Raw genomic sequence first — 71,185 nt, 5'->3', positions numbered from 1 at the left:
CGGGCAGGATGCTTGTCTTGCACCCAACCCAGATTTGACCCCTAGCATCCCATATGGTCCCCTGAGCCCTGCCAAGAGTGATTCCTGATTGCAGAGTTGAGTAACCCTCGAATATGGTGAAAAGGAAGAAGAAAGATTCCCCAGTTGGAGAATACAGTGGGGAGGGTGTTTGCCTTGCACACGGCCAACCTGGGTTCAATTCTCAAGACCCCATATGGTCCCACAAACTCCCCCAGGACTGATCCCTAATTACAGGGCCAGGAGGAAGTCCTGCGTGCTGCTAAGTGTGCACCCCCCAAAAAAATTCCCCTAGAGCAGCGTTTTTCTTGTTCTGTTGGTTTTTTTTTTTTTTGGGGGGGGGGGTCATACCTGCGGTGCTCAAGGCTTACTCCTGGCTCAACATTCAGGAATCACTCTTGGTGGGGTTTGGGGTGTTATACGGAGATTCTGGGGGAATGAACCCAGGTCAACTACATGCAAGGCAAGAGCCTATCTGCTGTACTCACTCTCCAGCCCCACAGAGCAGAGTTTTTCAGGCAGATCCCCTGCAGGCCTCTAGTATCAGGTACATCAAGGCCACAGATGAAAATCGGTTAAGTTGGGAACGTGGCGTAAGACTAGGGGTCCAACCTGTTGGACTGGGCTGGAGTGGCCGTAAGAAGGAAACAAGGACACAGCAGCAAGACCTGGAAGACACCATAGTACTGGAGATCTCTCCGGGCCTCATACCGAGCCAGTTTCACTGGGGCACCCCAGATGTAGCAGGTGCAGTCTCCCCGCCTACTCCAGATGGAATCCCGGTGACCAAGAGCTTCCACAAGCAAGGCCCAGGTATGCAGGTTCCAGGATTAAATCTTCAGGCCGCATGGTGACAGAGGCACCGGGCTGTCCCTCCCCGGCTCACCTCCCCCCTTGCCACTCCACCCCTATGGCCTGGCTGTCATACCCACAATCTGCCTCTGGGTGCCATCTTAGCGCACCAGCAGTCCTGGCCCAGAGACTCCCAACTGAATCCCTAAATGGATCAGTGCCCTACAGAGATGTCTCTGGAACCCAACCATTTACAATGTAGAATTCCAGAAGTGCTCAGCCGTAAAGCAGCTGCGCAAACTCTCATGATATTCAAAATGAGCAATGGAAAATAAATTATCGGGGCTGGAGCGATAGCACAGCGGGTAGGGCGTTTGCCTTGCACGCAGCCAACATGGCCGACACAGGTTCGATTCCCAGCACCCCATATGGTCCCCTGAGCACCGCCAGGGGCAATTCCTGAGTGCATGAGCCAGGAGTAACCCCTGAGCATCGCCGGGTGTGACCCAAAAAGCAAAATAAATAAATAAATAAATAAATAAATTATCTAGCGTCTTCCCCTGGCAGGCAGGCTTGAATGGTGGTGGGAAAATTTGAGCAAAACATAATGCACAAATAAGTAGAGAGAGAGTATTGGGAAAATTGTCTGCCATAGAGGCAGGGTGAGGACTGGGATGGCGGGGGAAGGGATATTGGGGACATTGGTGATGGTGGAAAATATGTACTAGTGGAGGGATGGGTGTTGGATGATTATATGACTGAATCTCAAACATGAAAGCTTTGTAACTGTATCTGATGGTGATTCAATAAAACTAAAAAAAAAATAATAAGGAAGCAAGGTCAGAAGGGGCCACAGTTGGAAAAAGGTTGAGAATCAGTCTAGAGCAGAACTTTTTTTTTTTCTTTTTGGGTCACACCCGGTGATGCTCAGGGGTTACTCCTGGCTCATGCACTCAGGAATTACTCCTGGCGGTGCTTGGGGGCCCATATGGGATGGTGGGAATCGAACCTGGGTCGGCCATGTTGGCAAACGCCCTACCTGCTGTGCTATCGCTCCAGCCCCGAGAGCAGAACTCCTTAATCTTTACATGTGTGATATCTTTCACCCAAAATACTCAGCATAACTTGTTTGTTCATTGCAGCACTCTTTACAATAGCCAGAAACTGGAAGAAACCTGAATGCCCAAGAACAGATGACTGGTTAAAGAAACTTTGGTACATCTACACAATGGAGTACTATGTAGCTGTTAGAAAAGATGAAGTCATGAAACTTACATACAAGTGGTACAATATGGAAAGTATCATGCTAAGCGAAATGAGTCAGAAAGAGAGGGATAGACATAGAAAGATTGCATTCATCTGGGGGATATAAAGTAACAAAGTATGAGATTAATACCCAAGATTAGCTGAGATCAGCACCAGGACGATTACTCCATAACTTAGAGGCCAGCGGGTATCCTAGAGGAAAGGGCAGTTCAGATAGAGAAGGGAGCACCAAATAAAGGATGTTTGGAGGATCCTCCCAGGAGGGGAGATGCATGTCGAAAGTAGACTATGGACTGAACATGTTTGCCACTCAATGCCTCTTTTGCAGACCACAACACCCAAAAGGAGAGAGAGAACACAGGGGATTGCCCTGCCACAGAGACGGGGGGGGGATGGGGTGATGGGGGTGGGGGGGATATTATCCATGGTGGTGGAAAATGGGCACTGGTGGAGGGATGGGTATCTGATCATTGTATAATTGAAACCAAAGCACAAAAAATTGTAAATCTACAACTGTAAAAAAAAAAATAAAATAAAGGGAAAAAAAAAACCCAAAATACTCAGCATAAGGCCACAGTGATAATACAGCAGCTAGTGTGTTTGCCTTATATGCAACAAGTGCAGTTTGATGGTTGGTGTCTCATATGGTCCCCTGAGCCCTGACAGGAGTCATGCCTGTGCACACAGCCAGGAGTAAGCCCTGAACAGAGCTGGGTATGGCTCCCAGACAAAACAATGCTGGCAACACATAACAGCAACCACCCACCAAACCAGACAACGCAGGAGAGAGAAGCCCTGCCAGAAACAATTTGGACTCATTAGGTGATAGATTTTGAATTGATATTTGGTCCTTGCAATATTTTTTTGCAACCTCCACGTTCAATTAAATGCCCCTCTATGTAGTTGCATTTTTAGAAGCTAGGTTTGGGTCAGAGACACAGTACAATCCACAGAGGGTCCCTGAAGTCTCACCATGAGTGACCCCTGAACACGGAGGCAGGACTAAGCCTGAAGAACAATGGATGTAATCCAGAAACAAATGAAGGAGAAAGAGAAGAAGAAGGAAGAGGAGGCAGAGGAGAAGGAGGATGAGGAAGAGGAGATGGAGGAGGAAGAGGAAGAAGAGAAGGAGGATGAGGACGAGGAGGAGGACGAGGACGAGGAGGAGGAGGAGGAGGTGAAGGAGGATAAGGAGAAGCTTCTAGAGAGAGAGTATAGGGGTAGGCACTTGCCTTGCACGGGGTACCCCTGGTTTGATCCCAGCACTGAATATGGTCCCCTGAGCATCACCAGGGGTAATCCCTGAACACTTTTTTTTTTTTTTGCTTTTTGGGTCACACCCAGCGATGCACAGGGTCTACTCCTGGCTCTGCACTCAGGAATTACTCCTGGTGGTGCTTGGGGGACCATATGGGATGCTGGGAATCGAACCCAGGTCGGCCTCGTGCAAGGCAAACGCCCTACCCGCTGTGCTATTTCTCCAGCCCCTCCCTGAGCACAAAGTCAGGAGTAAGCCTTGAGCACTACAGGTTTGGGCGAGGCCCAAATCCCCCAGCCTCCCAAACAAGTTAGGCACTAGGCCAGAGATAGGACAGAAGCAAAGGTAAGTTCCATTTGTGCACCAGACCCTGTGTCAGTTCCTGGGACAGCATGGTCACTAAGAGCACTGTCCAAGTACCACTGGGAGTGGCCCAAACCTTCCCACAACTGGGAAAAAAAAATCTGGGCTCTGACAGCGGGGATATACCTCAGCTGTTGAGCACTTGCTTTGCTTCTGTGAGGCCCTGAGTTTCACCCCTGGCACTGCAGAAAAAGAAAATTAAGAAAGTATGTCTTGCAATTCCTCCCAGATGTCCTGCTGGCGGGAGGGCATGGAGAGCAGCCTTACTGCTTCCTGGTTTGTTCTTCAGCTCAGACGATGAGTTTCTGAGTCTGGCAGTGGCTTGCTCAGTGGCTTGCTCAGTCCATAGTTCTGCTGGACTGACCCTCTGGATCCTCACCTCTCCTTACCAATTCCTTGACAACTCAGCGTTCATCTGTCAAGGGAGCATCTTCTCTCTCTCTCTCTCTCTCTCTCTCTTTCTCTCTCTCTCTCTCCTTTTTGGGTCACAGCTGGCGATGCTCAGGGGTTACTCCTGGCTCTGCACTCAGGAAATACTCCTGGCAGTGCTCAGGGAACCGTATGGGATGCTGGGAATCAAACCTGGGTCGGCTGTGTGCAAGGCAAATGCCCTACTCGCTGTGCTATCGCTCCAGCCCTGAAAGTATCTTCTCTTTTGGCTGCTTGTCCAAAAGGCAGATCTCTGAGCCGCCTTCCTGGACTCTTGTTTTGTTTTGGTTTTGGTACAGCAGAACTCAGGGCTTACCCCTGGCTCTGCACTCAGGGGTCACTTCTGTTTGTTTGTTTTTGTTTTTTGCTTTTTGGGTCACACCCAGCGATGCTCAGGGGTTATTCCTGGCTCTGCACTCAGGAATTACTCCTGGCGGTGCTTGGGGGACCATATGAGATGCCAGGGATCGAACCCAGGTCAGCCGTGTGCAAGGCAAACGCCCTACCCACTGTGCTATCGCTCCGGCCCTCAGGGGTCATTTCTGGCTGGCTCCAGGGATCCTATGTGGTTCCAGGGAGTGAACCCAGGTCAGCTATGTGTGGACCAGGCAGACGCCCTACCTATCATACTATCTCTCTGGCCCCCTGGTTTCTTTGGCTCCTTGTCCTCACGTGACATTATCCCAAGCTTTCATTTGTCAATGTGAAGGCCCTCACTAACTCCACCTGCTAAGAACTGCCCTCCCCTTTCTCTTCCTTCTCATCTCTCTCCATGGAATTAGAGCCACGTGGACATGTCCTGAGCTCCACAAGGAGCAGCCTTTTTCCTGGTCCTTTAATTTTAGGGGGTGCGAGAGGGATAGTGGAGTGGATAGGGCTCTTGTCGTCCAAGCAGCCAATCCAGATTCGATCTTGGCACTACTTGTGGTTCCCTGAGCACCAACCAGGACTGATTCCTGAACACAGAATCAGAAGTAAGTCTTGAGCCCTTCTAGGTGTGGTCCAAAAACCAAAATAATAATAATGATAACAACAACAACAACAACAACGATTATTATTATTTTGTGAGGACTGGATTCCCAAGCAGTGCTCAAGGGGCCAGGACCTACTCCTGATGATACTCGGCTGACCTTTCAGTGCCAGGCCCTGGTACTAGCTGGGGCTGTGGTTCCAGTGGCCACCAGAGTCACCCAGGCAGTGCTGAGATTTGGCCTTTCTTATTTTTGGGCCACATCTAGTGGTGCTCAGGGGTGATTCCTGGCAGTGAGGACTGAACGCAGGCCTTCTGAGTGCAAAGCACAGGCTCCAGCCCTTTGAGCTGTATTCCAGACCCATTTTTAGCTCTTTCTTAAACATTTTGGAAGGGGAACCAGAGAGACAGGACAATGGGTCAGGCATTTTCCTTGTATGTATCCCACCTAGGTTTCATACTGATAGTCTTCTGAGCTGTGCCAGGAGTGATCCTTGAGTGCTAAGCCAGGCGTAGACCTTGAGCATGCAGGTGTGGCCCAAAATATAATTATTAAAATTATTTTTTGGGGGGGCGCATACCTAAAAATGCTCTGAAGTTACTCCTGCCTGTGCACTCAAATTTTTTTTTTTGCTTTTTGGGTCACACTCTGTGATGCTCAAGGGTTACTCCTGGCTCTGCACTCAGGAATTACTCCTGGCAGTGCTGGGGGGACCATATGGGATGCAAGAGATTGAACCCAGCTTGGACGTGTGCAAGGCAAACCCCGACCCGCTGTACTATTGCTCCAGCCCCTGCACTCTGGAATTACTCCTGGTGGTGCTTGGGGGGTCAGATAGGATACTGGGGAACGAACTCTGGTCAGCCTCATGGAAGGTCAACACCCTACCCACTGTACTACTGTTTAGGACTTTTTTGTCTTTTTTGGGGGGATGCGGGTGCACATCAGTGGTGGTCAGTGATAACTCCTGGTTCTGAGTTTGGGGATCACTCCTGGTGGGCTCTGGGGATCTTATGGGATGCTGGGGCTAGAACCCGGGTTTGGCTGTGTGCAAGCACACACTATACTCACTGTATGTACTATCTCTCTAGCCCCAAAACTCTTATTTTGGTCTGGAGATAGTTTGGGAACTAAGGTTCTTGCCTTGCGTGCGGCCAAGGCCAATTTAATTTCAGGTACCACACACGGTCTCGCCAGGAGTGATTCCTCAGCACAGAGCCCAGTGTAAGTTCTGACTACTGACCTCCAAATAAAACAAAGAGTTTTCTTCTTTCCTTTTTCCCCCCACTCTTTTCCTTCCCTCCCCTATTACGATGACTGGAGAGCTCACCCTTTAGCTGTGGTTGTGGTGTGCTGGAGATCATTTTGTTCCCCTACCCAGGATCCCAAAGGACAGTGCTATAGAGATTATTTTCAGCCGGTGGTTGTTGGAGCTGGAGCGATAGCACAGCGACAGGTCGTTTGCCTTGCACGCAGCCAACACGGCCGACCCGAGTTCGATTCTTCCACCCCTCTCGTAGAGCCCAGGAAGCTACTGAGAGTATCTCGCCCGCACGGCAGAGCCTGGCAAGCTACCCGTGATGTATTCAATATGCCAAACACAGTAACAACAAAGTCTCCGATGGAGACGTTACTGGGCCCGGTCGAGCAAATCGATGAACAACGGGAGGTCAGTGACAGTGACAGTCAGTGACAGGCTTGGAGCTAAGGATCAAACGCACAGTGCAACACAGGTACCAGAGCCCTGAGTCCATCTTGATCCTTTCATGTAGGATGGTTTGTTGGATTCCACTGCACCTTCCAGAACCCAGGCTTGTAAGCCAAGCATTCTCTCAAGCATGGATTTTGGCATACTCCCCAGGAGGGTCCAACCAGGCCTTCTTCCTGGCTAGGTGACAAGGATACAGTTGTGCAGGTGGTATACTCTTGACAACCCTCCAACAATAGCCTTCATAAAAACCTGCACTGGGAAACATTTCAATTTTTCAGTTTGTTTTATTTTATTTTATTTTGGCTTTTTGGGTCACACCCGGCGATGCACAGGGGTTACTCCTGACTCATGCACTTAGGAATCACTCCTGGCGGTGCTCAGGGGACCATATGGGATGCTGGGAATCGAACATGGGTCGGCCGCGTGCAAGGCAAACGCCCTACCCGCTGTGCTATCGCTCCAGCCCTTGTTTTCTTTTATTTTGGGGGCCACGCTGGCGATGCTCAGGGGTTCCTCCTAGTTCTGCACTCAGGGATTACTCCTGGCAATGCCCGGGGAACCATACGAGATGCCAGGGATTGAACCGGGGTCGGCCTTGTGCAAGGCAAATGCTCTGCTATACTGTCGCTCAGTGCCCATGGGAAACATTTCCTAGAAAGTCTTTGTCCACTTGTTCAAGAATAAACAGAGTGGTTCTATCCTCGTTCTGACTGTCTGGGATGCCCAGGTAAGAAATAAGACTTCTCTCCACCTGAGGCCCCTCGGTACTACAAACTCAAAACAAACAAAAACTCAACTGCTGGGGTTGAAGCTATCGCACAGTGGGTAGGGTGTTTGTCTTGCACACGACCAACCCGGGTTTGATTCCCAGCATCCTATATTGTCCCCCGAGCACTGCCAAGAGTAATTCCTGAGTGCAGAGCCAGGAGTAACCCCTGTGCATTGCTGGGTGTGATTCCCCTCCCCCCAAAAGAAGAAAAGAAAAGAAAAGGAAAGGAAAGAAAAAAACTCTACTGATCTACTTACCTTTCATGAAGAGGGGTGGTTCTTGTCACTGGAGTCTAAAGAAATAGACTTAAAACCCAAAGGATATGATACAGTGGGAAGGAATCTTGTCTAGCACGTGGCCAAACCGGGTTCAATTTCCGGCACCCCATATGGTCCCCTGAGCCCGACCAGGAGTGATCCCATTACACCTTCCCTCCAGTACTGTCTCCAATTTCCCCAACCACCTCTTTTTTTCTTCTTCTTCTTCTTCTTTTTGGGTCACACCCGACTTTGCACAGGGGTTACTCCTGGCTCATGCACTCAGGAATCACTCCTGGCGGTGCTCAGGGGACCATATGGGATGCTGGAAACTGAACTTGGGTTGTCTGCGTGCAAGGCAAACGCCCTCCCCGCTGTGCTATCACTCCAGCCCCCCAACCACCTCTTAATAAGCCTGCCTTAATAGCAGGCCCTCAATAGTTTTTTATATTGCTCCTTTTCAATAATTTGCTAAGAGAATGATAAAAAATGACCAAAAATGATCACAAACTAGAAGAAAGTTAGTGCAAATTGTTGTGTCTCACCACGGAGTCATTGCTTTCTGTGTTTATATTTTGTTCATCGAGAATTCTTTTTTTTGGGGGGAGTCACACCCGGCGATGCAGAAGGGTTACTCCTGGCTCTGCACTCAGGAGTTACTCCTGGCGGTGCTCAGGGAACCATATGGGATGCTGGGAATCGAACCCGGGTTGGCTGCGTGGAAGGCAAACGCCCTACCCACTGTGCTATCTCTCCAGCCCCTCATCGAGAATTCTTGCCTGCTATGTTACATGCCATCCAATCTGGTGTGAAAGAGAGCATGCTTTGCCTGCTGGAGCCCCGGTTTCCGGCACCCTATGGCTCCAATAGTCCCTCACAGTCTCCCTGTACTCTAGGGTGTGGCCCAAAGCCAAAGCAAACCAACCCCCAAACCTACTAAAGGATAATGGAAACATCTTGGAACTGTAGAGGTGCCTGGAAATCATTCTCATTGGAATAATGGCCCCTGAATTAATTGCTGACCTTAAAACATTTCCTTTTGGGGGTCGAGAGAGGGTACAGGAAGTAAGACACTTGCTTTGCACCCTGCTTCAATCTTGGGCACCTCATATAGGCCTCCACGGACTGTCAGACAGGCCTCACCTCAGTAAGGTGGTGCCCAGTGGCCGTCCAGAATTGGCTGCACGTGACACAGGAGCCTCAACCTTTTTTTTTTTTCTTTCTGGTTTGGTTTTGGTTTTGGGACCACACCCAGCAATGCTCAGGGGATACTCCTGGTTCTGCACTCAGTAATTACTCCTGGTGGTGCTCCAGAGGACTATATGGGATGCCGGGTCAGCCATGCACAAGGCATGCCCCCTACCTGCAAGAGCCTTAACCCCTGTACTGCCTTTTTTAATCCACATCTTTCTTTTTATTTTTTTGCTTCTTGGGTCACACCTGGCGATGCACAGGGGCCACTCCTGGCTCTGCACTCAGGAGTCACTCCTGGCAGTGCTCAGGGGACCATATGGGATGCTGGGAATCGAACTCGAGTCGGCTGCGTGCAAGGCAAACGCCCTCCCCGCTGTGCTATCTCTCCAGCCCCATATCTTTCATTTTTATTCAGCTTCACAGATTGGTATATTGAGGCTTATAAAGATTCGGGACTGGAGCGATAGCACAGCGGGGAGGGCGTTTGCTTTGCAGACGGCAAACCTGGGTTCGATTCCCAGCATCCCATAGGGTCCCCTGAGCACCGCCAGGAGTAATTCCTGAGTGCATGAGCCAGGAGTAACCCCTGTGCATCACCGGGTGTGACCCAGAAAGCAAAAAATAAAATAAATAAAAGAGTCTTGTGCTCCTTTGATTTTACATCTGAGGAAAGCTCGTACGTTCTGCTCGTCTAAGGTTGTTGAGACTGAAACGACAGTCAATGTCAGCAAAAACAATTCCCAGGAAAAGAACACGTTTCCTTTCACACAGGGCGCCTGTCACATCGGCCTTAATCAGCTCTGTCTTCAGCCCACTGCCGTTCCAACACAAGGCTTACAAGGCTCCCAGGTTTGTACACACTGGAAAGGAAAGATTAGTCATCACGACAGGAAAGGAAATAAAGCACGAGAGTTTTCCCTTTTTGTTTTTCTTTTTTTGTAGTGGTACTCAGGGGTCACACGTGGGGAGTGCTCAGGGAGCCACATGGTACTAGGGATCAATCCCAGGCTTCCTCCATGCAAAGCAGTCTCTTGAACTGTGGCTCTGTTAACCATTTTTTTCTTCTTGGTTTGTTTTGGTTTTGGTCTTTGGGCCACACCAGGAAATACTCCTGCACTCAGGAATCACTCCTGGCGGTGCTCAGTGCAGCAGATGGGCTGCCAGGGATCGAACCCAGGTCAGATGCATGCAAGGCAAATGCCCTACCCGTTGTACTATCGTTTTGGTCCCCATTTGCTTTAAGACTATTCTCCAGGGTTTTGTTTGTTTGGGTTTGGTTTTTGGGCCACACCCGGTGCTGTTCTGGGCTTACTCCTGGCAGGCTCAGGGGACCGTAAGGGGTGCCAGAGATTGAAGTCTGATTCAGCCAAGTGCAAAGCAATCACCCTATCTACTGTACTATTTCTCCAGCTCCTTAATTTCTGGTTTACTAAAAAAGTACTTCAGCAGGGGAGGGTTCAAGTTCAGCACTAAGGGTACACTTATACGGTCCCTATGGGTTGAACCCAGGGCCTTTTCCTGCCCTTTGAATTATCGCTCCAACACTAAAAGGTACTTTTTAGTAGTCCTGCCTAAATATCTTTCATGAACTTTCAGGAACAAATGAGATTATCTCCCAAAACTTCACTGAGGGTAGAGTTGACGGTGCAGATAAGACGAGTGCATTCTTGCTAGAAAGGCATGCTGGGCCAGGCCTCGAGGGTTTTCTGGGTCATGAGTTTGTGACCTGCCAACTAAATGGGCTGGAAGCTCTTGGAAGGGTTGACACAGCTGGAGGGGGAGTTGGAGGAAGTGTGCAGTGCATGGTGAACTGAACACAGGCAGGAAGGAGCTTTCTGCAGGACAGGGCAAGCTGGAGGGGGCGGCTGTGCCGGCAACCCTGGGTGCATTTGAAACCATAAAACTCACAGAACTTCAAGTTTGGACCAGCACGAGGGCAAGATACGTCTTAAACCTTTCCAGAGACCACTTGTGAATCTGCAGTAAAAGCAAATGTTGCCAACGTTCCTTTTTTTAGCACATTGCCTCCAGATGGAAAGATTTAAGTGTTCGATTAGGAAGGCAAAACGCACAGGCAAATAAACTCGATGCAGAGCAGTGTGTGTGTGTGTGTGTGTGTGTGTGTGTGTGTGTGTGTGTGTGCGCGGCGATTAGATACCAGGGACTGAATCTGGGTTGGGCGAGCACAAGGCAAATGACCCTACCTGCTGTACTATCTCTCTGGCCCTTACATACTTTTATTTATTTTTTTTTTTGATTCCCAAACTAGGGCAAGTAAGGCAGAGCTACTGGTATTAGTGCTCAGGCGGACTTCCTTGAGGTCCAGTTCTCTTTTCTTTGAAATCCTGCATGTAGGCTGACCTCAATAGGTTCTTAGTTTTTAGGTATGACCAAGAAATAGTGACTTTTGGGGCTGGAGAAATAGCATAGCAGGTAGGGCGTTTGCCTTGCACGCGGCCGACCCGGGTTCGATTCCCAACATCCCATATGGTCCCCTGAGCACCGCCAGGAGTAACTCCTGAGTGCAGAGCCAGGAGTAACCCTTGTGCATCGCCAGGTGTGACCCAAAGAAGAAAATAAATAAATAAATAAATAAATAAAAAAGAAATAGTGACTTTTCTGGTGTTTCTATGTGTTCGAGTTAGGATAGTTTTAGGTGTTTCATTTTTCTATGTCATACACCTACATAAAAATACAGTGTTTTTTGTTGTTGTTGGTTTGTTTTTTGTAACTTCAATTAGAAAAGTGAAACCCAGACCTGGAAATCTGGGCAGTTCCTTAGGTTTCCTCATAGTCATTGTATATGTGGTCTAGGTAGAGTAGTTTGTAACTTATTATTATTATTATTTTTTATTTTCTGTTTTGTTACCAGCTCGAACTTGCATTCTGATTTCTGATGCCCTTTTGGTAGGCTACCCACATTATGGGCTGGAGCGATAGCACAGCGGTAAGGCGTTTGTGGGTAGCCAGCCCAGCCAAGCTGGGTTCGATTCCTCCGCCCCTCTCAGAGAGCACGGCAAGCTACCGAAGAGTATCTTGCCCGCACGGCAAAGCCTGGCAAGCTACCTGTGACGTATTCAATATGCCAAACACAGTAACAAGTCTCAAAATGGAGACGTTACTGGGCCCGCTCGAGCAAATCGATGAACGGGAGGATAGTGCTATAGTGCTTTTGTTTTTCCACTACACCTGGCTGTGCTCAGGACTTTCCTGTTCTCTGTGCTCAGGGGACCAGATGAAGTACTTACCTGCTATACTGCTATCACTCTTGCCCTAAACCTTCTACCCACTTTAATGAATAGCCTCACTATACAGTTGTTTTCTTTTTGGTCACACCTGGTGATACACTCAGTCAGGGGTTACTCCTGGCAGTGCTTGGGGCACCATACGGGATACCAGGGTTTGCATGTGGGTTAGATGTGTGCGAGGCAAATGACCTCTCTGCTGTGCTATCACTCCAAGCCCAAGCCCCCTCACTAGACAGTCTTAAAGTCACATAAACCATGGCTCGTCCAGTTCTGGGCTTCTGCCTGAGTACTTATATTTAATCATCTAGAAGTATTCAGAGCCGGTAGAACTGTAGGATTGCTTTTTTTTTGCTTTTTGGGTCACACCCGGCCGTGCACAGGGGTTACTCCTGGCTCTGCACTCAGGAATTACTCCTGGCGGTGCTCAGGGGACCATATGAGATGCTGGGAATTGAACCCGGGTTGGCCTCGTGCAAGGCAAATGCCCTACCCGCTGTGCTATCACTCCAGCACCAGGATTGCTTTTTTAAGTGGAGGGAAGAAGTGTTTGGGACCATTTTGGGTGCTGTGCTGAGGGACTATTTGCTGTGGTAGCAGGGATCGAACCTGGGTCATCCGGGTTTAAAATGAATGCCTTAACTCCTGTCACATCTCAGGCTCCAGGATTGATTTCATTGCCGTTTTGCAAGACTGGCTCTACTTGCCCAAGGTGATGACAACTTCAGCTTAATTTGGATTCCTTCAAGTTCTCACACCTGCAGGGGCTTTCTTTTCCAGTAACCTGTTTTTTTTTTTTTCCCTTTTGAGTCACACCCAGTGATACTCAGAGGTTACTCCTAGCTCTGCACTCAGGAATCACTCCTGGCGGTGCTCGGGGGACCCTCTGGGATGCCAGGCATCGTCTGAACCTGGGTCAGCCACATCCAAGGTGGGTGCCCTACCTGCTGTACTATCTCTGGCCTGGTTTCCTCATCTTTCAAAATGAGATAATACCCTCAAGTCTCAGGTTAAGGTAGATCTTCATGAAACTCTGGGTTTAGAATGAGGCTTACATGGGAGCATTTAGGATTAAAATCCTTGGCTGCAGAGGCAAGTTTAATCCTGGCATGGGAAAGGACCCAATCACCATTGCCCTGCACAAAGGGTGTGAAGCCAAGTGAGAACAAGCAGACTCCGGGAGATCTGAACACTCAAATACCAGTCCCGGTTCCAGCACCACCCACACTTGGTGCCACTTTCATAGAAAACCGCAATCATCCCTTGTTGCATGGAACAATCTCTTCTGATCTTGCTTCCCGTACAGAGCAGTCAAAGGACTGGCATGCCACACACAGGGCAGCGATCTCCAGACTCTAGCCTCTAGCCAAGTTCACCTGGCAACGTCGGAGGGCAGTGGCTTCCCTTACCAACAGAGACAAGGGTCAAAGCCGTATTTCACCTCGTTTTACATGTCAGGGGAAAAAAACAGCAAGGAAGACCAGACAGGCCGCTGGGGAATGTGGGGGCGTTTCAGTGGCTGGTGGCCCCAACTCCGGAAGCTCCACCCACGGTGGCTTCTCTGCCTTTGAATCAGGAGCGGGGATGAAGCGTGTAAACCCCTTATAATTTTTTTCTGGGGGTGGGGTTTGTGGCGGAGGTATCTGGGCTCATACCAGATGGTACTCAAGGGGTTACGAAGGCAGGGCTGGGTGAGGGCGCAAACTTGGGTCAAAGGCCAGGGAAGGGGCTGGAGCGATAGCACAGCGGGTAGGGCGTTTGCCTTGCACGTGGGCAACCCGGGTTCGATTCCCGCATCGGGCAGGGTCCCTCGATCACCGCCAGGAGTGATTCCTGAGTGCATGAGGCAGGAGTAACCCCTGAGCATCACCAGGTGTGACCCCCCCCCCCCCCGTTCCCCACCCCTACCCGCATAGCAAGGCAAGCAACTTAACCCCCAGCTGCCCCTCTCTGGTGCCCCCCGCCCCCAGGCCCAACAGAAAGAGTGGCCCGACACTCGAGGCTTTGCTGTTTCCACTTTATTGCTCAAGCATGGAACTTGAGGTTGAGCCTGGACCTTCAGAAAGGTGCAGAAGAGGCTGAGGCGAGGTGGGGCGGGGCCATGACCTGAGAAGGGCAGCGGATGGGGGGAGGCGTGGGGGAGGGGGCACAGTGGGAGGGGCAGGGAACAGGGTCCCAGAAGCCAATCCTCAGTCACATTGTCAGGGGGCGAGGAGGGGGACAGAGAGGGGAGTAAGCTGAGCAGTGGTTTCCCCCACGCCCCTAGCACCCAGAGAGAGGCCACAGTCTGGAAAGAGACCGGCGGAGGAAAAAGAGGAAAAAAATGGCTGCCTCCACAAGGGTCTCCCCTCTGCAGCATGGTTTCACACCAGACCCCCCCTCCCCCCCCGCCTCATCCTTGCCACTCACCCCCCTCTGACTATCTGGAAACTGGACAGAGCGGAACAGAGGAAGCAAAATAAATTAACATCCCGGTGAGTGTATGTGGATGGACATTCATTGAACACATGTAAGTGGGGGAAGGACAGAGGGGGGGGGGTGACCCCAGCTCAATCCTCCCCAGCCGACTCCTTTCCTCCCCCTTTCCCCGAAAGCCACCATCCAATCATATAGAAAAATAAAGGTCTAAGTCACTCAAAATTCTTCGGTTTTTACAAAACTAAGAGGGCGGAGGAGGGGGGCGGGCGCAGGGGAGGTAGCGGCCCAGGGTGAGGGCCCTGAGCAAGGCGACGGGCGAGGCTATGCTTCCGTCTTCACCCCAGGGTGGCTTCCGGCCGCGTCCTGCTTCCGCTCCTCCTTCATCTCTGTGTCCCTTGTGGAGACGGCAGCGCTCGCCTATGCGGGGGTGGGGGGTGAAGAGGGACATTGGTCAAGTCTCTCCAATGAGAAAGGGTGACTTTTTTTTTTTGCTTTTGCTTTTTGGGTCATACCCTGCAATGCTCAGGGGTTCCTCCTGGCTCACGCACTCAGGAATTACTCCTGGCAGTGCTCAGGGGACCATATGGGATGCTGGGATTCGAACCTGGACCAGCTGTGTGCAAGGCCAACGCCCTACTCGCTGTGCTATGGCTCCGGCCCCGGGAAAGGGTGACTTCCCCCTCCTTGTCCCCACTCTTGCTCACCTATATCCAAATGACCCGTGACACACAGATACTGTATATGATCCATGCCCACAATGACTCATTCCCCAAGCTAAAGAAACACATTCCAGCGCTGGGGATAGTACAGCAGATAACAGAGCTTGCCTGGCATGCAGCAGACCTGGGTTTGACCCCAGGGATCCCATATGGTCCCCCAAGCACCACCAGGAGTATATATCCGAGTGCAGAGCCAGGAGGAAGCCCTGAGCATTGCTGGGTGTGGCCCCCACCCACCAAAAGGAACCGCATTGCTAGGGCTGGAGAGACAGTCCAGGGGGTAGGGGGTTTGCCCTGCACACCGCCAACTCAGGCTTGATCCACGGCACCCCAGAGTCCTCCCACCAAGCCCTGCCAGGAGTGATCCTTGAACAAAGCTAGGGTGACCAAAACACCAAAAAGAAAACACGAGGCTGAAGTGATAGTACAGTGGGTAGGGCTTTTGCCTTGCACGCGGCCAACCTGGGTTTGATTCCCAGCTCCCACATGGTCCCCCGAGCACTGCCAGGAGTAATTCCTGAGTGCATGAGCCAGGAGTAACCCCTGTGCATCACCGGGTGTGACCCAAAAAAGCCAAAACAAACAAATAAACAACCCCCCTCCTCAAAAAAAAAAACCTAATAAGAAAACATATTCCTATCAAGTAGCATATGTCCTAAAGACACACCTGCATATACACATTTCTGAGGTCCCTTTATTCCCAGACTGCTCAAAAGGGTTAGTCCCAGCGTTGGAGCAATTGTGGAGGGCTGAGTGCCTGCCTTTCAAAGCCACAGGCCCCAAATCCCAATCCCCAGCGTCCCCCACGCATGGAGCACAATCCCAGCAACTCTGGCATCTGAGCCAGCAACCTCTGGCTGTATTGAAACCAGGAGCAAACGCCCCGGCTAGGAACTGTAACCTCTGCTGAGCTGCGGCCAACACCCAAGGCAACTTCACAAACACCTGAGTGCAAACCTGGTGAGCACAGCAAGCCCCACTGGTGGTGGGTGTGAGACTCCCGGGTCACTGCAACAGCGGTGACAGTTGAAGAGAGGTGGGGAGGGCATTGAAAACAAGACACTGGGAATTACAAATCACCACAACACCCATGTGACATATGCCACTATTTCAAGTTCATGTCTGAAGTTTAAAACATCGAAATGTAGAGGCAGGAGCCATAGGACAGCGGGTAGGGCGCTTTGCCTTGCATGCGGCCAACACGGGTTCGATCCCTGGCACCACATATGGCCCCCCCCAAGCACTGCTAGGAGTGACCCCTCAGCACTGCTGGGTATGGGCACCAACAAAACAAGGAACACATAGGAACAAAACTAAATTTTAAAATAAATAAATAAATATCACAGAGTCAAGATATTCTGGGTGAACTAAGTACCATCAAGTTCATTTCACCTTTTTTAACCTTATTAGTGAAAGGCTGGAGCAACAGCATAGGGGGTAGGTAGGGCATTTGCCTTGCATGTGGCCGACCTGGGTTTGATTCCTCCATCCCTCTCGAAGAGCCCGGCAAGCTACCGAGAGTATCTATCCCGCCCGCACGGCAGACCCTGCCAAGCTCCCCATGTCGTATTTGATATGCCCAAAACAATCAAAAGAAGTCTCACAATGGAGACGTTACTGGTGCCCGCTCGGGCAAATCGATGAACAATGGGAGGACAGTGCTATTATTGAAAGGCTCAAATTAAAAAAAAAAAAGAAAAGAAAAAAGAAAAAAGAAAGGTCTCAGAGAACCATCAGCAGTAACTGCAGAGTGCAAAGCCAGGAATAACCCCCTGGCCCCACCCCCCAAAAAAACAAAACCAAAAAGTTCAAAATGACCTTTCGCTGGCCCTGTCTTTCTGGTGTTGGTTCGAACCTCCGAACAATCAAGAAATCGGGAGACGGGGAGGTACAATACAGTCTCCCCCCACAATGGAAGACAAGCCAAATACAAAGAGGAAATGAGTCAAGCTTTTAAACAGACACACGTGACACAAGTATCCTCACGTATGTCCAGAACACACGCCCAGAGAAAGGCCCACTGCCATGCGTCAGGCAAGAAACCTGTTTGCTTGTGTCACCAAGAGAACACCCATGGTCTATGCCCACACGCGATGTCCCTGTATGCCAGTGACGTACACACGTACATCAGGATCCAAGAACTGGTCCAATCAGTTGCTTGTGGACAAAAGGAAGACTTGGCTACATGTTCTCTCGTGGAGTTTGTTTAACCGTGCCAACGTATTAACCGAGTTTACACAGGAGTCTCCGGACACACACACATACATGTTCTGCATGTGCTCAGGCCACAACTCGAGGTGCCCGGGGGGACCAGGTGGCGCTGGAATCCAGGCCACGTGCCCCCGCCCCGTGAGCAGAACCAGGATTTGGAAAAACAACGACGACAACAACAAAAAAAACCCCAATAACTATATCTAAAAAAAACAAAAAAAGCACAAAGCAGCCAAGCCAGTAGGTGCCAGTCCCAACCGGAGGCCGCTTTTGCCCTTCCGCGGCCAGGCCCAGAGAGACGTCTAGTTTCCAGGACTCTCAGCCACGGGCACAGGGGTTGGTCCCCTGCACGGCCCCTCCCACACCTCACCCTGCTCTCCTCCTCGGCCAGCCGCTCAAACATGTTGGCGTACAGCTTCTTCTCCCGGGCGAGCTGCTTGCGGATCCGCTGCTGGCAGGTGGCCAGCTGGGCCCGGGCGGCCTTGTTGCTGGGGTAGAGCTGTAGGACCTTCTGGAAGTCAGCCTGGGCCAAGTCGAAGTCGTTCACTGCCAGGTGGGCCTCGCCTCGGCGGAAAAGGCCCTTCTCGTTGCTGCTGTCCAGTTCCAGGGCCTACGGGTGGGGGTAGCACAGGGAGCCCTCAGCTCCTGGCCCACCTGGCTGCCATGCCGGGGGTTGGGGGGGGCGGGGGGGACACGGGTGTCTTAGGCGGGCCTCAGGGGGCAGATGCAGACTGAAATAAATGGTTCTAGGCATTTGAATGAAAACTAAAAGCCCAAAGCTGAGGAAAAGAACCCCATTTAGGGGCTGAAGTGATAGCACAGTGGGTTGGGTGTTTGCCTTGCACGCGGCTGAACCAGGTTCGATTCCCAGCATCCCACAGGGTCCCCCGAGCACCGCCAGGAGTCATTCCTGAGTGCAAAGCCAGGAGCAAACCCTGTGCATAGCCAGGTGTGACGCAAAAAAAGAAAAAAACAAAGCAAAACAAAACAAACCCCCCATTTAGTCCCAGTGGCAGGGAGAGGGGCCGGTCTTTGGCATGGAAGAGAGACCTGGGACCTGTATGTTCTCCTCAGAACAAAGCCAACCTGGCAGAGGGAGAGGCAAAGACCGCCCAGCGCGGCTTTCCATCCAATGTTCCCCCCACCCGCCGCTGAAGCCGAGCACTGGCTCCCCGAGTCCTCAACAGGCAGAGCACCGGCTCCCCGGGGGCCTCACCTTGTTGCAGCTCTCGACAGCAGCCGAGAAGGCCTGGAGCTTCAGGTGACACATGGCCAGGTTGAGGTGGGAAGCGAGGCAGAGGGCCTGGGCCTTCTGCGCGTCCTCTTTCGAGAAGCTCGACTTGTACTCCAGCCAGGACACAATCTTCTTGTACTGCAGGACGGCTTGCTTGTACTTGCCTTCCTGCAAGTGGAGGGAGGTGGAGGCCCCCTGAGCGAGTTCAGGGGTACTGGGGTGGTGGCGGGTGGTGGTGGTGTCCTGTCTGCAGAGACCAGCGACCCAAGGGCATGGCCGCCTTCTGCCCCAGGGGATCCGCCCCCCCCCACCCCCTGCCATGAGGCCATCTCACGGGGCTGGTGCAATAGTACAGTGGGTCGTGCATTTGCCTTGCACATGGCAGACCCGGGTTCGATTCCCAGCTTCCCACTGGGTGCCCTGAGCATCCCCAGGAGTCAAGTGCATGAGCCAGGAGTAACCCCCGTGCAACACTGGGTGTGATCCAAAAAAATAAAGAGAACGGGGGCTGGAGCAATAGCACAGCGGGGAGGACGTTTGCCTTGCACGTGGCAGATCCGGGTTCAATTCCCAGCATCCCATATGGTCCCTTGAGCACTGCCAGGGGTAATTCCTGAGCGCAGAAGCTCTGACAGGAAATCATCTCAGGCACGGCGAGGAAGGTGACCTGTGAGCAGCCCTCCCGGAAGGTCTTTCCAGGCCCGTGGCCAGTGGCTCACCTTGAAGTACAGAGTGCCACGCTCCTTGACGATGGCACTCTGTTCCAGCTTCTCCTCCGAGTTCATCTCCCAGGACTCCTTGGCCTGCCGTCCCCCACCGGAGAAACAGAACAGTCAGCACCCCAAGAGTCCCCCCTCCAGGTGGGGACCTGGGTTTGGGTGCAGGAAAAGACGTCCAGCAAACTCACCTTCTCGAAACTCTTGAGGTGCACCTCGTATTTTAGCTCGGCCAGGGGCGGGATCTGGAACTTTTCCTTCCCGACATTGCCAAAAGCGTAGCTGGAGGCAGGAACAAAACAAGACCAAACCCAACCCCTCTGAGGCATGGTGGCACCTTGCCTGCTCTCAGCTGTGCCCGGTCCCTGGTGTTTTTTTCCCCCCGAGGGGATCTCCAGCCCAGACTCATCCCCCTCCTGGCTCTGTTTCCTGTCCTTTGAGATGCGGTTCAAAAAATTTCCCATGTGATCGTATCCTCCCTCATTCGGGGGGCACAGTAAGTTGGGCTGCTTTGCCTCTTGGGAACTCCCACCACCAGATTGCTCATTTAAATGGTATCTCACTGCTCGGGACGGGAGATGCAGGCTGCAAGTAGTCTATAGCCCGAATGATGGCCATTCAATACCTCTATTGCAAATCACAACACCCAAAAGGAGAGAGCAAAAGGCGAGGGGGGGGGGGGGAATGGAGCACAGAGAGAGATACTGGGATCACTGGTGGTAGAGAATGGGATGGGTACTCGATCATTGTATGACTGAAACGTAAGCACGAAAGTCTGTAAGTCTGTAACTGCACCTCACGGTGATTCATTTACCAAATCTTGTCCTTCCGTTGTTCATCGATTTGCTCGAGCGGGCCCAGTAACGTCTCCATCGTGAGACTTCTTGTTACTGTGTTTGGCATATTAAATACTCTCAGTAGCTTGCCAGGCTCTCCAAGAGGGGCAGAGGAATCGAACCCAGCTCAGCTGGGCTGGCATGTGCGCAAGGCCCTACCGCTGTGGTATCACTCCAGTAATTTACCCCCCCCCCAAAAAAAAGGTATTTCACTGAGTAGAAGGCAGCCATCTCTGAATCCCCAAAAATTTCCAGCATGGCACCACACAGTAGGTACTTTAGTATCATTAGCAGCAGCACACAGTAGGCGCTTTATTATGGGGGGGTGCCCCGCATGGCACTTTTGCACAGTTGTGTCTGTATGTGTGAGATTTTGGGCTATGCCTGGTAGTGCTCGGGGCTCACTCCTGGCTCAGTTTGGGGAACCATATGGGTGCCGGTGATCGAAGGCTCCAGCCCAGCGGGTTTGTTTGACAGGGTTAGTGGGAGATGGGAGAAGCTACAGCAGTGACGGTGGGAAAGATTTAGGCTTTGGCCTAGGAGTTGTGGACCACAGGGGCCGTCCTCCAAAGTAAGTGAAGAGATCGCCAAGGAACACATCCCGGGCGGGTGGCCAGGGGCGCAGGGAACGAACCCGGTGGCGTTTCAGACCCCACCCCTCAACGTGGATGTGAACAGCGTCTGTGGGTCCTGATACCCGGTCCTCACCTGGGCTTGAGGTACACCACCGACTGCTCGCCTTTTTCCATGCGCTGAAGGGCCTTCTCCAGCCCGCAAGGCAGGTCCAGGCTTTCTCCCTCGCCGATCTCAAAGCGGAGTTCCCGCCGATCAAAAATCCGGTCTTTGCAAGACCCTTCCAGTGCAACTGCAGGTTAAGAGAGGGCCCAGAGGCCTGAGCGGGCAGGGGAGCGAGGGAGGGCTGCCCTAAGCCGTCCCCCCGCCCTGCCTGCGCCCGGGAGCCTCCTGTTCTATGCCAAGACATAAAGAGACGTCAAGGCTCTCCCTTCCACAGGCAAAAACATCTGGAAGAAAAGAACGCGATGGGGCCGAAGCGTCGGCACAGCAGGGCCAGGCACTTGTGCACAGCTGAGCTGGGTCTGGGTACCCCACGTCTCCCAAGCATTACCCAGGAGTACTCCCTGAGCACAGCGCCAGGAGTTTAAGTGCTGGGCACAATCAAGTGTGGCCAAAAAGAAAAAAAAAAGTGACCTGCTCTAAGCTAAATGGGTTCTGCATCTCACTCAGAAGCCAAACGCGAAGCCCACACCTACCCTCCACAATAGCGCCCTCATTGGGTCTGGCGTGGCCTTCACCTAGCTTCCTTATTCTTCGGAGGATGCCACCGTCTTCGTCCTCTGTCAGATCCTCTGGCCGGAACTCAAATAACTCCACCTGTGGGACAAAACATCAGGTGACACAACTCCTTCCAGCAATGGGTCATGTGATCGGGAAGATTAGGCTCTTGCTCCTCGGAGATGCAGGTGGCGGTGGCCACAATCCGGAGCCCCAAGGATCCGTCACACTGGTCGCTGCTGTCCCTGGGCTCAGCCAGGACTCACCCAGAGACGAAGTGTCCCTTGCGACATTCCTGGAACGGCCCTAATTGGATGGCAGCAGGCAGGCAACTCCTGATTTCACCTTTTGACATCGCTATCCATGAGTACCAGCACTCAACACAAAAGAATCCAGCCTTTTTTCCCCCTCCTTTTCCTTTTTGGGTCACACTCAACAATACCCAGGGGTTCCTCCTGAGCTCTGCACTCAGGAATCACTCCTGGTGGTGCGTGGGGGAACCATATGGGATGCCGGGGATCGAACCCGGGTTGGCCACGTGCAAGGCAAACGCCCTCCCCGCTGTGCTATTGCTCTGGCCCCAGAATCCAGCTTCTTGAAAAGCCCCATCAAGTAGGTGGTCGGCATGACGTGATGGGGCCGGAGCGATTGTGGGGCGTTCGCCTTGGGCGCGGGCAACCTGGATTCGAGCCCCAGCACCCTATATAGTCCCCTGAGGACTGCCAGGAGTAACCCCCGAACAACGCTGAGTGTGAACCCCCCTCCCCCAAACCAAGCAATAACTAAAGACCCTCCGTCTCCAGCATTTATCCCTCCCTGTCCCTCACCGCGTTCTGCCTCCGTCACCCTGGAGAGGCGGCTCTCCTCTCCTCGGATCCCCTGGGTCACGGCTCTGTGCTGAGGATGGAGCCCTGGTTAGCCTCCGGATTCTCTAGGCAATGCCAGGCGAGTGCCTTGCACCCTTGGACTATCTCTGGCCTGTTGGTCTAAATTTAGACTCACAGACTGGTCTCCTGATCTTTCGAGTTCTAGTCACGACCCATCCATCTCCCCTCTTCAGCATTGCTCTTTTTTTGTTTCTGTCAGGGGGCAAGGGGGCAGGGGTCATACCTGATGGTGCTGGGGATCGAACCTGAGCTGGCTGGCTATGTTCAGCCTCCCGCCCCCAACACCTCTCTGTCTAGGCCCACTGCTCAGAAAGGTACGATGCCTTGGGGCAGGAGGATCAGTGCCCTGGCCCTGCACGATCTCGGGGTACGACTGCATCAAGGGCCCAGACTGCAAACAGGAAGATGAACACGCCTGAGCCCCCATCCGGCTCCGTACCCGAAGAGGGTTTAGGGTCCCTTCCTCCTCTCTCTCCCAACAAGCCTGGCCACTTTCTGGTAGTGGCCAGGTATGAGCTGAGCTGAGCGCCAGCTGCCCTCCCCCTAAGGCCAGGCCCTCAGCCGTGGCTACACTGTGTCCAAGTGGCAGGAAGGGCTGGAAGAGGGCCAGACCCGGGGCTGAGATAATGCCTGGCTGTCTGCCTGGCACTGGGTGGCCGGACACTTACCTCAAACACCAGCGTGGCATGGGGGGGGATATTCGGAGGGCTGCCGGCTGAGCCATAGGCATATTCCGGTTTGCAGGTGATGTGGCACACTTCCCCTACCTTCATGGTGGCCACGGCAATGTCCCAAGCCTTGATGACTACCCCTGTAGGGAGAGAAAGCCAACGGGGTCCTTTCTGGCCGAGATCCACTCTGGGCGGAGTGTGGAGGGACCAACTGCCCTGTCCCAGGGAAAGCGGGAGACGCCCAGCGAGATGGCATGCTGGCTCCGGTCTCAGACACAGGTCAGGAGTCAGGAGTGTAGCTGGGTGGCTGAGTGGAGCGCTTTCGATCCCAGACTCCCAAAATGGAAAAGAAATAAATAAAAGGTCCACCACCTCTGAACAAAGGGGTACAGGAAACAATCTAGTCCGCTCCTGAGGAGAAAGGGAGGGGAGAGTGGGAAGGAGAGAACACCGATTCCGTTCGGAGAAGTGGGGGGGGGGGGGGGGGGGGGGGGGAATAAATGACTGGAATAAGCTCTTCCTCCTTAAGCTTGGTTCTTTTTTTTTTTTAAGCTTGGTTCTGAGACTGCAGTTTCTACTCAGACTGCGTCAGGTAGGCCAAGGCCACGCGACCAGCCCATGAAGCAAGCAGGCCTACCTTTTCCCAGGGCAAAGGAGAATTTGTCCTTCCCGTCCAGACTGGAGTCAAACTTGGTGCCATCCAAGAGCCAGCCAGTATAGTGAACGTAGACTCGGTCCCCGATCATGGGCGTCTCGGTGCCCGTGCCCTCTCGCTTGATGACCTGGAAGAAGGAAAGGTCAGTTCCCAGAACGGAGCAATCACCAAATGATGCCCACCCCCCATATTTTTTGTTTGTTTTTTTGGGGTCTCACCGGGTGTTGCTCAGGAGTTACCCCTGGCTTTGCACTCAGGAATTACTCCTGGTGGTGCTCGGGGGACCATATGGGATGCTGGGAATCGAACTCGGGTCAGCCGCGTGCAAGGCAAACGCCCTACCCGTTGTGCTATTGCTCCAGCCCCCACCCCCCATATTTGAGACGTGCATGACTCGGTTTCCAAAGTTGGGACCACGGGGTCTAGAAAAATAGCTCAAATGGTTGATACACGCGCTTTGCATGGAGGCCTAGGTCTGATTTCTGGCAATACACGATGCCCCGAGCACTGCGGGGAGCAGTGTCCATGCATCCCAGGAGCAGTTGAGTACTACCAGTAACCCCCCTCCCCCGAAAAAGTTGGGGCTAGGGAGACAGCTCTGGAGTCATGAACTGTATGCTCATGCCTTGAACAGCCAGTTCCAATTTACTCCCTGGCCCCAAATGGTGGGGGGAAAAAATTAATTAAGAAATTGCCATCTGGGGGCTGGAGCAATAGCACAGCGGGTAGGGCGTTTGCTTTGCACACGGCAAACCTGGGCTTGAATCCCAGCATCCTATAGGGTCCCCCGAGCACCGCCAGGAGTAATTCCTGAGTGCATGAGCCAGGAGTAACCCCTGAGCATTGCCAGGTGTGACTCAAAAGGGAAAAAAAAAATATGCCACCTGCCCCATGTCTAAGTCAATTAAACTACGCAGACCTTAGAGCCTGTGTCACAGTCCACAGAGCTTTCACTAGGCCTTGTTTGGAGCAAAGCTACTAATCCCTTTCTTTCTTCTTTGGGTTCTGTGGTGCTATTCCTGGCTTCCCACACACAGAGCCATGCACTCTGGCCCCTGACGCTACTTCCTTTTCTGAGTTGGTGGAGGATTTTAGCCACTACAGGACTTCATAAGAAAATACCACCAGCAAAGGGAGAAATCTTAAAAATGCTATATTTTCTCATTCTTTTTTAAACGGCAGTGACTGGATCTGGTCTATCTGGCTAGATTAGGCTTGGCGAGACGGTACAGTGAATAGGGTGCTTACTGCCTTACATGCAGTCAGCTGACCCAGAGCACAACTGGGTATGGCCCCAAGCAACCCCTCCAAAGAAATGAAAATAAAAAAACCAGAAAAAAGGGAGTTTGGGCAATGCAGGGAACACGCAGTTTACGCGGGGGGCAGAGAGAGAGAAAGAAAGAGAGAGAGAGAGAGTGTGCACTGGTAGTCCAACTACTCTCACGAGGCTGAACGAGTTCGATCCCTGAGTGCAGGGCCTGGAGGAAGCCTTGAGCACCACCCAGGTGAGTACTACCATAAAACAGAAGTGCAGTCCCCAAGAAAACCCCAGGTTGTAGACAAACATTTCTTGCTGGGAGACCAGGGTAAGTCCCAGAAATCCCAGCTACAAGTTACTTCCCCGGGACTTAAGAAAACCCCTCTCCAAGCCGTTAAGGAAGGCCAGTGGCTGGGTGGGTGGCGACCGTGGGAAAGTTTCCACATCGGAGCTTGAGAGTGGTGCCAAGGCGCGGTGCCCAGGTAGGAGCGCGAAGGGGCCCCCTCCGCCACGGCTGGGAGGGCATGACCTGGGGCAAAGGCAGAAGGAGCCAGCGGGTCACAGGCAGCCTGGGGCTGCGCCACGGGGCGCCAAGGGGGTGGAGAAACACTCCTGGAGAAGGAGTGGGCATGCACGCGCACACACGCGCGCGCACACACACACACATACACACACACCCCAAATATCGGGCGAGGGATTAGCAAGCCCAGACACTTGCTGATCCAAACAGGCTGCGTGGTCCTTCAGACCCGGGTCAAGCTGTCCTGCCCTGGCCGCGGGGGCCCGCCCCCTAGCAACGCGCGCTATTTGTAGCTAAGCGGAGAAGTCGTGGCAAGAAACGTGCAGCTTCCACCCCAGGCCCCAGTCAAAAGAGGGAGGAGGTCGGGGGGTGGGGTGGGGGGGGGCACGTATTGGGGGGTGGGGTGGGGGGGGACTACCGCTCCCGGCGTGCACCGCTCTCTAGCCCCCTCCCCTCCCGGGGGCCGAGCTGGGGGGGAGGCCAGCGGGGCTGCGCGGGTGGGCTGCCGGGTCCCCCCCTCCCGTGTCCAGGAAGGGGTGGGTCACCAGGGGGGCCGGGGATCGCGCTGGCCCGGCGGGCCCGGGCGAGAGTCAAGTTGCACAAAGGCATCCGGGCCAGGACGCGAACTCTCCGGTGACCCGCTGGATGGATTCCCCAAGACCCAAAGTGCCCGGCCGGGGTGGGCGAGCTCCGGCCAGCGCCCAGCGCGGGGGGCCCCCCGGGGCCGCGCACGGCTGCGCCCCCGCCCCGCCCGTCTCGGCAGCGCGGCGCACGGCCGACTCGGGCCGCGGTCCCGGGCGGGGGGCTGCGGGGCACGGCCACGTGGACGCCCGCCGCGCCGGGCCGGGCCGGCCAGTCCCGCCTCCCACCGGCGGGCAGCGGCGCCGGGTCCCCGGGCCGGCGCTGGCCGCACGCGGCGCGGGGGAGGCTGCGGGGGGAGGCCCCGGGGCGCGGCGCGGCGCGGGGGAGGCTGCGGGGCCCCGGCGCGCCCCCCGCCACCCCCAGCGCGGCCGCCCGTACCTTGAGCACGCCCTCGTCGCGCTTGGGGCTGATGTCCACTCCTCCCGCGAGGGCCAGCGGCGCCGCCTGCGCCGCGCTCTCGGCCGCCTTCATCTCCTCGGCCGTCATCGCCGTTGGCGCCGGGGCAGCGGGGCCCGAGCGGGCGCGCGAGCCGGCGAGCGGGGTCCGCAGCGGGCGCGGGCCGAGTCCCGGCACCTTTGCCCCCGCCCGCCGCCCGCAGCCCGCCGCCGAGCCGGGCGCGGGAGCCCGAGGGGGTGGGGACAGCGCGCCCGGGGGAGCGATTGGTCCCACCCGCCGCGGGGGAGGGGCTGGGCGGAGCCGCGCCGGAGAACTTTCTAGAGGCGGCGGCGGGGCGCCGGCGGGCTGGGCCCGGGGTGCCGCCTGCGCCCCGGGGGGTCATCGCTTTTTTTTTTCCTTTTTTTTTTTACCCCCTTCCTCTTTCCTGGTCCTTAAAAACCCGGGGGGCTCCCCGGCCCGGCCCGGAGTCTTCCAGATCCTTTTCGACCCCCCTCGGCGGCGCCCCGCGCGCGGACCCGCCCCTCCGCGGCCGCCCCGGGGCCCGGCTCGTGCGCGCCCAGCGCGCGTGTGCGCCCCGCGTGGAGCCCCGCGCCCCGGAGCCGGCCCCGCGCGGGGCGCTCGGGCGCGCGTTAAAGGGCCCGCGGCCGCGCGAGAGCCCGTGGGGTTGGGGGTTTGGGGGCTTTGGGGGGGACCGAGGGTCCCGTTTTGGAACCCGCTGCCCGCGTGTTGACCCACGGCCGTGGACTCTGGAGCCTCTGTGCCCAGGCGAGGTAGCCCAAAAGGCCCACAAAAGAAAAAAAAAAGGATCCGTGGAGGGAGGGAGGGAGGGAGGGAGGACCCCGATTTTGCCCAGAACTACTTCATCCCAGTTTATCTGAGTGATTGATGCGGACCGGGGGGTGGGGTGGGGATGGTGGAGGGGATGGTGATTGCACGAATTTGTAATTAAAGAAAAAAACAAAAAAACTTTTTGCGCCCTAGCTAGGAGTCTGGCGCGCGCGCTGTTCAGCTTGAACTGGCCCTTTTAGCGAGGCAATTAAATGGGTAATTCGGACACCCAGAGCGTGCGGTTGGATAATCCTTTGTAGGGAGATTTAGAAGATGCAGAAGGAAGACAAACCATTTCCTCCAGCAATTTCCAAAAAAATAGGCTGCGGGTAGAGGTGGGGGCGGGGAGGGGTTGTAGGGAGAATTAAGGCACTTCTGCTGCGCTCTGCTTGCACTCTGCTGACCTGGGTACGGTTCCCAGCACTTCACATGGTCCCAAAGCACCGGCCAGGAGTGATCCCTGAGCACAGTGCCTGGAGCAAGTGCTGGGCACAGCGGGATGTGACCCAAATACGTACCCCCCTCCAACCGCCCCCCCCCCAAAAATATGTAAAAATGTGTTTAACCACAAGGGAGACTTTTTTTTTTCTTTTTGGGTCAAACCCGGCAATGCACAGGGAGTGCATTCAGGAGTTCTGCACTCAGGAGTTACCCCTGGCGGTGCTCAGGGGCACCAAATGGGATGCTGGGAATCAAACCCGGGTCAGCTGCCGTGCAAGGCAAACGCCCTACCCGCTGTGCTATCGCTCCAGCCCCAGGAGGACTTTTCTTTTCTGTCAAAACAAAACAAAACCAAAACAGAGAAAAGTTCCTGAGTAATGCTTTTCTGTATTAGCAAACCCCCTTCCCCCATATTAGATATTGGGAATATTGGATGTATATAGATGTGTTCTGTCAGTATATTCCTGTAAGAACATCTCTATATATTTCTCTGTGTTTGTCTCTATCTTTGTTGGTATTCTTTTTGCTCGGGGCTACAACTGTCTCTGTGTTTAGGGGTCATTGCTCCTGGATTTGCTGGAAGGACTTCCTGTTGTTTGGCAATGGAAACCAGGGGTCTAGCCAGCAAATCATGCACTCCAGATATATATATATATATATATATATATATATATATATATATATTGCTTTTTGGGTCACACCTGGCAATGCACAGGGGTTACTCCTGGCTCTGCACTCAGGAGTTACTCCTGGAGGTGCTCAGGGGACCATATGGGATGCTGGGAATCGAACCCGAGTCGGCCACATGCAAGGCAAATGCCCTACCCGCTGTGCTATCTCTCCAGCCCCCTTATATATTTTTTTACATTTTAGCATAGCGGGTAGCGCGTCTGCCTTGCACGCGGCCAACATGGCCGACCCGAGTTCGATTCCTCCGCCCCTCTCGGAGAGCCCGGCAAGCTACCGAGAGTATTCAATATGCCAGACACAGTAACAACAAAGTCTCCAATGGAGACGTTACTGGGCCCGCTCGAGCAAATCGACGATCAACGGGAGGGCCTTTACTTTTACTTTTTAAATTAATTAACTTGTTTTTGGGGTTTGGACCACACACAGCGATGCTCAAGGATTTATTCCTGGCTTTAAACTCAGGGATTACTCTTGGCAGTGCTCAGGGGACCATGTGATGCTGTTTACACCCAGTTTGACTGCAATGCAAGGTAATAGTACAAGGTAAAAGTACAGCCTTACCCGCTGTACTTACTTACAGTGCAGCCCTACCTGCTCTGGTCCCACACGCCAGGCTTTTGACTTCTTTCCTGCCCACCCTCCCCCCTTCACCCCCAACATCCAGAGTTTAAGATAGGCCTGCCATTGCATAAATATGCAACGTAAAAACAGTAACCCAGGGGCTGGAGCAATAGCACAGCGGGGAGGGCGTTTGCCTTGCACGCGGCCGACCCGGGTTCGATTCCCAGCTTCCCATATGGTCCCCTGAGCACCTCCAGGAGTCATTCCTGAGTGCAGAGCCAGGAGTGACCCCTGTGCATCACCGGGTGTGACCCAAAAACCAAAAAAAACAAAACAAAACAAAAAAACAGTAACCTAGTTTATGTCCTTTAAAATTTTTTATTTATTTATCTCTTTGCTTTTTGGGCCGCACCCGGGGATGCTCAGGGGTTACTTCTGGCTTTGCATTCAAGAATTCCTCCTGGCGGCAGTGCTAAGGGAACCATATGGTATGCCAGGGATCGAACCTGGGGCAGCTGCGTTCAAGGCGAAAGCCGTCCCTGCTGGACTATGACTCCAGTCCCCCTAGCATCTGCTTTGAAGCCAGCAGCAACTTGGGTTGCCCTCCTGTTGTGGTTTAGGCGTGTCCTGGGGCTGTAACTCCTGCCAGCGAGTGTGGCTGGGATGGATTAAGAAGAGATTATGTCCATGACTTGGAGGCCAACCACACATACTAGGGGAAAAGGGAGCTCAGATAAAGAGGGGAACACCAAATAAAGGTGTTGGGAGGATCCTCCCAGGATGGGAGAAGCATGCTGAAAGTAGATTGTAGACCAAACATGATTGCCACTCAATGTTTCTTTTGCAGACAACACCCAAAAGGAGAGAGAGAACAGGAGGGAATGCCCTGCCACAGAGACAGGGTGGGATGGGGGGGATGGGGGGTGGGAGGAATACTGGGATCCGTGGTGGTGGGAAATGGGCACTGGTGGAGGGATGGGTATTTGATCATTGTATAACTGAAACCCAAGCACAAAATTTGTAAGTCTACAACTGTACCTCATGATGTCTCACTATTAAAACATTTTTTTAATAAAAAAAAAAGAAGAGATTATGTGGCACCCTGCATGCCTTAAGTGGGTGCTTCATTTGTGATGGTTATTACTCTACCTTAAGGGTGCTCTGGTGAAGCTAGGGGCAAAGTTCGAAGAATACAGAGGTCTGCCACAGGAAGCAAGAGAGAAGGGAAATTTCCCCTTGAGAAAGCTCTGTTCCCATGCAGTGAAATGAGTCCAGTGAACAGTATGCGTTTGGGCCTAAATTCCAGTGTAGGCTTAGTTCCTAGCTTTTTTTTTTTTCCCTGGTTACTTACATTACACTATGCTTTAAAACAACAACAACAACAACAACAACAAAACAAAAAAAAAAACTTACAGAGACTGGAGCAATAATACAGCGGGTAGGTAGGGCGTTTGCCCTGCACATGGCTGACCCGGGTTTGATTCCCAGCATTCCATAGGGTACCCTGAGCACCGCCAGGAGTAATTCCTGAGTGCAGAGCCAGGAGTAACCCCTGAGCATTGCCGGGTGTGACCCCTGAAAAAGCAAAGCAAAAGAAAACCAAAAAAATAACCTCTTACAGGTCCTCAGTGTATAACATGCACAGGTGTTTTATTCTTTCTCTGCTTGGCTGGTTTACCCCTTTCCCACCTCGTTTATTATTGATTTATTTTTGCTCTTTTGGGGTCACACCCAGCAATGCTCAGGAGTTACTCCTGGCTCGTGCACTCAGGAATTACTCCTGGCGGTGCTTGGGGGACCATATGGGATGCCAGGGATCGAACCCAGGTTGGCTGCATGCAAGACAAACGCCCTGCCCGCTGTGCTATCGCTCCGGCCCCTCCCACCTCGTTTAAATTAATATTCCTGTTAAAAATGCATAGCCTTGGAGCCGGAGTGATAGAACAGCGGGGAGGGGATTTGCCTTGTACGAGGCCCACTTGGGTTCGATTCCCAGCACTCCATATGGTCCCCTGAGCACGGCTAGGAGTAATTCCTGAGTGCAGAGCCAGGAGGAAACCCTGAGCATTGCCAAGTGTGTGCTGCCCTTTGCCCCCACCGGAAAAAAAAAGATTCATAGCCTTGTCATTCTTTTCACTGATGTCTTTCACCTCTGTCATTCAAAATCTTTGAAATATTCTCCCTTTGCTAGAGAAAGCACACAACATTTGTTGTTGTTGTTGTTATTTAATCGTCCACCTTATTCTGGGTGACTCATGCTGGGATTAGCAGTTTTATTATTGCTAAAGTGAGCATCTCCCTTCACCTGGTTCGTGCCCAAGGCTAGACCCAAGCCGTATACAAAGATCCTTGCTCCTTGATTTATTTTATTTTATTTTATTTTAATGAATCACCATGAGATACAGTTGATTTTTTAAAAAATATAGATATAATTTTTGTTTTAAATATATATAGCACTGGAGCGATAGCACAGCGGGTAGAGCATTTGCCTTGCATGCGGCCCACGTGGCCAACCCGAGTTCGATTCCTCTGCCCCTCTCGGAGAGCCCAGCAAGCTACTGAGAGCATCTCGCCCGCACAGCAAAGCCTGGCAAGCTATCCGTGGCGTATTCGATATGCCAAACACAGTAACAACAAGTCTCATGATGGAGATGTTACTGGGCCTGCTCGAGAAAATCGATGAACAATAGGAGGACAGTGCTACATATATATATATATATTTTTTTTTTCTTTTGGGGTCACACCTGGTGATGCTCAGGGGTTACTCCTGGCTCTGCACTCAGGAATTACTCCTGACGGTAGTCGGGGGACTATATGGGATGCCGGGGATCAAACCCAGGTCGGCCACATGCAAGGCAAACACCCTACCCGCTGGACTATCCCTTCGGCCCAAATAAAATTTTCTTAATGTGTATTTTTGTTATTGTTGTTTTGGGGGTCACACCTGATGGTGTTCAGGATGGAGTTGAGGGACCATATGGGAGCCTGGGGATCAAACCCAGGTTGGACCACATGCAAGGCAACTGGTCCAACCCTACCTGCCGTTCTACCACTCCTGTGCCTGCCCTGTCATCTTTCATTTCTTCTATTTCTTCTTTTCTTTTTGTTTTTGGGCCATAACCAGTGGTGCTCAGGGGTAGCTCCTGGCTCTGCACTCAGGAGCTGCTCCTGAGGGGATTCATCAGGGGACCATATGGGACGCTGGGGATGGAACCTGGGTTGACTCTGTGTAAGGCACTTGGCCTTACCTGCTGTGCGAATGCTCCAACCCGTTTTCTTTCTTTCTTTTGCTGAATCAGAGATCACAAGGCTCTTATGCACGCAAGGCATGTGCTCTAATGCTGTTTTTTTCATGTTGGGATTTTTGGCCTTCGCCTGCCGGGGTTCTTAAACATTACAAAACTTGGGTAATGTTTGAATCCTGAAGAATGTGAGGTAGGAGCTGGCTGAGCTGTGGAGACTTCGGGTGTGATTCCCAGAGCCATGGTCCCCAGCACCACCAGGAGTGACCTCTGAGTGTGACACCCTGAGTAGCTTTCAACACGGCTATGGGTGGGTTCGAAATACAAAACCCGAATGTTGGGTGACTCAGGGAGCACACATGTATGGGGATTTGTGCACATATTGTGTAACACATCAAGATAAGGGAATGGGGCTACGCCGCCCTGAGAACTACATTATTATCAATATGATCTGTGTCAAAAAAATGTAATACCAACAATAATTAAAGGCTCTTACATAATTACTCACTACCTTTTTTTTTTTTTTTTTTTTGCTTTTTGGGTCACACCCGGCGATGCACAGGAGTTACTCCTGGTTCATGCACTCAGGAATTACTCCTGGCGGTGCTCGGGGGGACCCTATGGGATGCTGGGAATCGAACCTAGGTTGGCTGTGTGCAAGGCAAACGCCCTACCTGCTGTGCTATTGCTCCAGCCCCTTTTTGGCTTTTTAGGGTCACACCTGGCTATGTTCAGGGGTTACTCCTGGCTCTGCACTCAGGAATTACTCCTAGCAGTGCTTGGGATGCCTGTGGGATGCCGGGGATCGAATCCAGGTTGACTGCATGCAAGGCAAATGCTCTACCTGCTCTACTATGGCTCCAGCCCCATTCCTCCCTACTTTTGGTGTCAATACAAAACTGTACTATTGGGGCTGGAGCGATAGCACAGTGGGTAGGGCATTTGCCTTGCACCCAGCCAACATGGCCGACCCAGGTTCGATTCTCAGCATCCCAGATGGTCCCCCGAGCACCGCCAGGAGTAATTCCTGAGTGCATGAGCCAGGAGTAACCCCTGAGCATTGCCGGGTGTGATCCCAAAAGCAAAAAAAAAAAACAAAAAAAAAAAACCAACCTGTACTATTGACCATAATGAGTGCTACGATGATTAGTGAGTATAGCTCTATCTTTTTTTTTTTTTTTTTTTGCTTCTTGGGTCACACCTCGTGATGCACAGGGGTTACTCCTGGCTCTGCGCTCAGGAATTACCCCTGGCGGTGCTCAGGGGACCCTATGGGATGCTGGGAATCGAACGCGGGTCGGCCGTGTGCAAGGCAAACGCCCTACTGTCTGTGCTATTGCTCCAGCCCCAGTATAGCTCTATCTTATTTTATTTTGGGGGTTTGGGACACACCAGCAGTGTTCAAGGGCCACTCCTAGTTCTGTGCTCAGGGGTCTCTCCTGGGGGTACAAGGGGGACACGGGGTATCAGAGATGGAATCATATTTGTCTGCATGCTAAGCAAGCACCTGAAACCTTACATTTTATTAATTATTGGAGCGATGGCACAGTGGTAGGGCGTTTGCCTTGCACACAGCCAGCCTGGCCAAGCCTGGTTCGATTCCTCCGCCCCTCTAGGAGAGCCCAGCAAGCTACTGAGAGTATCTTGCCCGCATGCCAAAGCCTGGCAAGCTACCCGTGAAAAATTCAATATGCCAAACATCAGTAACAAGTCTCATGATGGAGTTGTTACAGGGCCCGCTTGAGCAAATCGATGAACAACGGGAGGACAGTGTTACAGTGCTACAGTTGTTTAGGGGGAGCACACCTAGAATTCTCAGAAGCTACTTCTGGCTCTGCTTGGAGGTGGCAGGGGAGGGGGATGTTCTTCCCCACAGTGATCAGGGGATCAGTAGCTAGTGAATGAACCTGGGATCTCAGCTGAGTCTTTCTCTCTGCCACCCAGCTCCATTTTTTGTTTGTTTGTTTTTTTTGGACCACATCCAGTAGTGCTCAGGGGCTACTCCTGGCTCTGCTCTTTGGAATTACTCCTGGCATGCTCAGAGGATTTTATAGGATGCCAGGGATCAAACGTGGGTCGGTTGCATGCCAGGCAAGTGCGCTATCCACTATACTATCTCTCCAGCCCTATTCTTTCTCTGTTTTGAAAAAAAAATTTTTTTTTATTGTTTGGGCCATGCTAAGCAGTTGTCAGGGCTTATTCCTAGCGGAGCTTGGAGGACCATACAAGATGCCAGAAATGGGACCCAGGTTGGTTGTATGCAAGGCCTTACTGGCTGTACTATCTCTCAGTTATCATTGAGCACATTGTGGGTCCGATGGCATTTTCCTCATCTTTTCAAGAAAGAGAGTGGGGTCGCAAAAGCCATAGTACAGCAGGTAGGGAGCTTGTCTTGCACATGGCAGACCCCGGTTCGATTTCTGACACCCTATATGGTTCCCTGTGCCCACTAGGAGTTATCCCTGAGCGCAGAGCTAGGAGGAAGCCCTGAGCATCACGGGGGAGGGGGGGCTCAGCCTTTCCCCTCTGCCCCCCCCAAAAAAAGAATAGGAGAGTGAGGTGGAGAGATAGAATAGTGAGTAGGGCACTTGCCTTGTGCTGGTCGACCTGGGTTTGACCCGCTACCACATACCCTGAGTCCCCCTAGCGCAGAGCAAGGAGTAAGCTCTAAGCACTACTGGGCATGCCCCCCTCCAAAAAAAAAAAATGGAAAAACAAACAATAGTATGGGAATCATGGTTGTACCTAGCTCTTTTTTTTTTCCTCTGTAATGATTTTTTTTTTTTTTTTGCTTTTTGGGTCACACCCAGTGATGCACAGGGGTTACTCCTGGCTCTGCGCTCAGGAATTACCCCTGGCTATGCTCAGGGGACCATATGGGACGCTGGGAATCGAACCTGGGTTGACCGCGTGTAAGGCAAACGCCCTACCCGCTGTGCTATTCCTCCAGCCCCTCCTCTGTAATGATTTTAAGTGCTGAGGTTGGAGAGAAAGTACAGCTGGTAGGGCACTTGCCTTGCCCCCAGCTGACCAGGTTCACTCCCTGGCACCCCACATGGTCCCCTGAGCTCTTCCAGGAGTGGTCCCCGAGTGTAGAGCCAGGAATAAGTAAGGTGTGCCCCCCCCAACCAAATACCAGTGAAGATGAAGTACTATTACTTGTTATTATTTATACAGTTCAAGATGTCTGGAAGGAGGGAGTGAGCTCTGGACGCTCTTTTTTGGGGTCACACCCTGCGATGCTCAGGGGTTACTCCTGGCTCTGTACTTAGGAATTACTCCTGGTGGTACTCAGGGGACCCTATGGGATGCTGGGAATCGAACCCAGGTCAGCCGCGTGCCAGGCAAACGCCCTACCCGCTGTGCTATCGCGCCAGCCCCGAGCTCTGAATGCTCTCATGCAGCTTAATGGCATGGGAAGGAGACCCAGATGAGAAGAGCCCAGATCTGGTCTGGCACACCCCAGACTGAGAGCGGGGTCTTCGCGTCTTCATTTCCTGAGAAGTTGCTCACCACTTCTGACCTGATAAGTTGCTCCTGTGCTTTGGTTCTTGATCTTGAACCTAACAGTGGGAAAGAGGCTCACTGTGGTCAGGTCTGTGCCCACGTTCTTCAGAGGAGACCAGGATCCATCAAGGAAGGGCTTGATCTGTACTTCCCAGGGCGTCCTGACTTTCTTCTGCTTTTTTTTTTTTTTTTGGACCACACCGCACAGTGTTCAGGGCTTCCTCCTGGCTCTGTGCTCAGGGATCACTCCTGGTGGTGCTGAGAGGACCATCCGGGGTTCCAGGGATTGAATACAAGGCCAGCCCCTTACCCGCTTCAGTATCTCTCCGCCCTCTCCTTTATTTATTTACCTATTTATTTATTTTTTGCTTTTTGGGACATACCCAGTGATGCACAGGGGTTACTCCTGGCTCTGCACTCAAGAATTACTCCTGGCGGTGCTCGGGGGACCATATGGGATGCTGGGAATCGAACCCGGGTCGTCTGCATGCAAGGCAAACACCCTACCCCTACCCGCTGTGCTATTGCTCCAGCCCCACCACTCTCTCCTTTATTTTAAATAAAATAATTAAAATTAAATTATTTTAATTTTTGGAATCTAACCTAGCCTCACACTTAATGAAATATGGGCTCTTATCACCCTGCCACGTCCTCAGCCCTTTCCTTCTCTTTCACATAAAAACCACATAAAAAATGGCGCCGTGTAATCCCATCAACGGCCAAGACTCAGAGACTATAAAATTCAGCTCTCGGAACCGCGCGGCCGCATTTGCGGCCGCACGACATCTTATCAGGACATCTTTTTATGACATCTTATTATCTCATTCCTACTTTGGACAAACTTGCAGGCTATCAAATGTAGCCTGCCCACAGGGCAGAGTCTGGCAAACTCCCCGTGGCGGCGTACCAAATATGCCAAATACCAGTAACAATGATGGGTCTCATTCTCCTAAAGAGCCTTGAATATAATCTCAGGGCTAGGATGAAAGAGACGTTACTGGGGCCTGCTCGAGGCAATCGACGAATAACACATAAAAATCACATTTTCCACTTTTGGTCAATAGGTGTATTATGTTTCATCCTCCTTTATTTGTAGATTCACTGAAATTTCTTTGGCCTTGTCTGCAGAGGGTCACAGAGCCGAAAGAAAAGACTTTATTTATTTCTGTTTTGCTTTTTTGGGTCACACCAGGCTATGCTCTGGGATTACTCCTGGCTCTGCACTCAGGAATTATTCCTGGCGGTGCTCAGGAGACCCTATGGGATGCTGGGGAGAGAACCCAGGTCGGCTGTGTGCAAGGCAAATGCCCTACCTGCTGTACTATCGCTCTGAGCCCCAAAGAAAAGGCTCTTTCCCTTTTGTTGTTTTGTGTTGTCTTTTTGTTTTCTGGGTTACACTCACAGTGCTCAGGGTGTAGCTCAGTGCTTGTGAGTCGCTCCCTGTGGTGTTGGGGCTGGAACCCAGCCTTCCTGCACGCCGCACCCCACTCCAGCCCAGTGAGCTATCTCTGACCCGCCAATAACAATTTCAACATTGGGGCTGGAAAGATAACACAGCGGGTAGGGCATTTGCCTTGCATGCGACTGACCCGGGTTCGATTCCCAGCATCCCATATGGTTCCCTGAGCACCTCCATGAGTAACTCCTGAGTGCAGAGCCAGGAGTAACCCCTGTGCATTGCCAGGTGTGACCCAAAAAGCAAAAAAAAAAAAAACAAAAAAAAAAAACAATTTCAACATTATTTCTGGCTTCTCCAAACTCGTGTGTGATGAAGGCTCATGTGTTTGTTTCTGTTACTTGAATTAGCATAACTGGAGCGAGGTGGGGGGGGGGGGGAATTGTCATTTGGGAAAGAATGAAATCTTGCCCCCTTGCCTTTTCCTCCTCCCGTCCCTTGGTCCTTGGTTGAAAGTTGATGTTGTAAATGTGCACTGGTGACCGAGCACCTGTCAAAGCTGCAAAATGACAGGATGGTGGCTGTGGTCTAAGGTCAAACTGCTGTATTGATCTGTAGCATTTAAAATCGTGATAACCTTCCAGCATGTCCTTGAACGTGCGGATTTTCTCTTGGATCCCTGAAGTCCATCCAGGGTCAGCAGTTGCCAACTTTCATCTCCTCACATATCTACTCACATATCAACTCCATTATTCATGCTCCCAGCACTTAACCGAAAGATGAAGCTTAACTCTCCACTGGGTCCCATAAATGGGTTGTTAAATAGCTTTTACCTCCGCAGCTAGCCTTCTGCATAGGAACTTTTCTGGCACTTTAAAAAAAAAATTTATTAGTGAGACATCATGAGGTACAGTTGTAGACTTACCAATTTTTGTGCTTGGGTTTCAGTTATACAATGATCAAATACCCATCCCTCCACCAGTGCCCATTTCCCACCACCATGGATCCCAGTATCCCTCCCACCCCCATCCCCCCCTCCCCACCCTGCCTCTGTGGCAGGGCATTCCCCTTTGTTCTCTCTCTCTTGTTGGGTGTTGGGGTTTGCAAAAGAGTCGATGGGTGACAATCATGTTTGGTCTATAGTCTACTTTCAGCATGCTTCTCCCATCCTGGGAGGATCCTCCCAACACCCTTTATTTGGTGCTCCCTTCTCTATCTGAGCTCCCTTGTTTCTCTCGCTCTCTCTCTTTTTTCCTTCCGGAGGGGGAGGGGTGCTTGGGACATGCCTTGCAGGGCTGAGGGTTTACACCTGACTCTGTGCCCAGGGCTCTTGCTCGGGGGAACCATATGCAGTTTCTAAAATTTCAGATTGCCAGGAGTCCTCTGCAGTGACTGGAATATAACATGGATTCCTGCGTAGACCAGACAGACCTTCATACCTCTTTGAGGAAATTTTCATCTATTCTTATTTATTTCATCTATTCTTATTTATTTACTTATTTACTTATTTTTGTTGTTCGGGCCACTCCCTACACTATCACGGTGGCTCCTGTAGTTATATTTTAAATATTTGTTTGTTTGGGGGGCATACCGGCTGGTGCTCAGGACTTATTCTAGGTTCTGTACTCAGGGATCACTCCTGGCGGCCTCGGGGAACCATATCTCGAACACAGACTGGCTGTGCACAAGACAAACACCCTAACCCTTGTTCTGTCATTCTGACTTAAGACACGTGTATCTGGGAAATAAAAGGAGAGGGAGAAGAGAGGGGTGGGGTGGGTATAGGGGGGAGAGAGAGAGAGAGAGAGAGAGAGAGAGAGAGAGAGAGAGAGAGAGAGAGAGAAGAAGAAGAGATTGCTCAAGGAGAGAACACAGACTTTTCCAGAACAGGAGAAAGCAATTTCTGTTTACAAAGCATCCTGTTCTGGAAGATAGGTGATACTATTTCAGTCTTCTTGATTTTATGAAGATGAGTTTTATTTTATTTTATTTTTTGTTTGCTTTCTTTGGGTCACACCCAGCAATGCACAGGAGTTACTCCTGATTCAAACACTCAGGAATCACTCCTGGCGGTGCTTGGGGGACCATATGGGATGCTGGGAATCGAATCTGGGTCGGCCGTGGGCAAGGCAAACGCCCTACCCACTGTGCTATTGCTCCAGCCCCGGAGATGAGTTTTATGACCTGGTATGTTGTCTAACTTGAAAAATCTCCCGTGTGCTCTAGAGAAGAATGTGTACTCAATTTTGGGGGGATGGTTTACCCCATATGTGTCTGCCAGGTCTGTTTCAACTCTCAAGGCCAGTGTTTCCTTGTTGAGTTTTCACCTAGTTGATCTATCCAGCTTTGAGAGAGGAGTGGGTGGGAGGCTAGAGCCGGTACAGAGGGTACTTTGCACTGGGTTTGATCCCTGGCATTCCTTACAGTCTCTGAGCACTGCCAAGAGTAATTTATGAGTACAGAGCCAGGAGTAAGCATTACAGGGTGTGTGCCCACTACCTCTCTCCCTGCCCCCCGCCCCGGCCCCACGAAATCTTATTGAGTCTTAATAGCTCATTTCTTTATAGTACTATAGTAAACAATTTTTACTTTGTTTTTGAACCACATCCAGAAAAGCTCAAGGGTTTTTCCTAGCTCTGAACTCAAAAATTACTCCTGGCAGTGCTTTGGGGCCCCTATGGGATGCTGGGGCTGGAACCTGGGTCAGCCAGGTGCAAGCAAATGCCCACCCTGATGTGCTATCTCTCTGGCCCCTGACCGATTTCTATTGTTCAGATATACCTTAGGGGATTTATTCATTTACTACTGGGCTGGAGCGATAGCACTGTGGTAGGGCGTTTGCCTTGCATGCAGCCAACATGGCCAACCCGAGTTCGATTCCTCCGCCCCTTGGAGAGCCTGGCAAGCTACTGAGAGTATCTCGCCCGCACGGCAGAGCCTGGCAAGCTCCCCGTGACATATTCAATATGCCAAACACAGTAACAACAAAGTCTCCAATGGAAACGTTACTGGGCCTGCTCGAGCAAATCGATGAACAATGGGAGGACAGGACAGGACAGGATGGAAGGACATCTTGGTGGCTTCTGAATTTGGGTCGTGATGGTAAAAGCTTCTGTAAACGTGTTTGGGTTGTGATGCGAACTTTCACCCACCTTCTCTGGGTAAGTAGAAAGGTGTATTGTCACTGCATTGTACTATGAAGTGTGTGCATTGTTTTTGTTTGTTTGATGGCGCGACATGGCTTGGGGGTCGCTTACAGCAGTGCTCAGAGGACTGTGAGGTGTCAGGAATTGGACCTGGGGCTCCCTCCTGGGACTCATGTGCTCTAGCCTTTGAGCTATCTCCCCAGGCCTCAGTTTGTCTCGTTTTTGAGAAACTTTCCAACTATCTTGCCAAGTGGATGCTCTGTGCTCACGCCAGCAGTGAATGAGATTCCCATTGCCTTTGCCTTCTTGCTCCAGGAAGAGAACAGCGCAGTCTCCTGCCCCTGCGCCTGGATGTCCTTGCCAGGGCCCCTTGGAGGGGAGTGGGTTGAGTTTCCCTCCCCGCCCCGACCAGGGCTCCAGCACCCGAAGACCTTCAGAACCAGCCACCACCATGCTGAGACCACTCTCCACATGCATGAAGGTTCCGGCAGAGGAACAAAGGCGTGCGGGTCCCGGAGCTGAGATCTCCAAGCCTACTCAGATCAGGGCTGAGCATCCTCCACCCAGATCCTCCAAATTCCAGTAGGTGGGGGTCACACCCACCAACTGGCACCCTGGCGCTGTGTAATCCCATCAACGGCCAAGACTCAGAGACTATAAAATCCAGCGCCTGGAAGACATCTTATCATCTCATTCCTGTTTTGGACAACCTGGCAGGCTACCGAATGTAACCTGCCCACACAGCAGAGTCTGGCAAACTCCCCGTGGCGTACCCAATATGCCAAAAACCAGTAACAGTGAAGGGTCTCATTCTCCTATCTCTGAAAGAGCCTTGAATATGGCACTTTTTTTAAAAGTCTCAGGGCTAGGATGAAGGAGACGTTACTGGGGCCTGCTCGAGGCAATCGACGAATAGCAGGATGGTTGTGATTGTGATTGTTGTGATTGCCTCTTTGCTGGTATTTTGTATCTGTGGTCTGGATTTTGTCTGTTCCAAAGGCAGCGAAGTCGTATCTTTTTTTTTTTTTTTTTAATAATGTAGGAGTACTGCTATTTATTTAGCCATTGGTTAAGCTGATTGAATTGGGCATGAACTCCACATTACTTTTTTTAAAAATTCTATTCTGAATGTTAATTTTATTTTATTATTGAGCTGTAGTGATAGCACAGTGGTAGGGCGTTTGCCTTGTATGCAGCCGGCCCAGCTAACCCGGGTTCAATTCCTCCGCCCCTCTCAGAGAGCCCGGCAAGCTACCGAGAGTATCTCGCCCGCACAGCAAAGCCTGGCAAGCTCCCCGTGATGTATTCGATATGCCAAACACAGTAACAAGTTTCACAATGGAGGCGTTACTGGGCCCGCTTGAGCAAATCGCAGAACAACTGAAGAACAGGAGGACAGTGCTACAGTACTTACATTTTATTATTATTTTCCCCTCTTTTTTTTTTTTTGATTCACCGTGAGATACAGTTACAAAGCTTTCATGTTTGAGCTTTGGTCATACAATCAACAAACACCCATCCCTTCACCAGTGTACAGTTTCCACCACCAAAATCCCCAGTATTCTCCGCTGTACTCCTTTCCAACCCTTCCCCTGCCTGTATGGCAGACAATTTCCCCGAAACTCTCTTTCTACTTTGGTTACATTTGCTATTTCAAGACCAGTCCCACCACCACTCAAACCTGCTGAAAAGGCAATGCTAGACGATTTGTTTTGTATTGCTTGTGTCGTTGTCTTCCAGGAGCTTTCGTATATATATAGATGTTGGGTCTTGGCCAATGATGAGATTACATGGCACCAGGGGCAGTTTGTGGGTGTGACTGCCAAGCTACTGGAAAACTGGGGACCTGGGGGAAGAGGCCCAGTCCCCTTCCAAGCAGGCTTGAAGATCTCAGTCATGGGTTCCCGCATATCTGGGGTTTCCTGCTGGTGAGGTTCATCCCATTTTGGGTGAGGCTCGTCTGAATGTGTGGAGAGTGGCCTTGCGCATGGCGGTGGTTGGGTTCTGGAGGTTTTCTACTGCCGGGGTTCTGCTTGGGGCAGGGAGGGAAACTCAACCCGCCTCCCTCCGAGGTGCCCCGAAGAAGACATGGAGACAGCCTGGTGCGGGGTCAGGGCATTCTGCGGCACTCTCTTCCGGGAGCTTTAGTTTATAGTCTCTGGGTCTTGGCCATTGATAGGATTACATGGCGCCAGGGGCAATTTGTGAGTGTGACTGCCAAGCTACTTGGAAAACTGAGGACCTGCGGGGAGGAGGCCCAGTCCTGATCCAAGCGAGCCTGGAGCTCTCAGTCACGGGTTCCCACCTACCTCTGCACTATAGGCCCTAACGGGACCTTTTGATCTCTTTCGAGATTTATGGGTCTGTGAAATAAGGCCAATAAATGAGTCTTATTATAGCTTATTATTATTATAGTTGATGAAGAACCTCCGGCTCCAGGCACATCTCTTTGATTCCACTATTCTTCCTGCATTAACATATGCCTCAGAGACCTGGGCCCTACGAACACAGGATGAGAACACTATTCGGGTCTCCCAAAGAGGAATTGAAAGAGCTATGCTTGGAGTATCACGTTTCACTCAAATGAGAGAAAAAATCCGGAATTCTGACCTCCTTCAACGATCAAGAATCAGGAACGCTGTCTTGTTTGCCAAGGCGTCAAAAATCAGGTGGGCTGGACACGTAATGAGATTTGGAGACAACCGCTGGACTAGAGCTGTTACCGACTGGATTCCATGGGACGTCAAAAGACCACGTGGCCGCCCACCTACCAGATGGTCACACTTCTTCATCAATTTCATGAACGATCGGCTTGAGGCTCTTCATGTTCCCAGTGCGAACAGATGCCATTGGGCTACACTAGCACGTGACAGGGACAAATGGAGACATTACTGGTGCCCGCTCGAGCAAATCGATGATTAGCAGGAAGTCAAGTGATCAAGTGATTATTATAGTTGAGCTGGAGGTGGTTTGTGGGTGTGTCTCCCACATTCCCACATACCTAACTTTTGGCCGTTTAATTTCTTGGTAAACTTGGCCCCAAGTTGTTGGTGTCTGGCCAAAGGCACAGCGGCAATTTGCGGGTATCTGGAAGTCAGAAGACACCATCAGGCTGCTGATGCACTCGCCTCACAGGTACAGATTGACCTGCTGGTGGCACCATACTTCCCCAAAGTCACATCTTTATTGCTGCTTTACTTTGCTTTTCTCTGATGGTGAAAGACCCAGAGTTTGCTTTCGCAAGTCTGTCTGTCTTTTTTTTTTTTTGGGGGGGGGGGGAGTTCGTGCCCAGTGATACACAGGGGTCGGCCACATGCAAGGCAAACGCCCTCCTTCCCCGCTGTGCTATCGCTCCAGCCCCATTGTTTGTTTTTTGGGCCTCACCAAATTTGGGTACTCAGGAGTTATTCCTGGCTCTGTGCTCAGGAGTGACCCATAGTGATGCCGGGGCGGGGGGGGGGGGGGGCATATGCTGTACCCTTATCTCCTGTATGCACCTTTATTTCTCCTACCCGCCCATATACTTCCTTACTGAGGTCACTGTTAAGGTCTTTGGCCTATGTTTTAACTGAATTTTTTTCATAAATGGATATTTGTGAGATAGATCATTACAAAGCTGTTCATAATTGGGTTTCATTCATACAATAATCCAGCACCCATCCCTCCACCAGTGCACATTTCCCACCACCAATGTCTTTTTCCCTGTCACCATCCCCCAACCCTCCTCCCTCACATACCTAACTTTTTTTTTTTTAATTTTTATTAGTGAAACACCATGAGGTACAGTTGTAGACTTACAAATTTTTGTGCTTGGGTTTCGACTATACAATGATCAAGTACCCATCCCTCCACCAGTGCCCATTTCCCACCACCATGGATCCCAGTATCCCTCCCACCCCCATCCCCCCATCCCACCCGGCCTCTGTGGCAGGGCATTATTCCCTTTCGTTCTTTCTCTCTTATTGGGTGTTGTGGTTTGCTAAAGAGGCATTGAATGGCAATCATGTTCGGTCCATAGTCTACTTTCAACATGCATCTCCCCTCCTGGGAGTATCCTCCAAACACCCTTTATTTGGTGCTCCCTTCTCTATCTGAGCTGCCCTTTCTCCTAGAATGCCCGGCTGGCCTTTAAGCCATGCAGTAATCTTCCTGGTACTGAGAGCCTGGCAAGCTACCCGTGACGTACTTGATATGCCAAACACAGTAACAGCAAGTCTAATGATGGAGACGTTACTGGGCCCGCTCGAGCAAATCGATGAACAATGGGAGGACTGTGACTGACTGTACATTTTGTTACTTTATGTCCCCCAGATGAATGCAATCTTTTTATGTCTATCCCTCTCTTTCTGACTCATTTCTCTTGGCATCACATACCTAACTTTTGGCTGTTCAATTTCTTGGTAACTTGGTCCCAGGTTGGGGGTATCAGGAAGCCCGAAGGCACCATCAGGCTGCTGATGGATTTGCCCAGCAGGTACAAGTTGACCTGCTGGTGCCTGTTCCCCCCACCCTCCACTGCTTGTTTTTATACTTTTTTATTTATTTATTTATTTATTTTTGGGTCACACCTGGCGATGCACAGGGGTTACTCCTGGATCTGCACTCAGGAGTTACTCCTGGCGGTGCTCAGGGAACCATATGGGATGCTGGGAATTGAATCGGGTCAGCCGCGTGCAAGGCAAACACCCTACCTGCTGTGCTATCTCTCCAGCCCCTGTTTTTATACTCTTGAGCCTTAAGAGTTTGTTTATTTTGAATAATGTTCCTTTTTTGTTTGATTGTTTGTTTGTTTGATTTTTGGACCACACCCGGTGATTCTCAGGATTTACTCCTGACTCTGTCCTCAGGGATCATTCCCGACTGGCGTGGGGAACCATACAAGGGTGCCAGGGATTGAATTTGGATCTGTTGTGTGCAAGAGGAGAAGTCCATCTGCTTTACTGTTGCTCCATTTTCATTTCATTTCATTTCATCATCCTGTTAATCGTCGATTGCCTCGAGCAGGCCCCAGTAACGTCTCTTTCATCCTAGCCCTGAGATTATATTCAGGGCTACTTAGGAGAATGAGACCCATCATTGTTACTGGTATTTGGCATATTTGGTAGGCCACGGGGAGTTTGCCAGACTCTGCCCTGTGGGCAGGCTACATTCGACAGCCTGCAAGTTTGTCCAAAGTAGGAATGAGATAATAAGATGTCGCGCGGCCGCAAATGCGGCTGCGCGGTTCCGGGATCTGGATTTTATAGTCTCTGAGTCTTGGCCGCTGATGGGATTACACGGCGCCAGGGGGCCAGGTGGTGGGTGTGACCCCCGCCTACTGGAATTTGGAGGATCTGGGTGGAAGATGCTCGACTCCAATTCGAGTAGGCTTGGAGGTCTCGGCCCCGGAACCCGCGTGGCTTTGTCCCTCTGCCAGTACCTTCAGGTGTGCGGAGAGTGGTCTCAGCATGGTGGTGGCTGGTCCTGGAGGTCTCCGGCTGCCGTAGCCCTGGCCGGGGCGGGGAGGAAAGCTCAACCCGCTCCCCTCCAAGGGATTCCGGGAAGGAACACCGAGGCGCGGGGGCAGAGACTGCACTGCTCTCCATACCCTAGATAATATTTACTGCTCTCCATACCCTAGATAATATTTACTGTTGCTCCATACCCTAGATAATATTTCTTTACTAAATGAGCCTTCTATACACAATTTATCCCAGTCCATGGCTTTTTTTTTTCAGTACTTTTTTTGGGGTGGGGTGGACTGGAGCGATAGCACAGCGGGTAGGGAGTTTGCCTTGCACGCGGCTGACCCAAGTTCAATTCCTCTGTCCCTCTTGGAGAGCCTGGCAAGCTATCGAGAGTATCCCGCCTGCACGGCAGAGCCTGGCAAGCTGCCTATGGCGTATTCGATATGCCAAACACAGTAACAACAAGTCTCACAATGGAGACATTACTGGTGCCCGCTTGAGCAAAACAATGAACAACGGGAGGTCAGTGCTATGTGCAGTGCTACTTTTTTGGGGTGCAGGGGAGTTGGGGCTGCAGCTGTAGCCATTCCTGGCTCTGTGCTCAGGAGTGACCCCTGGTGGTTCTTGGGGTGTCAGGGATCAAACAGTAATCTGTGGTAATTGAGGCAAGCAGCTCACCTCCGGTACCCTCTTTCTTCTTGTCCTGTTGAGGTTGTCTTTCAGGGAACAGAGGTTTTAAGTACATTTATGATCATGGATTAATATAATATGTATTTGTTTATCTGGCTTTGGGCCACACCCGGTGGAGCTCGGGGACTACTCCCAGCTTGGTGCTCGGGGGAGCATGGAATGTGAGCCGAGCCTGTGCATGGGGGAAGCAGCATCCTAGTCCCTTGGGCTCTCTTGACAACCCGGGAGCAGAGGTCGTGGATTAAATTTAACTTTCGGGGGCTACGTCCAGTGGTGTGAGGGGCTTCCCTAAGCTGTACGCTCATGGCTCCCTCCCGGTAGGCGTTGGGGCATGACTGTCTGTAACGTAAGCTCCTCACTTCCTGGGCTAACTCTCTGGCCACAGAAGTTTTTAATTTTAATGAATTCTGGCCTATTGTCTCTTTTTTTCGTGAATTATGCCTTTTGTGTTGTAACTCAATAGTCTTTGCCAAATCTAAGGTCATCTCGATTTTTCCCCCTGGCTTATCTCCTAGGAGATTTAGAGTTTGAATTTTGCATTTACATCTATGAATTCCCTTTGAGGTTTTTGTTTGTTTGTTTAAATTTTGGGCCACAAGGCTTCCTCCCGTAAGCCTTGGTGCTCAAGGCTGATTCCTGGCTCTGTGCTCTGGTTGGAACTCAAGGGAACGTACGGTGCTGAGGATTGGACCCAGGTTGGCTGTGTGGAAGGTGGGTGTCCTACCTGCTGGACTCTCTCTGTCTCTCTCTCTTTGTCTCTTTCTCTTTACCTTATTATTTTTTATTTTTTTTTTGCTTTTTGGATCACACCTGGTGATACACAGGGGTTACTCCTGGCTCTGCACTCAGGAATTATCCCTGGCGGTGCTCAGGGGACCATGTGGGATGCTGGGAATCGAACCCGGGTCGGCTGCGTGCAAGGCAGATGCCCTACCCGCTGTGCTATTGCTCCAGCCCCTTTTTATTATTTTTTAAATTTTATTTTCATGGGCTGGAGCGATAGCACAGCGGGTAGGGCGTTCGCCTTACAAGCGGCCAACATGGCCGACCCGAGTTCGATTCCTCCGCCCCTCTCGGAGAGCCCGGCAAGCTACCGAGAGTATTCGATATGCCAGACACAGTAACAACAAAGTCTCCAATGGAGACGTTACTGGGCCCGCTCGAGCAAATCGACGATCAACGGGAGGGCCTTTACCTTTACCTTTACCTTTATTTTCATAAGATTGTTCACATTAATTGATTACATTCAATATTCCAACACTAAACCCACTACCATTATACCTTCCCACCACCATTATTTTGATTTTCCTACCACCATTCAAACCCGCTTGCCAGGGCAGATGCTAGGTAATTTATTTTCTATTGCTTATTCTGAATATCATGAGAGGGCACGCGCGGCCATGAAATTCCAAAATTGTAAATGGTTGGGGTCCAGAGACATCTCTGTAGGGAGTTAATCCATGTTGAGATTCATTTGGGAGTCTCTGGATCAAGGCCGTTGATGTGCTGAGAGGGCTCCTGGAGGCAGATCCTGGGTGTGACAACCACGGCCCCAAGTGGGCTGGAGATGGGAAAGAAGGGATGGCAGATCCGCTGCCGCCATGTGGCCTGGAGTCTTAGTCCTTGAACCTGCATACCTGGGTTTTTCTTCTGGAGGCATGTGGACTCCGGGATTTCATCTGGAGTGGGCGCCGAGTTTATTTTTATTTATTTTTTATTTATTTTTTGCTTTTTGGGTCACACCTGGCGATGCACAGGGGTTACTCCTGGCTCTGCACTCAGGAGGTACACCTGGCAGTGCTCAGGGGACCATATGGGATGCTGGGAATCGAACCTGGGTCAGCCGTGTGTAAGGCAAACGCCCTACCCGCTGTGCTATCTCTCCAGCCCCCGCGTTTATTTTTGTGATGGATGTCACCACAAGGCAAATGCCTTAAATGCTGGTACTATCTCGCTATCTCTCTAGCCCAAGTGTCAATGGCTATTTGGGGTGGTTGTTATTTTTCTTGAATCTTTTGAATTCTTTACAGAGACAATCATGGCTATTTGTTTGTTTGGTGTTTGGGCCACACCTGGCTTACTCCTGGCTCTGCACTCAGGAATTCCTCCTGATGGTGCTCTGGGGACAGGGATTGAACCCAGGTCGGCCACATACAAGGCAAGTGCCCTCCCTGCTGTACTATCCCTCTGGCCCTGAAAGAAATCCTTGACAATAGTCCCATTAATAGATGATCTCTCATTTTAAAAAATTTATTTTTCCTCCTCCAGCTGTGCTCAGGGCTTAATTCTGGCTCTGTGCCTGGATTACTCCTGGTGGAGCTGGGTGGACCATATGGGGTACTGGGGATTGAATGGGGTTCTTCCATGTATAAGGTAAGCCTTAATGCCTATACTATCTCACTAGTCTTCTTCTTCTTCTTCTTCTTCTTCTTCTTCTTCTTCTTCTTCTTCTTCTTCTTCTTCTTCTTCTTCTTCTTCTTCTCCTTCTCCTCCTTCTCCTCCTTCTCCTCCTCCTCTTCCTCCTCCTCCTCCTCTTCCTCCTCCTCCTCCTCCTCCTCCTCCTAAATTTTAGGAGCTTAAAAAATTGTAGAAGATGACTATTTTTGTTTTATCTGTCACATTTAAGTCAGTCTCTCCCAGATCCCGGAAGAGAACAGCGCAGTCTCCTGCCCCCGCGCCTGGCTGTCCTCGCCAGGGCCCCTTGGATGGGAGTGGGTTGAGTTTCCTTCCCCGCCCCGACCAGTGCTCCAGCAGCGGAAGACCTCCAGAACCAGCCTGCTCGGATCGGCGCTGAGCATCCTCCACCCAGATCCTCCAAATTCCAGTAGGCAGGGGTCACACCCACCAACTGGCCCCCTGGCACTATGTAATCCCATCAACAGCCAAGACTCAGAGACTATAAAACTCAGCTCCCAGAAGTGCACGGCCGCATTTGCGGGTGCGTGACATCTTATCATCTCATTCCTACTTTGGACAAACTGGCAGGCTACCGAATGTAACCTGCCCACACGGCAGAGTCTGGCAAACTCCCCATGGCGTACCCAATATGCCAAATACCAGTAACAATGATGGGTCTCATTCTCCTAACCCTGAAAGGCTCTCGAATATGGGTCTCATTCTCCTAACCCTGAAAGGCTCTCGAATATGGCACTTTTTAAAAAATCTCAGGGCTAGGACGGAGGAGACGTTACTGGGGCCTGCTCGAGGCAATCGACGAACAACAGGATGGTCGTGATCGTCGTGATTTAAGTCAGTGGTGTATCTCAAATTAAATTTTGCTCTGGGGTTCCCCCAGTCCCCCGCACCCCAGATGGTCCCCTGAGCTCTGTCAGGAGTGACTTTCAAGCACAGAACAAGGAGTAAGCCCTGAGAATCACTGGGTGTGATAGAAACCAACAACAAAAAAAAGGGTTTTACTGGCAATAAAACTGGGCCTGGAAGGACATTCGTCAGCACCAGCTGGAGAACAACTTGAGAGAGAGACAGAGAGACAGAGAGATAGAGAGACAGAGACAGACAGAGAGCAAGAGACAGAGAGAGAGAGGGAGAGAGAGAAGGGAAGGGAGGGAGGAAGAGAGAGAGTCATGCGGGAACACAGTGATCATCTTCTGTTGAGGAACTTAGAAAGAACATACGTCATTTTTGCAGAAAATAGTGAAGGAATGTCATTGGGGGGAGTATGTATTTTAGGGCTGGAGTGGTATACAGTGGGGAGGCATTTGCCTTGCATGTGGCAGACTCAGGTACAATCCCTGATCCCAGGTACTCCATGCAGTCCCCTGAGCCCTTCCAGAAATGATCCTTGAAAACAGAGCCAGGAGTAAGCCCTGAGTACTGCTGGGTGTGGCCTCCCCACCCCCTCAAAAAAAAAAGTATTTTACAATGAGGATGAAGAACAAGGAGGCTAGAGGTCCAATGGGTTTGCTGCACAGTCTCCCCTGGCCAGTGTGTCTGATCAGGGGCCTGGGGTCCTTATGAGTGGGGAAGTGTTTTTGAGGTTCTGTTTTGGCCCCATGAGAATGCAAGAACAGCTTCTCCAGAGAGAGGCGGCCACACCTGCACAACCATGGGCCTCAGGCCAGTCTTTTTAGCTTTTACTAAGCCCAGAGAGGGGCTGGAGCGATAGCACAGCGGGTAGGGCGTTTGCCTTGCAAGCGGCCAATATGGCCGACCCGAGTTCGATTCCTCTGCCCCTCTCTCAGAGAGCCTGGCAAGCTACCGAGAGTATCTTGCACGGCTAAGCCTGGCAAGCTCCCTGTGACGTATTCAATATGCCAAACACAGTAACAACAACTCTCATGATGGAGACGTTACTGGGTCCACTCGAGCAAATTGATGAACAACGGGAGGACTGTGACTGTGACCGTGTGACCCTGACTAAGCCCAGAGAGTCCTTCTGAACTTTCAAGGGGAAAAAGAAGGGGCGAAATTACCAGAAATCTTCGTTTGATATGACTGCATTGCAAACCATAATGCTCAAAAGGAGAGAGAGAACCTGCCATCGAGGCAGCTGGTTGAGAGGAGGTGGCGGTGGCAGGAGGGATTTGGGGGACCTTGGTGGTAGGAAATGTGCACAGGTGGAGGGATGGGTGTTGGAACATTGTGTGACTGAAACCCAATCACAAAAGCCATGTAACTGTCTCATGGCGATTTAATTAAAATAAATATAAAACATTAAAAAAGAAGAAACCCCTTGGGGCTGGAGTGATAGCACAGCAGGTAGGGCGTCTGCCTTGCACGCAGCCGACCCGGGTTCGATTCCCAGCATCCCATATGGTCCCCCAAGCATGGCCAGGAGTAATTCCTGAGTGCATGAACCAGTAGTAACCCCTGTGCATCGCTGGGTGTGACCCCCCCAAAAAAAAGCAAAAAAAAAAAAAAAGAAACCCCAAAGTTTGATCTGAGCAACATTTTATGTGTGTTTTATGATTTTTCAGTACAGAGGTCTCCCATATATGACACCCCCCCTCTCCCCCCCCACACCCAGCACAAGATTCTCTGGGGGTTGGGAATGCTAAAACACACTGGCCTGTTGCTTGTAGCTTGCTTGGACCATCTCTCTAGGGGGAAGCTGCCCGTTTTTTTTTTTTTTTTGCTTTTTGGGTCACACCCGGTGATGCACAGGAGTTACTCCTGGTTCATGCACTCAGGAATTACTCCTGGCAGTGCTCGGGGGACCATATGGGTTGCTGGGAATCGAACCTAGGTCGGCTGCGTGCAAGGCAAATGCCCTACCCGCTGTGCTATTGCTCCAGCCCCGAAGCTGCCCGTTTTTGACTTTTTTGGCCCACACTTGGTTGTTGCTCAGCTCTTACTCCTAGTTCTGCCTGCTGTACAAGCCCTATTATTATACTTTTAAAAATACTGTTGTGGGTCTACACCTGGTGGTGCTAGGGGCTTGAAGTTTGACCCCTCGGATGCTTAGAGGGTTGGAACCCAAGGCATAGAACGTGGAAGGCAAGTGCTCTCTACCTTTTAATTTTTTGGGTTTGGGGGCCACACCCGGTCAGGCTTACTCCTGGCTCTGTGCTCAGGGATCCTTCCTGCCTGCTGGATTATCTCTCCAGCTCCACATCCTCTACCTTTGGAGCCTGTCAAACTTGTAGTAACTTTGCCCCTTCTCTCTCCCTCCCCGCTGTCCTGCAAAACTCAGGACTCTCTGAGCTTTGGGAGAGCTGAAACCCACCGGCCTTGACCTATAGTTTGGAGGGTGTCACCTCCTTCCTCCCTCCCTCCCCTCCTTTTCTCCTTTCTTGGCCACACCTGGCAGTGCTCAGGGCTTACTCCTGGCTCTGAACTCAGGTGTCCCTCCTGCAGATGCTCGGGTACCATATAGTGCTGGGGATTGAGCCCTGGTGGGGTGCATACATGGCAAACATCCTGCCTGCTCTACTATTATTCTGGCCTTTCCCCAAGTTCTTCTTGAACTCCCTCCCCCCTCACATCTCTCTCTCTCCTTCCCCTCCCTTCCTCAAGATTTCCAAATACATGCTGTTTTTTTTTTTTTTTTTAATTCACTGCTGGCCTCCTCCTGGAAATTCTTTTTTTCTTTGAGGGAAAGACAATGAACCTGGGCCCGGGGCCGGGGTGGGGTGGGGGGGGCGGCCTTGGACTGGCCATTCGTTCTTGCTGCAAAGAGCAATTCCTCGCCCCAGCTGAGCCCGCTGTTCCCCAGGACACCAGGTGGCTGACCCCGACTCCCAAGCCAGGAGAACAAGGCGACAGCAGGTGCAGCTTGATGGCTGCCTCTGGGACGGGGGACGTGGAGCCCCCCCACAGCCCACTCCAGTCCTGCATCTCCCCGCTGTGCCTGGGGGACAGAGGTGGGTCGGAGAAAGCGGAGAAAGCGGCAGATTTCCTTCCCCAGGCTACTGCCCCCTCCCCCTGCTTTACATAAGTCACTGGGACCGCCCCCCCCCCCACATTGCTACATTTATGCTACAGTAGCATTTCCCTGGGGTGGGGGTGGGGCGCACCCGGTACTGCTTGGGGCTGCTCCTGACTTGGTTTGGGGGTTTCTCCAATCGTGTTGGGGGACTGTGCAGTGCCCGAGATCAGACCTGGGCCGCCTGCACACGGAGCATGCGCGTCAGCCCTTGGAGCTGGCATTCCTACAGGTCCCTTGAGCGATGGCACAGCGGGGAGGGCGTTTGCCTTGCCCCGGAGGCTCGGGTTCGATTCCAGCATCGCATATGGTTCCCCCTCCCTCCCCCTCAAGCACCGCCAGGAGTAATTCCAGAGTGCAGAGCCAGGGGTAACCCCTGAGAAGCACCGCCGGGTGTGACCCAAAAAGCTGAAAAAAAAAAAAAGAATTCCTATAGACAGAAAATTAAAAAATATTCCAAAGAATTCCTATAGTCATCCTGTCTGCTCCAGGATATCTGTCTTCCTTTGAGAGATCTGTGTCTCGTGTTTATTAAACTGTTAGCCTTTTCAGTTTAATTTTTATTCTCAATTCCTGTTCTCCTCCCATAGGGGCCATTCCTGGTGACCCATGGCCAAGTGGGACAGGGCTGATGGATTGCTGCGTGGTATCCAGGCTGTGTGGAGGTACCCAGGGCTCCACCTGGCGGTGCTGGGATGCCAAACCAGGACCCTGTCCTGTGAAGGGAGACATGGGCACCACCTCTTAAACCACTTCCCCAGCCCCCACTCATGCAGTTAATTTTTTTTTTCTTTTTGGGTCACACCCGGCGATGCACAGGGGTTATTCCTGGGTCATTCCTGGCTCATGCACTCAGGAATGACTCCTGGCGGTGCTTGGGGGACCATATGGGATGCTGGGAATCGAACCCGGGTCCGCTGCGTGCAAGGCAAACACCCTACCCGCTGTGCTATCACTCCAGCCCCTCATGCGGTATTAAAAAAATTTTTTTCTAATAAATGAAAAATAATATTGACATAGTTACTTTTTTAAAATGAATCTCGTGAGGTAGTTACAGACTTATAAACTTTCACATTTACATTTCGGTCATGCAATGATCGAATACCCATCCCTCCACTAGTGCGCATTCTCCACCACCAATGTGCCCAGTATCCCTACCCCCCGCCCTTGGCAGTTGTATTCTCTTTTACTCTCTCTCTCTCTCTCTTTCTCTCTCTCCATTTGGGTGTTGTGGTTTTATGCAGTTAATTTTTTTTTACGTTTTGACTCCTTTTAAAAATTTTTTAAAATTTTTAATTTTTTAATTTTTATTAGCGAGACATCATGAGGTACAGTTGTAGACTTACAAATTTTTGCGCTTGGGTTTCAATTATACAATGATCAAATGCCCATCCCTCCACCAGTGCCCATTTCCCACCACCACGGATCCCAGTATTCCTCCCCCCCCCCCCCCCCATCCCACTCCATCTCTGTGGCAGGGCATTCCCTTTTGTTCTCTCTCTCCTATTGGGTGTTGTGGTTTGCAAAAGAGGCAATGAGTGACAATCATGTTTGGTCTATAGTCTACTTTTAGCATGCTTCTCCCATCCTGGGAGGATCCTCCCAACACCCTTTATTTGGTGCTCCCTTCTCTATCTGAGCTCCCTTTTCCCCTAGCATGTGTGGCTGGCCTCCAAGCCATGGAGTAAAGTTCCTGGTACTAATCTCGGCCATTCTTGGGTGTTAGTCTCCTATTTTGTTACTTTATGTTCCCCAGTTTGGACAAACTTGCAGGCTATCGAATGTAGCCTGCCCACAGGGCAGAGTCTGGCAAACTCCCCGTGGCCTACCAAATATGCCAAATACCAGTAACAATGATGGGTCTCATTCTCCTAAAGAGCCGTGAATATAATCTCAGGGCTAGGATGAAAGAGACGTTACTGGGGCCTGCTCGAGGCAATCGACGATTAACAGGATGATGAAATGAAAATGAAAAATGTTCCCCAGATGAATGCAATCTTTCTATGTCTATCCCTTTCTTTCTGAATCATTTCGCTTAGCATGATACTTTCCATGTAGTACCACTTGTATGTAAATTTCATGACTTCATCCTTTCTGACAGCTACATAGTACTCCATTGTGTAGATGTACCAAAGCTTCTTTAACCAGTCATCTGTTCTCGGGCACTCAGCTTTTTTCCAGATTCTAGCTATTGTAAACAGTGCTTCAATGAACAAATAACCATGCAGTTAATTTTTAAGGTCAGGTCGATTGGGGTAAAAATAAAATATTACATTTGAACATTGTACCTGAATAGCGCAGTGAGTTTTGCCCAAGACCCACCAGTGACTGGCTGGTGCGCTCTCCACATCAACCAGGATGTGAAACTTTCCTGCCATCTCCTAAGGCCACACCTGCCCCTCCCCGCGCTTCCCAGCCAGCCCCCTGCTAACCCGGCTTTGGCTTATAGGTAAGTGTCATCTACAAGATGTAGTTGTTGTCTTTTGCTTCTGCCTGACTGCACTGAGCACAGTGCTCCTGAGACGAGCCCCTGCTGTCCCTCTGGTGCGTGTCCTGTTCCCTGCCGCTAGGTGAGAGTCCAACCTTGGCTCTGCAGCCACTGAAGTGCACTGGGGTTGTTAACATGTTGGTTGCCAGTTGTGGCTATTAGGAAAGAAGCTGCTGGAACATATGCATATATATATATGTGCGTGTGTGTGTGTGTGTGACTGTCACCGTCCTCCCGTTGTTCATTGATTTTGCTCGAGCGGGCCCAGTAATGTCTCCATTTTGAGACTTGTGTTACTGTGTTTGGCATATTGAATACATTCCAGGTAGCTTGCTGGGCTTTGCCACGAGGGCAAGATACTCTCGGTAGCTTGCCGGGCTCTCCGAGAAGGGCGGAGGAATCGAACCCGGCTGGGTCGGGCTGGTTGTACGCGCCTTGCCACTGTGCTATCGCTCCAGCCCTGTGTGTGTGTGCGTGTGCGTGTATACATGTACCGGCAGAGAAACAAAGGCATGCGGGTCCCGGGGCTGAGATCTCCAAGCCTGCTCGAATCAGGGTTTGAGCATCCTCCACCCAGATCTTCCATCTTCCAGTAGGCAGGGGTCACACCCACCAACTGCCCCCCAGCGCTGTGTAATCCCATCAACGTCCAAGACCCAGAGACTATAAAACCCAGCTCCCGGAAGTGCGACACCTTATTATCTCATTCCTGCTTTCGACAACTTGGCAGGCTACCGAGTGCAGCCTGCCCGCACGGCAGAGTCTGGCAAACTCCCTGTGGTGTACCCAATATGCCAAATACCAGTAACAATGATGGTTCTCATTTTCCTAACCCTGAAAGAACCTTGAATGTGGCACTTTTTAAAATCTCAGGGCTAGGACGAAGGAGACGTTACTGGTGCCTGCTTGAGGCAATCGACGAACAACAGGATGATCGTGATCATGATATATATATATATATATATATATATATATATATATATATTGCGAGGGAAGTCACAACCAGAAATACTCAGGGTTTACTCCTGGTTCTGCACCCAGGAATTACTCCTGGTCATGCTCGGGGGACAGTATGGATGCCGGGGATTGAACCCTGGTCAGATGTGTGCCTTACCCACTGTACATCTCTCCAGCCTTGAAATGAACAAGTTTTTGGCCATTAGTTTTTGCTTCTCTTGCCTGTCTTCCTAGCGGCAATCCTGCTAGTTCTACTGGTCAGTGGTTATCTGACGTTCTAGAGAAGGATGTGTCCTGAAGTGGCCCTTCTGTTCTGTGTTTCTTTCCTTGTGTACGGAGCTACGTTTGCTCTGTGTCCTTGCCCAAAGTGACAATTTTGAAACCTTCATGGCAATGGGTCATAGTGGTTTTAATCTTCATTCCCTGATGAATAATTTTTAAAGAATTATTTTCTTTCTTTATTTTGGCTTTTTTTGGATCACACCCTGTGATGCTCAGGGCTTACTCCTGGCTCTTCACTCAGGGATCACTCCTGGTGAGGCTCAGGGGACCATATGGGATGCCGGGGAGTGAACCTGGATCGTCCTCATGCAATTGAAATGCCCTACCCACTGTACTATTGCTCCATCCTACTCCTTGATGAACAATGATGTCGAGTATCTTTCTGAGCATCGTGATATTGGCCATTGTGTATGTCTTCTTTGGAGGAAGTTTATCTGTTCATTTCCTCACCCATTTCAAAAGTTCAGATAGTTTTTTTTTTGCACTCTTTTATTTAATTAATTTATATTTTATTTTACGCGCCATGATTGGCAAAGCTCTTTATAATAGGGTTTCAGTCATGCAACATTCCAACCCCACACCTTCCCCCAGTGTCTGCTCCCATCCATCATTGTCTGCCCCCCATCCTTCCACCCCCTGCTCCCCACCTCCTCAGTCCTTCACCTTCCCATCCCCCGCCACGATAAGCCAAGTTTTCCAGACAAGGCCAAGCACATCCCTCAGCCACATCCCAGACCTCTGTTTCCAGTTTTTAAATAACCTTTCAATCATTTACTCTTGCCATGAATATTCCTGTTATAGGCAACTTAATAGGCTTATGTGTATATATATTTAAAAAAATTAAAAAAAATTTTTAATAGTGAGACATCATGAGGTACAGTTGCAGACTTAAACATTTTTGTGCTTGGGTTTCAATTATACAATGATCAAATACCCATCCCTCCACCAGTGCCCATTTCGCACAACCACGGATCCCAGTATCTCTTCCACCCCCCATCCCCCCCATCCCACCCTGCCTCTGTGGCAGGACATTCCCTTTTGTACTCTCTCTCCTATTGGGTATTGTGGTTTGCAAAAGAGGCAATGGGTGACAATCAAGTTTGGTCTATAGTCTACTTTCAGCATGCTTCTCCCATCCTGGGAGGATCCTCCCAACACCTTTATTTGGTGTTCCCTTCTCTATCAAAAGTTCAGATAGTTTTAAATTTTTTTCTTTTTTTTTTTTGTGAAGTGAGATAATTTTATTGAACAACACTTAGTTATAGAGATGTGGGGGCAGAAGTCTGTATTGAAGAGAGAACATAGGATTCTCCAGATTGGACAAAACAAGCAAAGAGACATAGAGATAAGCAAATGGGAGAGAGAGAGAGAGAGAGAGAGAGAGAGAGAGAGAGAGAGAGAGAGAGAGAGAGGAGAGAGATAAGTAGAGAGAAAGAGGAAAGAGAGAGAGATTACTTTATTGGCACAGGTGCATAATTCTAAAGATGTCCCTATCTGAATCCTTAGAATTTGTGAGTCTTGGCTACTGGGTATACCCTGGGTATTGTCATATTTCCTGAGTAATCCTTGGTAAACCTTGGGTACTGGGTACACTCCGAGTATGGTCATATTTCTGAATTATCTGGTGATTTCAGGTAATCATGGACCATGGTTAAGATCTGCTGAGAAGCAGGTACAAGGGTCAGTGTCGGACTATGAGATGTGTGCATGCAGACGTTAGTGAGCAAAGAGGAGCAACTCCATCTTCGACCTCTTCGACCCTCTCCCTCCTCGTTGGGCCGTCTTGAAATCTGAAGGGATGTGCTCGTATGTTAGATGAGTTCCAGTGTTAAGAGAGGTGGAAGGGAAAGAGAAAACACCAGATCTCGGGATAGATTTTTTTTTTTTTTGCTTTTTGGGTCACACCTGGTGATGCACAGGGGTTACTTCTGACTCTGCACTCAGGAGTTACTCCTGGCGGTGCCCAGGGGACCATATGGGATGCTGGGAATCGAACCTGGGTTGGCTGTGTGCAAGGCAAACGCCCTACCCACTGTGCTATCTCTTCAGCCCCAAGGGATAGATTCTTGAGGTGGCTGATGGAGCCCAAAGGCGGATGTTTCAACTGTTATCACAAAGTATTCCAAGGCTCAGCCTGCCTGCCCTGGGGATTCATGAAGCCACGGACCAGAGCCCTTTCTTCTCTGGACCCACCACCAAGTATTTAATTCAAACTGATTTTCCCGACTGGCCCTATAGATAGAATATCCTAGTCCTGGCCTAAGCGGAAAAGAAGGGGGTTGGGTTTGCTTTTACTTTTTCTGGTTTTGGGGCCACACCTGGCCGTGCTCAGTGGTGGTGCTCAGGAGACCCTATAAGAAGCCGAGAATTAAACCCAGGTCAGCTGTGTGCAAATACCTTATCGGCTGTACTGTCACTGATTACTAAGCCCCAATCAGCATCTGTTTGAATCCCCCATGACGGCTGTGTAGCTGTCATGGCTTTTTTTTTTTCTTTTTGGGCCACACCCAGCAATGCTCAGGGCTTATTACTCCTGGCTCATGCATTCAGGAATTGCTCCTGGCGGTGCTCAGGGGACCATATGGGGTGCTGGGAATCGAACCTGTGTCGGCCATGTTGGCTGTGTGCAAGGCAAACGCCCTACCCGCTGTGCTATCGCTCCAGCCCCGCGATGGAAGGCTTTGACATAGTTTTTCTGCCTCCAAGTCCTGTGCTGTGTTGGTTTCTGCCTTATTGTCTGTGTTCCAGGCTGGCTGAAGGCTCTGGAAGAACCCTCGCAGGCAGGCTGGGTATTGGGGAGAGGAGGAGGAGCTGGGTTCCAGATCGGGAAAGGATTCTGGATCTCAGAGCAGAGCAGTTGGAGGTGGGCTGGAGCCTCTTCGAGGTTGGCATGCTTCGGTGCTTCTAGGGAAGTCCGGGGGTGTCTGTACTGAGGATAAAGCAAGCATGGGGCTGGGGGGGATGGAAGCGAAACAGTGCGCCCCCACCCCATCTCTGGACGCCCTGTGTGATCGTTGGAAGGATGTTTGTGCATCTCTGTGAAGCAAGCTGATCAGGGCTGGGGTATCTTGAGGTCAGGTTGCCTAGGCCCTCTGGGGATCTGCCAGGGTCTGCCTCAGCCCCGTTGGCTCACTAGCTCACCCTACCCCTCAGTTTCTTCTCCTGGCATGTTCTGGCCTCTCTGCTGATCTCCTGAGCTGGTGCTGTCTGCCTGTCCACACTGGATGCCGTTCTCCCGTGTGGCACCTCACTGCCGGCAGCCTCCTTGTTCCTGGAGCTGTGGGGGTGGGGTGGGGGGAGTTATCCAGGTGACCTGAGTCCTCTGCTGTGAGGGAGCTGGGGGGCGCCCTTGTGTCTCTGTGGCTGTTCCTGCGTGGAGTTGTAGCTCTGGTGGGTGACAGCGGGGTGGCCTGTGCTCTCCCTGGGTTTCCCCATCTTGGGAGCCCTGAGGCTGACCCCTCCAAGCCCTGGCCCAGTGATGGTCTGTCTCTCCTACTCTCTGGCCTAGGGCCATTCAAAGCCAGCCTCCCTCAGGGATGCCCTCCCTGGTCACCTGTCTCCTAAGTGAAAACACTTCTCTCGGGCACTGTCCACTTTTTTTTTTCTTTTTGGGTCACACCCGGCAATGCTCAGGGGTTACTCCTGGCTCATGCACTCAGGAATTACTCCTGGCGGTGCTCGGGGGACCATATAGGATGCTAGGAATCGAACCTGGGTCGGCCATGTTGGCTGCGTGCAAGGCAAACACCCTACCCGCTGTGCTATTGCTCCAGCCCTGGTCACTGTCCACTTTTAATGTTCAGGTAAGATGTTTTTGTATGAGGAACCAGAGCAGGCAAGGCCCTTGCCTTCTACATGGCTGGTTTTGATCCCCGACATCCCATATGATCCCCTGAGCTCCACCAGGAGTGATCCCTGAGCACAGAGCCAGGCATAAGTCCTGAACAATGTGACCCAAAGACTTAAAAAAAAATTGACATACTTTTCTAGTGGGGTCAGAGTACAGCGGGGAAGGTACTTGCCTTGTGCGTGGCAGATCCCAGTTCAATCCCTGGCATCCCATATGGTCCTCTCAAACTTGCCAGGAGTGATTCCTGAGTGCAGAGCCAGGAGTAACCCCCGAGCATCACCGAGTGTGGCCCCCAAAACATAAAAACAACAAACAAGGGGCTGAGTGATAGCACAGCGGGTAGGGTGTTTGCCTTGCATGCAGCCGACCCAGGTTCAATTCCCAGCATCCCATATGGTCCCCTGAGCACTGCCAGAAGTGATTCCTGAGTGCAGAGCCGGGAGTAACCCCTGTGCATCGCCAGGTGTGATCCAGAAAGCAAAAAAAAAAAACCCAAACAAAGGATCAAAAATGTTATCACTCCAGTTGTCCCAGAGAGGCCAGTGGGAGAGGGATGCAGTCTCCCAGTGAGATCACAGCTTCCTGAGTGGAAAGGATCAACGTTTGTGCTTCAGCCAGTATGTGGGATACCACTGAGGCAGGGGCTGTCCATGAGGTCAGGGAGAGGACAGGTCAGCCAAGAGTCACTTAGAGTCAGGTGGCTGTCTTTGGGAGCCCAGGCGACATCTGCTGTCCATTTGTCCTTCCTGCTGGGGTGGATTTCCCCATTGGTTGCAAAACCGTCAGTCGGTCTAATTTTTCGAGCTCTAGAAAGATGTGGTTCCGGGAGCTGGAAGTTCGCATTCGTGGCCGCCACATCTTATCAGGACATCTTTTTATGACATCTTATTATCTCATTCCTACTTTGGACAAACTTGCAGGCTATTGAATGTAGCCTGCCCACAGGGCAGAGTCTGGCAAACTCCCCGTGGCGTACCAAATATGCCAAATACCAGTAACAATGATGGGTCTCATTCTCCTAAATAGCCTTGAATATAATCTCAGGGCTAGGATGAAAGAGACGTTACTGGGGCCTGCTCGAGGCAATCGACAAATAACAGGATGATGAAATGAAAATGAAAAAGAAAGATGTGCTTCTGGCGCCGAGCCGTTTGGGGGAACAGCATGGTCTGTGCGTGTGTGATTGAAAGAATCCATATTAGGGCATCAAATTTTTGTGTACTTTAGTTAACTTGCAACATTGCTTTCTGTAAAACTGCTTGGCTGCTTTGCACCTGGGGGAGAGGGGACTTGGAAAGTGAACAGGGCATAACTTCTTTCTAAACCAAGTGTGACAGGATTCAGGTGTATTTACTGTCCCTGAAATGTATTGTCTCAGTAAAGCACCCTGAAGATTTGGGTAAAGGATAACTCAGGATGCGGGTGGTTGGGGGAAATTGCCCTTTCCTGGAATGTATTGTCTCACTAAAGCACCCTGCAGACTTGGGTAACTCAAAACGAGGATGGTCAAGGGAGATTACCTAAGGCTTAATGATTCCAGCTATAATCTTGCTTGTGCTGACAATCGATGTACGTAAATGCTGATCTTTGAATCTATAGGCTATAGTGAGGTACTTTTAAATGGATTGGTTAAGAAAGGATATGTTGTTACAAATCTATTGGCTATGAAATGTGCGGGCCTTGCTGTAACGGCCAGTGAAGGCCTATATAAGATCCCCTTTGAAGAAGTTCGGGGCTCTCAGCCACTGCCCATTTTTGGGGTATGCTGCGGAGCCCCAGCATGCTGGTCTAAATAAACCCCGCTTTTACTCCTGCAGGAATTGTGTCTACCTGGTCTCTCCGCGCCTCCCAGGGCTAGGGAACTCCTGGTCCCAACATGATGAACACTCAGGACACAAGGATGAGCGATAGGTGATGAGGTTCTGCAGGTGACTGAGCTTTAGCCACCAGCTCCCTCTGGTCTCGAGCTTCTTTCGGGATCCATTTCCGGGGTTGGGTGTCATGCAGTTACCCTCCCCCCCCCTCCATCCCGTGGGAAAATAGGTCACACCTGCAGCCCACAAGGAACTGATCGGCTGCTCCTCGCCACCAGGGGGGCGCAATGGGTCATGCATCCCCGGTCAGGGGCTAAGGTCCTGTGAGCTGAGACACATGGAACAACGGAGGAAGCTGAGTTAAATTCAGGAGATGCTAGTGGGCCGTTCACTGCGCGGTGGGCGAATGGCTCATGCTCTGGGGGCCGGGTCCTATTCCTGGGTCTGTGCTCTGGGAAGAGCCTGGCAGTGCGCAGGTGATCACAGGTGGTGAAGGAGATTTGAACCAGGGTCCTGGCAACAGCCACATGGAAGGCAAGTGTCCTCTGCCCTTTGATTCATTCCTTTTATATCTGAGGACAAAACACACGTTTCACACTAGAGGCAAGAAATTAGCGACTCATAGTAGCCACACCCATAGCACAATAGAAGCAAGTAAGGAACCGGGAAGGATGGATTCAGAGTTTACAGTGTGTGTGTGTGTGTGTGTGTGTGTGTGTGTGTGTGTGTCTGCCGGAAGCACACTTTCTAGGGACCTGGCTTTATGTCCTGGTTTGGTGGGAGTGGGACAGCGTGGGAGCAGACAGACTCTGGCTTTAGCCCTCATCAGTCACCCCATTCTCCACTTTCTCCCTGCCCTTGTTTGGGATTTTTGTTGGTTTGTTTTGTTTTGGCCACACACAACAGTGCTCAGGGCTCACTCCAGATTCACAACTCAGGAATCACTCCTGCAGGGTTTCAGGGAACATATGTGGTTCCAGGGAAGGAACCAAGTCAGCCACGTGCAAGGCAAGTGCCCTATCCACTGTGCTCTCATGGAAGCCCGCCTCTTTTTTTTTTTAATTTTATTGAATCACCGTGAGAAAGTTACAGGCTTTCATGTTTGGGTTACAATCACACCATGATCAAACACCCATCCCTCCACCAGTGCTCATTTTCCACCACCTCTTTTTGGCCAGGGAAGCCCCAAGAGCTGTGCGTGATCGGAGGATGCCTTCTGTTGCCAGCAGAGGGCAGCATGTCATCCTTTCTTGCCCCATCACCTCAGCACCATGGAGCGTTCCAGAAGTTTTTCTGTGATTTGCTGAGTGTCCACTGTGTGTCTCCATGCAGGTGCTAGGGACAGTAGCTGAGGTCTAGGATCCAGCTGTGGAATTTCTATTTGTCTAAGGAGACAGGGCCAGAGAGATGGTATAGTGAGTTAGACGCTAGCCTTGCTCACAGCCTACCAGGATTCAATCCCCAGCACCACAGATGGTCCTTTGAACCCCACCAGGAGTGATCCTTGAGCACAGAGCTAAGCCCTGAGCACCAGCAGGCATGTGCCCCCTACAGAAAAAAAAAAGACAAAAACAAAAACCAAAACCCAACTGTTACGAAGAATGTAATTATTATTTTTTTTGAATGTAATTATTTTTGACCATCTAACAGTGGAATTGTATGGCTTCGCTGCTGCTGCCTTTTTTTTTTCTTTTTGGGTCACACCCGGCAATGCACAGGGGTTATTCCTGGGTCTGCACTCAGGAATTACTCCTGGCGGCGCTCAGGGGACCATATGGGATGCTGGGAATGGAACTCAGGTCGGCCGCGTGCAAGGCAAACGCCCTCCCCGCTGTGCTATTGCTCCAGCCCCTGCTTTTGTTTTTTAATAGTTTGTTTTTGGTGTCTCGTCAGTGGCTGTTTCTAGCAGTACTTGGAACCAGCTTGGTATTAGGGATTAAACCAAAGCATGCACTCAGCAATTTGAGCTCTTTCCATCCCTCAGTTTGCTTTTAGTGAGACACTAGTGTTTCCACATACCATAGCATTGGGTCTAAAATCTGGAGTACTGGGCCAGAGAGAAGCTGGAAGGGCCGGAGAGGTTTGTATGCGGGAGCCCCATGTGTGACCCCTGCCTGGTGCTGTGGCCCGTCCAAGAGCCACTGCCACACATTCAGAGTCAGGACTAACACCTGAGTGTATATCCTGGGGGTCACTTACATCTTTTTTTTAATTTGATGCTTTTTGGGGTCGCACCCGGCGATGCTCAAGAGTTTCTCCTGACTCTGCACTCAGGAATCATTCCTGGCAGTGCTCGGAGGACCATATGGAATGCTGGGAATCAAACCCGAATAAGCCGCATGCAAGGCAAACGCCCTCCTCGGGCTGGGTCACTTCCATTTTCCAACATAAAACATGCTCTGGTTTTGCATTCAGTGCTTAGTATAGAATTACTTTTTATTGCTTTGTTTTCTAATTTGTATTTTATGAATGTTTATAGTGCATATAAGGGTTTTTATTTAGGAGGAAAGTATTAAATTTATTTTTTCTTTTTGGGTCACACCCAGCGATGCTCAGGAGTTATTCTTGGCTCTGCACTCAGGAATTACTTCTGGAGGTGCTTTGGGGACCATATGGGATGCCGGGGATCGAACCCAGGTCAGCCAGCCACATGCAAGGCAAATGCCTTACCTGCGGTGCTATCACTCTGGCCCCTTAAATTTTGTTTTTTTACTTTATTTATTTATTTATTTATTTATTTGCTTTTTGGGTCACACTCATCAATGCACAGGGGTTACTCCTGGCTCTGCACTCAGGAATTACTCCTGGCCGTGCTGGGAGGACCATATGGGATGCTGGGAATCGAACCTGGGTCAGGCAACGTGCAAGGCAAACGCCTACCCGCGGTGCTATCGCTCGCACAGTGGGTAGGGCGTTTGCCTTGCATGCAGCCAACATGGCCGACCAGAGTTCTATTTCTCCGCCCCTCTCGGAGAGCCCGGCAAGCTACCAAGAGTATTTGATATGCCAGACACAGTAACAACAAAGTCTCCAATGGAGACGTTACTGGGCCCGCTCGAGCAAATCGATGATCAACGGGAGGGCCTTACTTTACTTTACTTACTTTATTTATTTATTTATTAATGTATTTTTTTACTTTATTTAAACACCATGGTTTGCAAAGTTGTTCCTAACACCGGAAACCAGTGGGAACTTCTGCTCAGTGCTGAGACTCCGAAGAAGGGAAGGTGGCACCTCTGGGGCAGTCTCCAGGGTGGGGCCAGAAACACTCTATGAGGTGGTACAGGGACCTGTTGGGCATGAGTGGGACTGGGGTTCGGGCCAATGACTGACAGTACCTGCAGGCCTGAGTCTGGGCAGGAACAGGGAGCACCGCGGGGCAGGTCTCAGGGGCTTCCTGGTGATTTTCCTTGCAGGGGTCAGGCTCCTCCAACCCCATAGTGGGGCCCTGGCCGCAGGGCTGGTGTTTCTGAAGGACAAGCTGAGTGTCTGGGAGCTGCCCTGGGTGTCCACAGGAGCAGGCGACTCTGCTGGGAGGGCCTTTGGGCTGGGGAGAGGCTTGGCTTCAGCGGGGAGTGCCCACTTCCAGGCTCAGGGCCATATCGGCTTTCCTGGCAGTCAGGAGAAGAGGTAAGCAGACACATCTCCAGATAAGATAGAAAGGTGGACTCAGGCATACCAAACAGTGCACATCCTCATTGATTACCACTATCACTATCACTATCACCCCGTTGTTCTTCAATTCGCTTGAGCGGGCACAGTAACGTTGCCATGCATCCCTGTCACGTGTAAGTGTAGCCCAATGACATATTGGGGGCTCCTTCAGGATCAGGGGAATGAGGACCATTCATTGTTACTGTTTTTGACAAATCGAGTATGCCACGCGTAGCTTGTCAGGCTCTGCCGTGCGGGCGGGATACTCTCGGTAGCTTGCCGGGCTCTCTGAGACAGATGGAGGCTTTTGGGGCGGCCTCTAATCAGCTTTACAGGTGTTCCTAGTCAGGCATATAGGCAGGTATGATACTCTCGGTAGTCTACCGGGTTATGTGAGAGTGAGAACTAGAGAATAAGAGGTCACTTTCGGGAGCTTGGTTTTATAGTCTCTGGATGGCCGTTGATGGGGTTACACGGCAGTTGGTGGATATAACTGTCTAGCTACTGGAAGGTGGGGGAGCTGGGTGGAGGAGGCCCAGTCCTGAACTGAGCAGGCTTGGAGATCTCAGATCCGGGTCCTGCACACCTGGGTTCCTCTGCTGGTTCCTCATCCAACCGTGTGGGGAGTGGTCTCAGCATGGCTTTGGCTGGGTCCCGGAGGTCTTCAGCTGTCGGGGCTCTGCTCGGGGTGGAGAGGGAAACTCAACCCGCCCTCCTCCAAGGGGCCCCGGTGAGGACAGCCAGGCGCGGGGGGAGGAGACTCTGCCTTGTTCTCTTCCGGGAGCTTGGTTTTATAGTCTCTGGATGGCTGTTGATGGGGTTACACGACAGTTGGTGGGTGTAACTGTCTAGCTACTGGAAGGTAGAGGAGCTGGGTGGAGGAGGCCCAGTGATTACCAATGAAATGCAAATCAGCTAACAATGAAATACCCGATGCCACTGGCAGGAATGGTCTAGATGAAAAAGTCTGATGCTCACATGAATAGAATAGAACTGAGAGTTGAAGAGAGAAGATGCTCAGTGATCTGGTCCGTTAATATTCGACAAAGGAGTTTAGAATAGAGCAGGGATAGTGTTCTTCAAAAAATAGTGCTGGGAAAACTCGGTCAGCCAGATGTCTAAGTTTCTCATCTTTGACAAAGATGAGTGGGTTCAAAAGTAGATGAAAGGCCTTGATATCAGACCTCAATCCACTGATTTTATTAAACACAATGTAGGTAGAAACCTTCATGACATTTGTTTTTGTTTTTGGTCTCCACTTGGTGATGCTCAGAGGTTATGCATTCCTGGCTGTGCATTCAGGGATCATTCCTGGAGGGCTCAGGAAACCATACTGGGTGCTGGGGGTCAAACTCAGGTCAGCGGTGTGCCAGGCAAGCGCCTTTTCTGTTGTGCTGTTATTCTGGTCCCCTTTGTGATGTGGAGTATATGGGCATCTTCAAGGAAAATACCGCCATCCTAGCAAACAGAAACAGAAGTAAACAAATGGGATGATATCACATCTGCACTGCAGAAGAAATGATGACCAGAATAAAAAGATACTACACAGACTGAGAGGAAATATTTGCCTGCCACTCATCTGACAAAGGGCTAATAGAAAACAATTGTAAAACTTAGCAACAAACACCAAACTGCATCATCATCAAATGGGGGAAAGAGGTGAACCGACATTTCCTTAAGGAAGATATACAGATGGCCATTAGATGTAGGAAAAAGTTCTTTTCATCCCTTCTCGGGGCTGGAGCAATAGCACAGCGGTTGGGCATTTGCCTTGCACGCAGCCAACATGGCCGACTCGAGTTCGAGTCCTGCGCCCCTCTTGGAGAGCCCGGCAAGCTACCGTGAGTATCTCACCCGCATGGCAGAGCCTGGAAAGCTACCTGTGATGTACTCGATATACCAAACACAGTAACAAGTCTCATGATGGAGACGTTACTGGGCCCGCTCGAGCAAATCGATGAACAACGGGAGGACCGTGACCGTGACCGTGATCTCATCCCTTCTCATCAAGAAATGAAAATCAAAATGATGGGTGTAGCACTATTCACAATAGCCCAATGTGAAAACCACCCAAACGTCCAAGAACCAATGACTGGATCAAGAACCTATGGTGCATATTCACAATAAAATACTACTCAGGGCAATACCATTTCACTGAAACTCTTCAGTGCCACCCTCGAGAATGTCATGCAAAGACTGGAATGGGAAGGAATGGGAGTGAAGATAGACAGTCAGCAACTACACCAACTCCACTTTGCTGATGACATTGTTCTAATAACACCAAACATTAGCCAAACGACTTCAACCGTGAGTGTGGAAAGGTCAGACTACAGCTGAATCTCACGAAGACAATGTTTATGAGAAACAGTCTCGTTCCTGACATTCCATTAGCTTTCAACGGAACAAACATCTCCGAATGCAACAGTTATGTGTACCTAGGTTGAGAAGTCAACAGGATGAATGACCTGGCACCTGAGTTGCACAGGAGGAAGAGAGCGGCTTGAACACCTTCAAGAATGTCGAATAAATAGCTAAGAGGACGAAGAACCTCCGGCTCTGGGCACATCTCTTCGATTTCACTGTTCTTCCTGCATTAACATACGCCTCAGAGGCCTGGGCCCTACGAAAACAGGATGAGAACACTATTCGGGTCTCCCAAAGAGGAATCAAAAGAGCTATGCTTGGAGTATCACGCTTCAAAGAATCCGGAGTTCCGACCTCCGTCAACGCTCAAGAATCAGGGACGCTGTCTCGTTTGCCAAGGTGTCAAAAATCAGATGGGCTTGACACATAATGAGATTCGGATATGAATGCTGGACTAGAGCCATTACCAACTGGATTCCATAGGACGTCAAAAGATTGCGTGGCCACCCACATACGAGATGGTAAGACTTCTTCGTCAAGATCCTGAATGATTGGTTTGAAGCTCTTTGTGTTCCTAGAACAAACAGACACCATTGGACTACACTAGCATGCAACAGGGATGAATGGAGACATTACTGGTGCCCACTCAAGCAAATCGATGAGTAACGGGATGTCAAGTGATTGTCTCTAGAAAATGATGGAATCATGCAACTCTGTGCTACATGGTGGATTTGGACAGTATTGTGCTGAGTGAAATTAGTCAAAAGGAGAGGGAAGGACACAGAATGATCTCTCTATATGCGAGGTATAAAGAAAAGTGGTAGGGGAATAATGAATGCCCAAAGGCAAGAGAAACTAAGAACTGTCTTCAGGGGAAAGCTTACCACAGCGAAACACCAGAACAATGGTGGAGAGAAGTGGACAGTGGGAGAGAATTGTGGTGCTGGAACGATTTAGGCAAGAAATCCTACCCATAAGAGTTTTGTAAACCCTGGTGCTTAAAGTTGAAAAGGAAGCTAACGTTAGCAAGATAAAGGCACAGAGATTGTAAAAACAACAACACTGAGATGTCACCTCAGACCCATGACCCATGAGGTTGACAAACATAATAAGAACAAAAGGAACCAGTGCCAGCATAGATGTGGGAAAATGTATTCTCATCGACTATTGCTGTGAATGTTGATTAACCAATCAACTTTTTTTGAAAACAATATGGAAACTACACTTGACATCAGGCCCAAGGGCTAACAAACACTATTTTGAAAGACATATGTGCTTCTATGTCCACTGCAAAACTATTCCCAATAGCCAATATCTGAAAACAACCCAAGTGCCCAAGAATAGGTGACTAGATATACACACAATGGAGTATTTCTTGGCTATTCAAAAGATGAAATTATTCAAATTGCTGTCCCATGGATAGAACTAGAGGGTATCACACTGAGTGAAGCCAGAGGACAATGACTGATAGGGAATGATCGGTCTCATCTGTGGGCTCTAAAGAAACACAGTAACGGAGCAACAAATGGCCAAAGGCAACAGAGCCTGAGAGTCGGTTCACAGAACTGAGCTTACCTGTGTGTGTGTTGGAGGGCAGTGAGTGGTTAGAGGCCATTAGTGGAGTGAAGTGGGCACTCTGGTGGTGATAGAATGATGTATACACAAAACTCATTAAGAGTACTTTCAATCACAGTATCTCAAAAGTGTGTGACAAGGGAGGAAGTGCATAAAATAATGAGTGCTGGTGCAGTCGTGGCACTCATTAATGGACCATGCTCTCTGAGTATTAGACGCTATGATTGTTTTTGCATGTGGATTTCCTTTTTCATGGTACCTGGCATTGAACTTAAGTCTTGTGCACAGCCTATCCATTTGACCATTGAGACACACCCCTGGTCGACTGCATGGAGATCATTCAATTTGCTGAATTAGTAGTTTTGCTCCATTTTTTTTTTGGAGCCCACACAATGCTCAGGGCTTATTCCTGTTTCTGCACTCAAGGATAACTCCAGGGGGTGCTTGGGGAACCATATGGGATGCCTGCCAAGGAACCCAGGTTGGCTGCATGCAAGGCAAATGCACAACCTTACATTGCTGAATTAGAGTTTATTTTTGTGGATTCTTTGGGATTTTCTCTTTACAAAATGATGTCATAGAGGGTAAGAGGGTTTTCAAAATAATATGATTTTAAGCATCGTGGTTTACAAAATGTTATTGGAATGATTTTTCTTCATCAATCATTCTAGCACTGCACTGTCCTCCAGAGTGTCTGCTCCTATCCACCATGTCCCAGAGCTTCTGTCCACCAATGTCCCAGTGATCCTATCCACCATTGTCCTATTGTCTGACCCCTACCCCTGGCCCCCGCTGTGGTCTCTACCTCTTGAAGACAGTTCTCAGTTTCCGTTGCCTCTGGGCATTTGTTATGACCTCTACTATATTTCTGAAATCCTGCATATGAGATAGAACATTCTGTGTCTGTCCCTCTCCTTCTGACTAACTTCACTTAGCATGATATCTCTGGACCCACCCACATAGCAGAAATTGCCTGATTTTATTTTATCTCATAGACAGAAAGTATTCCATTGTATATATGCATCACAGATTCTTGACCTAGTCATTGGTTCTTGATTGAGCATTTGGTTGTTTCCAGATTTTGACCATTGTGAATGCTATAATGAACATACGAATGCAAGTGTCTTTTATGAATAGAG

At 50.8% G+C, this 71,185-nt stretch overlaps 1 protein-coding gene across 1 annotated transcript; it reads right to left on the bottom strand.

The window, feature by feature from the left end:
* Window positions 1-14,295: 14,295 nt before the first annotated feature.
* FKBP4 (FKBP prolyl isomerase 4) lies at window positions 14,296-26,910 on the bottom strand. The gene is made up of 10 exons (XM_056117851.1): window positions 26,712-26,910; window positions 23,896-24,040; window positions 23,256-23,398; window positions 21,679-21,799; window positions 21,116-21,272; window positions 19,763-19,853; window positions 19,575-19,658; window positions 18,838-19,023; window positions 17,992-18,231; window positions 14,296-15,108 (listed from the first exon to the last, which is right to left on the bottom strand). The coding sequence occupies exons 1-10, from the start codon at window positions 26,817-26,819 to the stop codon at window positions 15,013-15,015; spliced, it is 1,371 nt and encodes a 456-aa protein (XP_055973826.1). The 5' UTR covers window positions 26,820-26,910; the 3' UTR covers window positions 14,296-15,012.
* Window positions 26,911-71,185: the final 44,275 nt, after the last annotated feature.

Source organism: Sorex fumeus, unplaced genomic scaffold, assembly GCF_029834395.1.
Source record: "Sorex fumeus unplaced genomic scaffold, SorFum_2.1 ptg000036l, whole genome shotgun sequence".
NCBI classification, from domain to species: Eukaryota; Metazoa; Chordata; class Mammalia; order Eulipotyphla; family Soricidae; genus Sorex; species Sorex fumeus.
This window is presented reverse-complemented; position numbering and strand designations above follow the sequence as displayed.

Bases quoted from the DNA above. Each gene is read 5' to 3' on its own strand.
- FKBP4 (XM_056117851.1), bottom strand. From the start codon at position 26,819: ATGACGGCCGAGGAGATGAAGGCGGCCGAGAGCGCGGCGCAGGCGGCG. The intron at 23,399-23,895 runs GTAGGCCTGCTT...CTCTCCCTACAG, and splicing joins CTCCTTTGCCCTGGGAAAAG to GGGTAGTCATCAAGGCTTGG. The intron at 19,854-21,115 runs GTGAGGACCGGG...TCCTGCCTCCAG, and splicing joins GTGGTGTACCTCAAGCCCAG to CTACGCTTTTGGCAATGTCG.